Source organism: Homo sapiens, chromosome 18 (assembly GCF_000001405.40).
Source record: "Homo sapiens chromosome 18, GRCh38.p14 Primary Assembly".
NCBI lineage: Eukaryota > Metazoa > Chordata > Mammalia > Primates > Hominidae > Homo > Homo sapiens.
This window is the reverse complement of record NC_000018.10, coordinates 29,056,209-29,128,297: the sequence shown is the minus strand read 5'-3', so window position 1 is coordinate 29,128,297 and position 72,089 is coordinate 29,056,209. Positions and strand designations below refer to the sequence as shown.

The following is a 72,089-nucleotide window of genomic DNA, read 5'->3' as shown; positions in this document are numbered from 1 at the left end:
TTGTTGACAGGTCAAACTTGCAAAAGTTGACAATACATTATATTTAGAGATAGATAAATAATTTTTAAATTTTAAATATGTAAATAATTGTGATGGAAGGCTAATCAAATGGCTCCCAGTGATCCCTGCCTCTGAGTGTACCCTTGGGTAATCACTAGTTGAGTATGGGCTGGACCTAGTGATATGGTTTGGCTCTGTATCCCCACCCAAATCTCATGTCGAATTGTAATCCCCATGAGTTAGGGAAGGGACCTGGTGGGAGGTGACTGGATCATGGGGGCAGTTTTCCCCTATGCTGTTCTTGTAATACTGAGTGAGTTCTCACAAGATCTGATGGTTTAAAAGTGTGTGGCTGTTCCCCCTTCGCCTTCTCTCTCTCCTGCCACCATGTAAGACGTGCCTCTTCCCCTTCTGCTGTAACTGTAACTTTCCTGAGGCCTCCACAGCCATGTGGAATGGTGAGGCAATTTAACCTCTTTTCTTTGTAAACTAGCCAGTCTCAGGTAGTTCTTTATAGCAGTGTGAAAATGGACTAATACACCTAGTGTCTTGCGTCTAATAAACAGAATACTGCAGAAGTGTTGTGATGCCACTTCTCATATTAGATTATAAAAGACTATGATTTCTATCTTGTTGGAGCTTCTCTTGCTCATTGTGATGAAGCCAGCTGCTGTGTTTTGGGCTGTCCTTGTCCAAGTGGCAAGTAAATGAGAAAAGCTTCCATCAGTGGCCAGCAAGTAACTCGGTCCAACAGCCTGAAAGATACAATCCTATCAACAACCACCTAGAGAGCTTGAAAGCTGATTCTGCCCCTATAGAATTTTGAGATGACTGTGGCAGCCAAAATCTTGATTGCAGCCTTGTGGGTGACCCTGAAACCAAAGACCCATGCAAGTATGTCACACCCAGATTCCTGATCCACAGAATCTGTGAAAAAATACATGTGTGATATTTTAAGCTGCTAAATCATGGATAACTTGTTATGCACAATAAATAATATAATAATATAATAATATTTTACTTTAGAATCACCTAATTCTAATTCTTTAGGGCAAAAACCATTTTCTATTACATAATATGGTTACATGCTGTTGTTTCAATGTTCCCTGTTCTCTAGCCTTTTATTACCATATCTGAAAAATAAGAATGCCGAGAAAGAATATCTCTAAGATTGTTTCCAGGTCTAAATTTTTATCTTATTTACATAATTCCACTACTAAATTCACACATAGCTTTGATGGCAAAATAGAAAATAAGGTTTGTAAAGATTATATGATGCATGCATGAAAAAGTACCTAGTTCAGTGTCATTCACTGGTAAAATACTCAGAAGGTGTGAAGAAACCGATGTTGTTTGCCGCAGGATGGAATACAGAGACAGCAAGCCTGGGGGTCCAGTTTAGCTGCTATTTTTTGGTCAGTTTGGGTTTATCAAATGGGGTAGAGAAGAACAATTGGGGGCTAAGGTTTTGATACATCCAGTGGAAAATTTTCAGTCCTTCAGCATCTTTCACACAGATGTTTATTTGGATTTACTTATTTTTAATGTTTTTTTTGTAAGATCAATTCTTAACCTTTCTGTAGGAAAATGTTTAGAATGTCAGAATAAAAATAAAAGTGTGAAATACATATTCACAGCTTTACATTTTCAAGTTTAATAAGTACATGCTTTTAACAGGGATACAAGTTGAAAAACTGAAAGGGCAGGTGGAAGATGATGAGGAAGTAGCTGCTTTGTTTCATTTTTATATTACAAAATTCAAAAATTTAGAAGCACTAGTTTTAATGGCTTTTATGATTTATCAGATATACATTGACCACGGTCCCTCCACAGGATAGTTATATGAAAAAATAATTTTGCAACATGATTGTACTAAAGATGGCTGAAAATTCTTTGTTGTTCCTCCCATTGAGAGGTAGAGGTAAAATTTACCCCCCTTTGCATGAAGATTGGACTAATTAATTAGCTTGGCAAATGGAATATGGCAAAGTGATATTCTGGGATTTCCAAAGCAAAGAGGACGTTTAGCTTCCATCAAGACCTCCTGTAATGCATGCTCTGGGCAAAGCCAACAACCATGTAAGAAGTTTAGCTACCTTGAGACCACCACATTGGAGAGAACACATGTAGGTCAACAGTGTGAGCTACGTCCAGCTTTTTAGCCATCCTCATCAGGTGCCAGACATGTGACATTAGGACCCTACATACCAGGCCTACCCTAGCTGAGTATCATTGGACCACACAGGACCCTACATACCAGCCCCACCCTAGCTGAGTATCATTGCATGACACCATGAGAAATAGAAGAAATACCAAGCTGAACTCTCTCCCAATTCTTAGCGAACTATATTAAAGGATTGCTGTTTTAAGCTATTTAATTTTGGAGATAGTTTTTTCACACAGCAATCAATAACAGAAAATATCATCATATTCACCTAATGTTAACCCAAGTGTTTGATATCTACCCAGATGCGTGGTAGACTCTAAGTGTCAAAAAATACTTTGCAGTCTTATCTAGAATTGACAATTTAGGCCCAAAATGGGATGGTACAAAGATGTCATTGGAGACCCCTAGAAAAATCAGAAAGAAAAATAACAATAAAACAGACATGGGGGATGTTCATATTAGAAACGTATGGTGTAATTTTATTGAAATTCTATATTTCTGCTTGAGTTGTTATAAAAAAATATAAAAATGAATAGGTATACATGTATATGTGTAAATGTGTGTATGTATAAACACATACATATATCCCTATATAGAGAATGTATAATATATATTTATATATAAAAGTACTGAGTTAAAGAAAACTTCCATTTATTATTTTATGTAGAACAGCTACATTGAATAAAATTTACCAATTTATTACAGTAAAACTTGTAATGATCACAATAGACAAAGCCAGGTAAATATTGTCCCCAAAAAAACTCTGTCTTGAAAAGACCAATAACGCTTTATGTAGCACATACTTTAACGCAGAAATAATTACTTACCTCTCATACCAAAGAAACAACAACAACAAAATCTTCAATTAGGTTAATATTGAAAATAGAAAAGTGATAGCTTGACTAAAAATTTCCTACTTAATTTCTTCCTCAAAACCCCAAAGTAATAAATGCTATCTTATACACTGAGCAGGACTCTAAGGTAGAAATCGCCAACAGATAACACCCTATTGGTAGTTTCCCGTATGATGTAGAAACACGGTTTTCAACAAAAGGAAAGGAAAAATGGTTCAATATAGAAGATTTTAATGAGAATCATCCATCTGGCTGTTGCCTCAGCCATAGTTCTTCTAAGAGGCAAACACACTGTTTCATTTTTCAAGTCTTCTTATGTTTACTTCCAAATCATCTGTATCAAGCTTATACTGTACCTTCATAATTTATATTCATTAGATACCAATAAAAGTTGATTATTTTCTGTTGAGATTTTTCTAACATTCAGCTGTGAGATACTGATTTAGTTCCCTTATACCGCTTCATTCTCTTTCCTCTCTCCTTGATTATTCTGAGTTTCTTAATTCTATTATTAAAATTCAAGCTTCACAATTAATCTTTCTTCCCTTTCCACAATAGTATTGCATTTTTAATATAAAATATGTACAAAATCCTGATTTACTCACTTTTGATAATAAATATAATATTAGATAATTTTTGTGAAGATATATCAGTTTTAAAATTAGAGTTTTTTTGTATACTTAAAATCTTTCAAAAAAAGGAATGATATAAATTTTCCAACACATACTGATCAAATATATCTATTTTCATCTGGACTGTTCGCTTTTGCACCCCAGGTGTAAATTTTTCAGTGGTGCTTTTGGCATATACTTTTCAGAAGAGTCATATAGAAAAAAATAATAAAAGAGATTTTACACTAAAAAAATTCATTGATATGTCTTGTTAAAATACTGTCTTCTCAAATCCCAGAGGCTCACACCTCCTGGTGTGATACTTTGTCTCCACCTGTGTGAATCAGCATGATACATACCTCAGCACAGGAAATCTATAACATAATGCTCACTAAATGCCTTCAGAAAGGGAAATGTTAACACCAAAAAAGGCCTGTTTTTTGTTACAAAAAATATTTGAAATGTGCTTAGGTATTTATCCTCCAATTATTATAGCAATTAATAATAGATTAAAAGGATTTACTATCTTTGGAAAACTAAATAGTATGTATTACAGGCTTGGCACAGTGATAAGTTTTTTTCCCTAGTCCAATTTCCTTGTTTTCTGACCCAGAAAAGCTTCCAGGAAACCTTAACTGTAAAGAGGCATTCTGCTTTCTCTTTCAGTTTAAAGGCAGATGTTTACTTTTGAATTACAAAAGATTATGCTATATTCATATCCTATTCAATAGTTAATAATTTTCCTTCTATTGCAAAAGAAAATCAAATATGTTTCTACTTATTTCTCACAAAATGAAGGTAAAACTTCATTATCAAATTGTCTTTCTGAATTGCTTAATGTCCAATTGAAGATACTGTTTTCTTAGAGATGACATAACACTTGATTTCTCAGCTGCCTATTGTAAAACATTTATTGTTTCTTCTCTGTTTTAGATTTTGTACCATAACCTTTCCTTGGTTGCCTTTGTTACATTACAGTTTTAGATACATTTTACAAACAAAAGAATTTCTAGGTTTTGGTCAGATTGAAGCTTTAGTTTCTGCCAATAACACAAATTAGATGTCCTGAAAATGTTCTCAATAAAGGCAACAAAATAAGCCGAATAAAATAGAATAAATAAACTTTAAATATGTAACCAAGATTACAAGCCATTAAAGTAATTCTATTCAAGGGGGAACCACAAAGATTCCAAAAGATGCCAAATAAAGACAGAGAAAACCCCACCCTTCAACACATAATTCTGAAACTATAGAACTCAAAAGATATCAAGGAGATTTTAAATGCAGCTAGAGAGAAAGGGAAGATTACTAGGAGTAACAGCAGGCTTCTGAAGAGTCATCTTCAGAAGAAAACTAAATAATATCTTTCAAATTATGAGAAAAAATTAAAAAACTATAATTTTATACATAGCTAAGGTATTGTTTTAGGACAAAATCCATATACAGACAGTTTCTGAGAGGCAAAACTCAAGCCTCAGACAAATCTCAAAGATGTCTTTCAGGACAATGGAAATTATGTTTGGAAGGATAAAGATAAAATACAAGAAATAGTAACACCAAGAAAATTAGTAAACATGTAGCTAAAAATACAAAATTGAGATTTAAAAATAACAAAAATAACAGTCAATTTGAATGTAAATATAAGAGAAATCTAAAATGTTGGGCAACAAAAATGAATAAATAATTTTAAATGCTTTAAGATTCTTGTATAGTTTTGTTGGAAGGTATAGGTATTTATTTTACATTGTGTTTTATTATCTATGTAAAATGTTAGGAATTGTATGAAAAAATTATAGATTAAATTTATGTTGTAAATGAAAAGGTTTTAAAATTAAATACATAAGTAGTCAACTTAAGAAATGAAAACAACAAAATAAGCTGAAATAATGAAAATAAAAATAAAAAGAGTGGAAGGTAATTAATATACTTTTTTTTAATAGGACAAATTCAAAGGTAAGGTATTTGTAAAATTTAATAGAAGAGATAAACTTCTAGCAAGACTATTATAGAAAAAAAAAATGTTGCTATTGAATATAGTTGGGCCCAGAAAAAGGAGACATTGCTAGGTAGTAGTCAAGGTTCTCTAGAGAAACAAAGCCAATAGGATATATAAAGAGATAGATATATAAGAGGATATTTATTATGGGAATTGGCTCACAAGACAATGAAAATCAAGAAGCCCCATAAATATGTAAGCTGGAGACCAGGAAAGCCAGTGTTGAAATCAGGCAGAATGAGAAGTCCTGAGAACCAGGGGGCTGCTGATGAAGTCCCCGAGTCAGAAGGCCTGAGAACAGGAGCGCTGATGTCCCAGGACAGGAGGAGATGGGTGTTTCATCAAGAAGACAAAAAGAAAATTTACTTCTCCTTGACCTTTTAATGCTAATTGAGACCTCAACACTTTGGATGATGACCCACTTTATTGAGGAAGATCTTTACTCAATTAACTTAAATGTCAATCTCTTCTGGAAACACCCTCACAGACACACTCAGAAATAATGCTTTATTAGCTATTTGGGCATCCCATAATCCAGTCAAGTTGACACATAAAATTAGCCATCACACTAGGAATATAAAAATGATTTAAAATAATATTAAAATACATAAATATTTTTATTCAAATGAATGTAAAAGTTATATGATTTGTGTAATTGAACAACACTAACTCAAGAAGAAAATTTTAATATAACAATAACTATTAAAATATTCCATCAGAAGCTTAAAATCTATCTTCAACAGACATATATACTTACACAACAACTAGAAAAAAATAATTTAAAATTTTAATTGTCAAAACTTTCAAAAAGCTGATAATGAGAAATTTAATAGAACTCTACTGAAAGTAGAAGATTGTTACCAAACTCATTTTGTGGATAGTATAATATAGAATAGTGCTACTCAAAGTAGTCAATCAGCTATTTGTTACTGATCAGCAATGAGATAAGTAGTTTGCACTAGAATGTAAATCAATTTGCTGCTTCCTTCACTGAGAAAGTCTTGCTTCCAAAAATATCAGCTGAAGGCACAGCATGGTAGCTCATGTCTGTAATACCCCACTTTAGAAGGCCAAGGCAGGAGGATTGCTTGAGGCCAGGAGTTCAAGACCAGTCTAAGCAACATAGCAAGATGCTGTCTCTACACAAAATAATAATAATAATAATAATAATAATAATAATAATAATAAATAGATGGGCATGGCGGTTGCACACCTGTAGTCCTAGCTACTTGTGGGCTGAGGTCAGAGGATCGCTTGAGCCCAGGAGTTTGACACTGCAGTGAGCTATGATGGCAGCTTAAAGTCTAAATTCTCTCTAAATTCTGGCTCAAAAAGTCTTTGCGTGTGTGTGTGTGTGTGCTCCAGTAACAAACAGTTCAAAACTGGCATCAGTTAACACATCACACATTATGTATTTTTGTTCTAGAAACCAAAATAGGACAAGATTAGAAAAGAAAAATTCCAACCATAATCATGAATATAGAGGTATGTGTCCAAAGCAAAATATTCTCAAACTGAGTTTATTAGGGAATTAAAAGTAAGAAGTGAAAATCAGGTTTAGCCTGGGAATTTCATAAAACTCAATATGAATGCACGATAAATAAATAAGAAAAGTAAGTAAATGAGGAGCTTTCCTTTTTCATTAACCTGATATACGATACCTAAAAAACCCAAAACAAACAAAACAACAGCAATGACATAATGGTATAAATACAACTCCATGATGAAAATTATAATCTACTTTTTTAAATTGGAAAGTAAATACAGATGATAATTATCCTGGTTTATGTTCAATATGTACACATGAAATAATAAGTACCTGCCTAAAAATAAAGGAGGAAATACATACAAAGATTTGGAAAAAAGAAATGAAAATGGAACAATTACATAGAGCACCAATAGACTCCACAGAACAGTTATGAATAAATAAGACTGTACAATAAAATTTCTGGATAACATTTTTATATTTTATGTCTATTAGGAAATATAATTTTAAAGATAATTTTCATTTTAGCCCCTTATAAAATATACATAGAACTATGCCTACCAAATGTGGATAAAAACTCTAGAAAAAATAAATTTTACATTCAAAGACATTAATAAAGAATTAATTAAAGGAAGACATAATACATGAAGATTTTAGAAATAAGAAAGCTCAAAGTATTAAAAATGCTACTTTTCTCCAAATTAATATTTTAAATTAAATGCAATGCCAGTTAGCACAGTGTTTTAAGAAACTGAGAAAGGTGGCTAAAAACAAGAGACCAAGGAGAGATCAAGAATATAGAAGAGATCAAGAATACTACAGGTGATTCTAGTAGATAAAAACAACAGAAATTTAAATTATTATAAAGATATAGTAGTGTAGAAATAGTTTAGAAAGTATTGGCTCAGTGACAGATGACTAGGCTATCACAGAATGGGATAAGTAAGGGTACACTGGTATACAGTATAAGATCAGATAAGATATGCTAGGATAGATGAAGATAGGTAGGGTAAGATGTGATATGATAGGCAAGAATGGAATGGAATAGAATAGAAGAGAATAGAATAGAATTTGACAACAAAGTGTTTAGTAATAGATCCACCAATACATGGAAAGATTTTGAATAGGTGCCATTGCTGATGATAGATGAAACAATGGCATATTTATTAATAACTAAAGGTACTGGAAAAAGTCATCACTCATACAAAGAAAATCAAGTCTTCACACAAGGACTTTAATCTGAAAAGCAAATGTTATATTTTGATATAAATATATCATAAATAATAAATATATTGTATCCTAAACGTGACCTCAGAATAAGAGTGTCTTTCCTTAAAAGTACAAACCATAAAATATACTTTGTAAAAGTACTTGCATTAAATTACACACACAAACACACAGACACACAATCCAGAGACTTGGCGATGTATCTCCATGGCATAAGACATACAAAGAAGCAGTATGCTAAATATAAAATAAACTATGGTACCTGGTGGAAAAAAAAAAAAAAAGAAAGGAAGGAAAGAGGGAAGAAAGGAGGCAGAGAGAGAGGAAAATAAATAAAAACACTCCAACAAAGTGGAAAAAATACAGCAATGGAAAATTCAAAGAAATGTGATTTGTGTTTAAAAAGGTTTACTCTAGCAATAAGAGGAATGTAAGTTAAAGAAACTACTTCACGCTCAGAGACTGGCAACATTTAAATCTGACAATAACATGTTTTGACAAGGATGTGGAGCAAAAATATTTTTTATAACCTGCTAGTAGGAATTTAGTTACAACCAATTCGAAGAGTAAATTGGCAATCTAAATAAACTGAAGATATACGTACTGTAAGACCCAGCAGTTTTTCTCTAGGGAGGCAATCGTACGCAAACATGAATACATGAAGATATATACATAGAACCACTTATAATAAAGAAAATTTATCAGCAAACTAAATTTTCACAAAGTGAAAAGCAGATACATTTATTGTATTTATTTAATAGCTGGGAAATGAATGCACACTAGCTATATATTTCCAAGGTGTATTATTCTCAAAAATATATTGAACAAAAATAAGCAATTTGCAAAACAATGTAGGCAACATAACATTTGAATAAACCTTAATATAATAAAATATAATATGTACTTCAGGGATAAAATATATACATTATAAAATGTAATACCTGCCAAAATATAAGAATATCAAATTAAACATAGTGATTGTTGTTTCGAAGAGATTTAAAAGGAATTGAAATATTTTATTTTTAAGCAGGTGATAGAAAAACAAGTGCGCAAGATATTACTCTTGAATTTTTTAGGTATAAAATTTTCCACAGAAATATACATATGGTTATCAACTTCTGCAAAACTGCAGGGCCATTCAGAGGAAATGGGAAAAGATGATAATCTTATCAGGACAATGTTGACATTAAATGGGCTATGAATATGAAAAGTATCTTTTGCAAGCTTCATCTGCCTAATAACAGGATCCCAATTATCATGTCAATCCAGAATTGCAGCAGGAGAAGTTGACCTTCGCCAAAGTATAGAATCTGTTTATGACTAGAGCTGTTGAGGTCTTCGTGTAGACAGAGGAAGCAAGGTTGAGATAATGAAAGGGAATATGAATCTTTAAGTTCAACCTCAGCTTTATTTACAACAGCTTTTTTTTTTTTTTTTTTTGAGACGGAGTCTTGCTCTGTCACCCAGGCTGGAGTGCAGTGGCGCGATCTCGGCTCACTGCAAGCTCCGCCTTCCGGGTTCACGGGTTCACGCCATTCTCCCGCCTCAGCCTCCCGAGCAGCTATAGGGGACTATAGGCGCCCGCAACCACGCCCGGCTAATTTTTTTTTTTTTTTTTTGTATTTTTAGTAGAGACAGGGTTTCACCGTGGTCTCGATCTCCTGACCTTGTGATCTGCCCGCCTCGGCCTCCCAAAGTGCTGGGATTACAGGCGTGAGCCACCACGCCCGGCCTTACAACAGGTTTTTAAAAAGAAATTGACCAAACTCAAATCTTTATACAATATGCTGTACCTTTTAAACTCTTTTTAAACATCAATTTTTTACAAAAATTTCCAAAGGGAAAATTATTAGTATCTATATCTGTATATGTCTATGTGTGTATGTATGTATACAGGTTTGCATATATATGTATATGTATATATATGTATATGTGTGTATATATATGTATATGTGTGTGTGTGTGTATATATATATATAAATTTTCTAGAAAAGCATGAGGGCACAGAGTGACCATAACATGATGGCAATCATCAAAATATATAAAAACAAACATCAACTAAGCAAGGGTAGAAAAATAGAATGGAATAGAACTGAATGGAATTGAGATAGGAGATCAGCAGGACTTCTTTTCTGATCACAATCCTGCTGATCAAAACAGAACCTAGTAGAAAAACCTGCCACCAAAACCAGTAGATAGAGGAAAGTGACCTCTAGTTGCCTTCACTGCTCGCTAGCATAAAGACACCCCCACCAGGGCCATGACAGTTTACAAATGCCATGGCAATAACCCGGAAGTTACAATCACTTCCTTGCCCCTTTTCTAGAAAATTCTGAATAATCTGCTTCTTAATTAGCATATAAATACAACTAAGTATAAATATACCTAGCCAGCACGCTGCTGCTGCCCTAGATGATTCTGCCTATGGGATAGCCCTGCTCTGTCTGTGGAGCAGCCACTCTGCTGTAACTGCTGCCACCAGTGCTGCTCTGGGTGACTCTACCTAAGAGACAGTCCTGCTATGTCTGTGGAGCAGCCATTTTGCTGTACATTGTTGATCTAATAAACTTCCTTTCTTTCACTGTCAGCTCACTCTTGAGTTCTTTCCTGAGCAAAGTCAAGAACCCTCCTGGGCTGAGCCCCAGTTTTGAAGTATGAGAGCATCAGAATGGAACTAGGCTACTCATCAGGTCTCAAGGGCTTTCTCTCATTTTGCTTGTATTTTATGGGGAGAGTGGTACTTTATAATAGTTAGACAAGCCTATCAAGGTAAACCCAGACACATTTTCAACAATTGCTATGACTAAGTGTATTTCAAGATAGAGCTAAAGTTCAATAATCTACTTTAGTCAATATAAGAGTAAAATTAACTACCGGTACCAGTTCTTATAGTGGCACATAAAATATTACAACACCCATAATAAGCCAATGAAAAAATCAATTATTCTTATTTTACAAATAAAAAAGAATGAGTTTGAGAAAATGCAGATAAGAGCTTTTTTTTTTTTTACAAAAAAAAAGGTATGTCACATACAGCTATTTTTTTCCCTACAACAGAGTCACAGCCAATGTTCAAAACCAGCTTTATCTCATTCCATTTACCATGTATTATGCTTCCATGTTAAATGGGGTTATTACAGCAATATCCGGTTCTCCTAGGATGGGTGCTATATTACCAGATATGGTAGGAAGAAACTCGAAGGCCAGTCTGTACCTTCTCAGTGGGGACTGCTAAATATCTCTACTATTTGAAACATTACCATGAGTTAGATGTAGTACCTTTAAGGAGTATATAATAATAACTGGTTGGAGCTCAAATTAGGATTTTTTAACTTCTACTATTAAATTTGTAGTAATTAAGTTTCCAGATTAAATTGCCATTATTTAGGTGGGAAAAATAAACTAAGAAGAGAAACTAGTGAAAGGAAAGGAAGGAAGATACCATGCTGGGCAACCTATCTAAATCACATCCTGCACAAACGGCCCAGGAAAATAGCAAAGCGCAAATGAGTATTAATTTTGCTTATTTAAATCAAGTTTCCAAAATCATCCCATACACTACATATTGGTGAGAAATCCATATGCATTTAGTACTTATAAATATTTTATACAGTGTTTAATAGAACCTAGAATTTTTAGGCACATTATCTCTTACAGACAAAGGCCACTGTGGAAAGAATATAGTGTTATTCAGTTCTGGATAGAAGTTTTGTGTCACATTGTTTAGTCTTCTTGGCTTGGTGGTGTCCCTGGGCAAAGTTTCTAATTAGGGCATTGTGTCATGATTATCTTTATCATCATTGATACCACCACCACTGCTAACACAACGAAGTTAATTTCCAGTTTAGAAAGCAATTACACATGCTTATTTACCCCAGTGTGTGCACAGGTGGGTGGTTGGGGTGCTGTATATCTTTCTGAAGGAGATATTTGATCTGTGATATATTTTATTCTCATTGCAATAGGAATAACTTACAGGGCTTTTAAGCAGGAGAGTAATAATAATTTAAAGCTTTAGAAACATTAGTCTGGTTGATTTGCAGAAAGTAGATTATAAAGGAGCAAAAGTTTAGGGATAATGATGGTTTGTACTTAAATGACAGGTAATGGGCAAAAATATAGACTTGATTAGCATGTAAAATTATTTCTAGAACAATTTAAATGAGATTTAAATGAAAGCACCTAATGAGAGAAAAGAGAAGAGGTGAGGGGAAGAAGTCTCCTATATTTAGAGGACTGGCAGATCAGAAACTGAATCTCCAGGAAAGGAGAGTCACCAGTAGTGGAGTCTGATTGGTGTGGCATAGCCAGCTAAGGTAGTATCACAGTATCCTAGAGAAGTAAGGTTTCCAAGGAGTTGGTTGTGTCCAACAGATAGCAACCATTGACTTTGGCAAAGCACAGATCACTGGCACTTTAATAAGGTATATATTTTTTGCTGTCTTGGGGAAAAAAAAATCCAGATCAAACTGGTTTGTGTAGAAAAAGTGAAGTTAGAAAGTGGAGTCAGAGAAATGACTGACTGCAGGCTTGTCAACTCCCTGCGTGATGTTGCTGCTTCTAATCTCATATTCTGAAAGTCCTCTGAGGTTATATAACTAACTCTTCTCGAAAGAAGCTTTATACATTAAATGTAAGATATTTATAACTACATGCCACTACTTTTCTTATATAGTTCTATTTAACACTCTCTTTGATTGTGACTGCCTGGGTTTCACCTCTTAATAACTTCAGGTCCAATGAGGGGTTATAAAATCTTAAAGTTTTGCAGTACAATGCATAAGAAAATTTTCAATTAATATTATAGAAAATGTTTCTTGATGTGTGATTGAAATTTATTTCTAATTTGTACATCAATTAAATAATACTTTTTAACAGCTTAATTCCTTCTGGTTGAATGTGTGTATAGATACGAAACTAAATAAATAGGTAAGTAAATACATCTGATTTTCACTTTAGATAAATTCACACATTTTAGGTAAATTTAATTTTTAAATTAGATTTGTTTTCTTTAATATGATAGAAACTGTCATTAAGACACGTAATTCATTATCATAAGAAGTATAATTATAGGTTTCTCAGTTTGTTTGGGCTGCCGTAAGAAAATTCTGGGTTACTTATAAAAAACAGAAATTTATTTCTCACAGTTCTGGAGGTTGATGGGTGTCTGGTGAGGGCCTGCTTCTTCATACACCACACATTCTCCATGAACCTCCATATACTAGAAAGGGCTAGCTTGCTCTCTGGGCCCCTTTTTATAAGAGCACTAATCACATTCATGAGGGCAGAGACCTTGTGACATAATCATCTTTGAGGGGACCCACCTTCTAATACTATCACATTGGGGATTAGGTTTCAATGGAAAAATATTGAGGGGATACATTTAGACCACGCCATTCATAAACACATAGAAGAAAAGTACCATCTTGCTTATTTTTATGTATTTATACTATCTCTACCGTGTGATTACACCTTCTAAATATATACATATTTTAATACTATGTACTTTTTTTTTTTTTGTATTTTTAGTAGAGACGGGGTTTCACTGTGTTAGCCAGGATGGCCTCAATCTCCTGACCTCGTGATCTGCCCGCCTCGGCCTCCCTTACTTTTTTTTTTTTTTTAGGATGGAGTCTTTCTCTGTTATGCAGGATGGAGTGCAGTGGCATAATCTCAGCTCACTTGCAACCTCTGCGATTCTCGTGGCTCAACCTCCCAGGTAACTGTGATTACAGGCATCTGCCATCACACCCGTCTAATTTTTGTATTTTTAGTAGACACAGGGTTTCACCATATTGACTAGGCTGGTCTCAAACTCCTGACCTCAAGTGATCCGCCCATATCAGCCTCCCAAAGTGCTGGAATTATAGGCATGAGCCATCGCACCCTGCCAATGCATTTACTTTTATATTTAGCAGTCCTAGCTTTTAAATTTTATCTAGTAATATTGATCATCTTTAAAAAACATAATACACACACACACACACACACACACACACACACAGAGGCATGCATAGAAATAAACCAGGATTGCAATGTCAATGTGCTGACAGGCAAACTGCACAAGAATGCTTTATTTTACGTGAAGTTTGGATGCAAATTGATCTAGCTCTGTTAAAGTAGTTGTTCAATGTCTACATTTTTATATCTCCTTCAATTCATTTGACACTTTAGATATCACTACTGCAAAGGTTACAGTTGGATAAAACTCTTTACAAAGTCTGAAATATGCTCCACACAGTCTTCTCTGTGATTCATTTAATGTAACCTTTATATAGTTTATTAGAGATGGAACATGTTGACATGGAGAATATGAAGTAATTCAAATGAGAGAGTTGCATTTTCTAAATTTTTAATACCTTTCTCTTCAGGTCACGAGCCATATCCTCCCTCCTAGACTAAAACTCTCATAGTACCCTAAGGTAGTTAATGTATATTTGCATGTCTAGTTTATCCAGGTATTTTACAGTAATGTGAATACTACAGTGGGGCTGGTCCCTATTAATGATTTCAAAACCATCATTTTTTGTGTTTTTTCTATGCTCAAAGTAAGATGTATAGTTTATTACAGATATTATTTCATTTAATCCTCAAAACTGTTCTATAAGGTGGCCAGTTTTTATCTTAACTTGTATATGAGGAATTTGAGTCACAGAAAGTTTAATATCTTAGATCACCAAGCTAGTCAGCAAACCACAGCATTGTAATAAATATTACTATTATTCTAAAGCCTAAACTATTGATTACTAGACTGCACTATTTTTGCATGATTTTGATGCAAATACTGTGCCAGGAGATGAACTTGAACTTAAAAAAGGGGGAAGGGGGATTATTTCTTTAAAAAATATATAATTGTCTTTATGTAGTAGAAAAAATACATAATTCAAAGGTTATATTTATTACATTGATAAAGATTTCTAGACTAAAATTATTTAAGGGATGTTAAATTGCTAAAAAATCACTATTATAAAAACAATTAAGAATCTCTCTTACATTATAAAGTCAGAGTCATTCTTAGTAGCTGAACTGTATTTCCAGATGAACATAATACATAATTATTCATTTCAATGTGCCATATACTGTTGTAATTTAATTTTTTCACAACCCTATGTCATCAGGACTGTTATTATCCCTATTTTCCAGATGGGATTTTTGAGGCCCAGAGACATTAAGTAAATTGTCCCAGGTCACATATCTAGTAAGCAGCAGACTAAACATAAACATTCCTGTTGAGTAATTACAAAATTTCTGATGACTGTATATTTCTGTCTTAGGATGAAAACATCCAGTTTTTAATATAATAGTAACAACCTATCCCGATCACCATCCTCTTTTCAACTGACCTGTGTGCCCCAGTTACTGAGAAGAGTCCTTGGGATCCAAACTTATTTTCACAGACAGAGTATATTTAGGTACCAACAGATAAACTTCTCAATGATCAATAGTTCTTATATCCCCACCAACTTCTCATTGACAAAGAGGCTAACCCCTGGCCTATACAAACACACAAACCCACCCCTTCACACACACATACAGTTATAGACTGAATGTTTATGTTGTCCCCAAATTCATGTGTTGAAATTCTAACCTCCAAGGTCATGGTATTAGGAAGTGAGGCTCTTGAAAGGTGATTAGGTCATGAGGGTGAAGCCTCATGTATGGGATTAGTGCCCTTATAAAAGGGATCCCAGGGAGCTCTTACTCCTTTCTGTCGTGTGAGGACACTGCAAGAAGAAAGCCAGGTATGAGCCAGAAACCAGGCCCCGTCAGACACTGAATCTGGTAGTGCCTCTGTCTTGGACTTCCAGTCTTCAAAATTATGAGAAATAAATATTTTCTAGTCAAGCCATTCAGTCTATGGGTATTTTTATTATAGTAGCCTGAACAGACTAAACACACACACACACATACACACACACACACACACACACACACACACACACACCCCAGACCCTTTATTCAAGTTACTATATTGGCAAATAACAATGATCATTGTAAAACCATCTGTTCTTTCACTTCCAGAAAAAGTAAATGGAAACATTAACCCAACAGGTTGTTTCTTTCCAACTGCTAACATGTCTTTTGAAGGACATATTCCAAGTCTTTACTTATTATATAAATTTAGAATTCAATTCTTAAAGTAAATTTTATTTATGTTAAGTGTGTACAAAACTCTTTCTCAACTAGAATTCAGCCCACGAATGTTTAGGTGTTTGTGTCGTTCCTGCTGGTATCAGAAGCTCTCATATTGTAAGGTAAGGGATGTATTTTGTAAATGCATATAAATTAAAATATTTTGAAAACAATAATGTATACTAATGATAAAATGAAAAATATGCAGTAAATTATAACCATAAAATTTTTAGGGCTTTTTATTTTTTAGAGTCATCTCATTGGCAAAACGGAACGCTTAAGACTAGAATGCAAATGATTAATAGTGTGACTCCATAAAAGCAATGGCAGAACTGACAAAAAAAAGAAAAATAAGTGGAGAGGAGTGTAGATCTACTAATTTACTCATAATACAGGGTCAAAATGATGAACTGAGAAATACAAATTCAAGCATATAGCATCTCAAGTTATAAAAGTAACTTTAAAAATGAATTAAAATTATATATGTATCACAGTCAGGTAGTGGTAAAATAAAAAGCATGAAGGCAATATAAGTGCAGTTATTTCCTCAGCTTCATAAATTCTGAAATAAAAGTAGGATATGTTATTTTTAACATTACAATGACCACCCACAAAAGAAATAATAATAGAAATACTTATCAATTATCTCTGTGAAATAAATTTAGAGAAAAGAGTCTTGCTTCTGCACTGCTGAAATATTTTTTCTTATTTACATATTACAATTATTTATGTATAATTAATAACATATTTTATAGTTTAATAGTTAAAAAGAAGCAGCTAAATTTTTTGCTTAATATCAGAAAACAGAGCTCATAATAAACTAAAGTCTGAAAAAGTCGGCATCTTTGGTACACATTTCTCCTGTATCCGGCTTGATTATAGTAAGCAATTCTACTCAACGATTTAATTGTCAGAGGATGCATTTTGTGGCTAACTTACCCTGGTTAACTCATTGATTTGAGGTTTCACATGAGCATGTTCTTGAGGTACCATTTAAGCTTTCTTTGTGATAAAGACAGGCATTTAACTATTTCCACCCAAAATATCTCCTAGGCTAAGATAATGCCGTACATATGTGTGATAGAGAGTATTAGGCCTTCATTGAAGTATATTTTTGGAAAATAAATATAAATCACAAAGTGCTTTGTGAAAAACTATTGAATATGCCTGTAGGTATTGCATTTAACTTCCATATGAAATGAGGTGTCCCATCTAGACTTGAAAGTGGGGTTTCATTAAAAACTATATAACAAAATTTTAAATTTAACAACTACATGCTTTTTACGCAAAAATAGGTTTTGCTTTGAAAAAATTACAAAGAATTTCTCTCATTTAGACATTTATCAATAGTTTAACCATTAATTGTGGTCTATTTATTTACCATTAACAAGTTTAACAAAGTCAAATAATGTTAAATGGGGATAATATAAGATGTGTCAAGGCAAAGATTCATTTCTCAATTTTTTCAAACAAGTTTTGTATTATATTAAATTACCAACACAATGCATTAGCACTATTTGTATGTATTTGTTTGTGATTTATAAAGCCTGATAGAATCATAAAATTATGTTCACAGTTATGGCCTTTGTAAGTGAAACATGTGAGGTTTAAATGATACATATGTAATGTACTGTTTTCAAAATAATCATTCCCAATTAAGACAAGCATTATGCATAAAGTTAATATTAAAGGTTTAAAATATTAGGTCATGTTTCAGGTAATGTAAAAGTTAGTATATATTGTTTTATTAATAGCAAGTAGGATATCCAAATTTTTTCTCCTTTCTATTATTCTTCAAATAAGAAAGAAAAAAAGACATAGTTACTGTATTTCTGTTATGATTTAGGGTAAGCTTGACAAAAAGCACCAGAACAGGTGATATTTCACAAAGGTCAATTCCACTGCCTAGTTTTTAAACCCTTCATATCCCATTCCAAACTACCTATCAGTTTTAGTTTCCAAAATAAATACTAGATGAGATCATTTGTTTTCCTTGAGTCTTTTCAAATTTCCTGGTCCTGTGATTATCTTGTTTCCTGAACCTCTATTGCATTTAAAGCCACCAAGGAATATACTTAACCAAGGAGGTGAAAGGTTTCTACAAGGATAACTACAAAACATTAATGAAAGAAATCCTAGATGGCACTAACAAATGGAAAAATATACCATACTCATAAATTGAAACCATCAATATCATTAAAATGGCCATAGTGCCCAAAGAAATCTACAGCAATGCAATGCCTGTCAAATTACCGGTTCCATTTTTCACAGAACTGGAAAAGAACTATCCTAAAATTCATATGGAACCAAAAAAAGAGCCCAAATAGCCAAACCATCCTAAGCAAAAAGAATAAAGCTGGAGGTATCACATTACCTGACTTCAAATTATATTGCAAGGCTATAATAGCCAAAACAGGATGGTACTGGTATAAAAAGAGACACATAGGCAATGGAACAAAATAGAGAACCCAGAAACAAAGCCACATAACTACAACCAACTGATCTTTGACAAAGTAAAAATAAATAAATAAATACCCTAAGGAAAGGACTCCCTAGTTAATAAATGGTGCTGAGAAAGTTGGAGAGCCTTATGCAGAACAAGGAAACCAGACCCCCATCTCTCACCATATACAAAAATTAACTCAATTAAAGACTTAAGTATAAGACCTGAAATTATAAAAATCCTAGAGGAAAACCCCAAAAGAGCTCTTCAGAACTTTGTTGTCAGCAAAGAATTTATGACTAAGTTCTCAAAAGGAAATACAACGAGAACAAAAATAGAAAAATGAGACTTAATTCAACTAAAAAGCTTCTGGAAAACAAAATAAACAACCAACAGAGTGAACATACAACCTACAGAATGGAAGGAGATATTTGCGAACTATGCATTCAACAAAGGACTGATATCCAAAATCTATAAGAAACCTAAACAAATCAACAACAACAACAAAATAAAAACAAAACCAATAACCCCAATAAAAAAGGGCAAAGGATATGAACAGACATTTCTCAAAAGAAGACATGCAAGTAGCCAACAAACATGTAAAAAGACGCCCAACATTATTAATTAATCATCAGAGAAATGCAAATTGAAACCACATTGAGATGCAATATTACACCAGTCAGAATGGCTATTATTAAAAAGTCAAAACATAATAGATGTTGGTACAGATGTGGAGAAAACAGATTGCTTATACACTGTTGGTGGGAATAAAAATTAGTACAACCTTATAGAAAACAATATAGAAATTTCTTAAAGAACTAAAAATAGAACTTTCATTAAACCCAGCAATCCCACTATTAAGTATCTACTCAAAGGAAAATAATTCATTTTATCAAAAAGACACCTGCACACATATGTTTATCACAGCACTATTCACAACTGAAAAAAAAGACAAATTGGGCTTAAAATTAAATGAGAAGCCTTCTGCACAGCAAACAAAATGATCAACAGGGAACACAGACAATCTAAAAAATGGAGACAATATTTTCAAACTATGCATGTGACAAAGGGTTGATATCCAGAATCTACAAGAAACTCAAACAACTCAACAAGAAAAATACAAATAGCCCCATTAGAAAGTGGGCAAACGGCATGAACAGACATTTTTCGAAAGAAAACATACAAGTGGCCAACACATATGAAAAAATGCTCAACATCACTATTCATCAAAGAAATGAAAATTAAAATCACAATGAGATACCATCTCACATCAGTCAGAATGGCTCTTATTAAAAAGTCAAAAAACAATAGATATTGGCAAGGATATGGTAAAAAGGGAACACATACTTTGTTGGTGGGAGTGTAAATTAGTACAATCTCTGTGGAAAACAATATGGAGAGCTCTCAAAGAACTAAAAATAGAACTACCATTTGATACAGCAATTCCACTACTGGCTATCTACCCAAAGGAAAATAAATCATTTAATGAAAATGGTATCTGCACACATATGTTTATTCCAGCAATAGTCACAATAGCAAAGTCATGGAATCAATCTAAGTGTCCAGCAACAGATGATTACATTAAAATGTGTGTGTGTATACATGCACACACACACAAACACACACACACACACTGTAGAGTACTACTCAGCCATAAAAAAGAATAAAAGCATGTCTCTTGCAGCAACAAGGATGGAGCTATATTAAGTGAAATGATTCAGAAACAGAAAGTGAAAAACTGCATGTTCTCACTTGTAAGTCGGAGCTAAGCAATGGGTACACACGGCCCTACATAGTGGAACAATAGACTCTGGGAACTCCAAAAGGTGAGAGAATGGAAAGGGGATGATGGATGAAATACTAGTCTATTGCATATAATGCACACTATTTGGGTGATGGGTACACTAAAGCCCAAACTTCAACACTATGCAGTACATCCATGTAACACAACTGCACTTGTACCCTTAAATCCACAAAAAAAGAGTAAAAGCCACCTGAAATTAAACTAATATTATCAAATTATGTTAATATTTTTGTTTATTCAGTAAGTCTGTTACAGAAAGTAAAAATTCCATGTCCTAGGTCAAATATTGAATATTGATATAAATATTCCATCTCCATCTCCATTAAATATTGACACAATGCCCCTACGGTGACGTCAAATTTGTAAAAAGCAAGGGGAGAATTAAGAAACATGTATAGGAAACACAGAACCGTTGGTATAATAAAATTTTGCATGGAAAATTAGTTTGTGTATACATTTTATCTTAGTTTATTTTCCTGGAGAAGTCTCAGGCAGTCCCTAAAATATCCTTATCCTTCTGCAATTTATGTGGAAACATTACTTACACAAAGAGAGTCATTCTGGTTTTAGATTAATTTCATGTTACCTACTGTTGGTTATACAACCTAAATGAGCAGTCTCCATTATCCAGCCAGCAATGCTATGTATCATAAGTCCATAATTTTCAGGATGATTTTCAATGCATAATCAGCGAGACCACGTACATTCTACTACTAAATGATTTTGTGGATAGGACTCTATCTTTCTGCCAAGAATGTCACTAGCATGAAGGTTCTGGTATATAGTCCCTAATTTGTTTACAGGGAAGTTTGATTGCAACCATCCTTCTTATAAGTAATCCCCTGTAGAGAGTGAAGGGGTTGCAGATGGCCTCTTATCTCCTATCTGTTTTGACTATATTAAATTTAAGGATTTCTGTTTATTATACGAAACAATTAAGAGAGACCCTAGGCAACCCATCAACTAGAAGAAAATATTTTAAATACATATATACAACAAAAACTTCATGTCCAGAGTATTTAAAGTACTTATACATCAATAAAAAGACAATGTAACACGAATAAACAGGCAAAAGTTGCTAATAAATAGGATACCCAATGGCTAATAAAAGACAAACAATGTCAGGTATTATTGAGAATATAAAATAATCAGAATTCTTATACATTGCTGGTAAAAGTCTATGCAAGTACAACCATTTTGGGAAACTCTTTGAAAATACCTAGTAAAACTGAATATGGACATACTGCACCACTCCATAGTTCCAGTCCTGGTGATATACCCATTAGAAATCTGTGCATATGTTTACCAGTAAAGCATGTCCTAGAATACTCAAAGCAGCACAATTATCAATAGCCACAAACTTGAAGTTTCTAACTGCCTATCAACAATTGAATGAATAAATGCATCCCTACAACAGAATATCCTACAGCAAGGATAACTGAATGATTTACAACTATGTGCAACAAGATCAACGAGCCTTACAATGCTGAACAAAAGTAGCCAGACATCATAGAGCACACACTGTATAACTCCATTAATATTTAGTTTTTAAGAAGAGGCACAACTCTTGTCTGCTACATGAAGTCAGAAGAGTAGTTAGGGAGGTAGTAACTGCAGGGGGAACACAGGAAAATTCTGGCTTGGGAAATGTTCACTTTCTTAATCTGGATGATGTTTACCTGGGGATGTTTACTTTGTGAGATTTTAATGATACTGTACTTAAAAAAATCAGTACACATACATGGTAAAAAACACACAGAAACTACAGAAAAATAGAAGTTTCCCTTTCTGCCAACTCTTCTCCATTTAATCCAGGTCCCTTTATTCCAAGGGTAATGCAAATTAACATTCCTTTATTAAGTTGAACTTAATTCGTGTAACTCTTTTTCACATTAGGGACACTATTATTAATATGGTAAAACATAGGGGATACAAAAGTTACACTGATGTGCAGCAGCTAAAATTAATTACCAGAGAAAGCATTGGCCTTAAAAATAACAATAAAATTAGGAATTGCATTTCCCATAGGAACTCACTTTGAATTTCTGTTTCCAAAACTCTGGATTGCCTTTCTATTGAAAAATATCTATTCATGAGTTTCATCAATCTATGAATCAGTGCTTCATCATAAGAACAAATAAATATTTATTACTCCAAAATAATAAAAAAGACAGAAACATAAAAAGAGTAATGAATTTTTGAATTTTGAGCAAAACAAAAACAAAAGTCTAGTAGAAGACTTTGTGTTTTAAATGCAGCCTAGAAAATTAAAAGCTGGCTTGTAGTAAGTCTGGGCACCAAAGATTCAGCCAATGTACTCTGATCTACTTAAGTACCTAATACTATTTCTTTTTACCCTTATAGCTTGTAGAGTCACAATAACCCTGTTCCAAACAAACAGGCAGACTCTTATTTATAACACAATTCCAATCTGAGCTGAGGCATACATTTCCTAAATACACCTTAACTACAGACAGATTATTACATTACTAATTGAAGTATTTCTTTGAAATTGCTGGTCGAGAGCCAATAAAATCTCTACTGAATTATACCCAAGCCTGCTGAAAAATTACTTTCAATCAGAATGTCAATACGGCTATTAATAACCTTTTCGAAGCTGCTTTGTACTTACTGAGGTAACCAGGCAGCTGCTGTGAAACAGGGGACCTTGACTTCCCTTCCCCCGATCTTTACTATGACAGAGTAATCTGAACATCATTCATCTGCAATATCTTTCTACTGTCAGCATATGTGGCAGAAATGGTTTTAGTCTGGGCTAATATTAAAATGGTCGTAATGGAGTCTCCCACCCATTTATATGCAACTTTATTTGATGCACCTTGATATGTCTAACTGAAGCTTGACCATGTTTTTATCAGGAAAGACGTGAGGACCATTTATCAGTGCCAACGGCAGGAAGTTGATACCATAGATCAAGTGTCATTTAGCACTTGCACATCATTCAGAAAGATCAATTATTACAATATTTATTCTAAACTGCCTAAGTTGTATCCACAAAAGTAAGACATCCATCTTTATCAAGTTGCATACCTTTAATTCCTGACATTGTTAACTGGATATTGCATACAACAGCCAGCCACTGTCTGAATTCTGAGGAGGTAATAATTTTTAATTTCATTTAGACATCTCTCAATTTATCTTCATCATTCCTTTCTTTGAACTCAATAAATCCTTGTTTTATAAATTCAGTCTGTAAGCCCTTGCTGAATAAACTAATAACTACAAGATGTTGTTAAGTGAGCGGTGGCTCTGCTGCCTCATTACTTAAAACTGTGAGGAAAGATTGGGTGGAATAATCTTTACTCAGCTATATCACACTTGAACTTTGGAATCTTCACAGAATCCTTCCTTTCTATGATCATCTTGTGAACAAGAACAAGTAAGAAAAAAAAACAAGAAAAGCATTTGTAAACAAAGATGAAATTTCTAGTGACCATGTTATCAATTGAATTTCCTTAATCTATTTAAATCGCCCTAAGTTTTCCTCTTTCTGTGGAAGCTGAAATTGTATGCCAGAGAACCACTTGCTTTGATGTTAATAATTTATAGGAGTTGGCAATAGATATAATCATTTTAAGTGTTACGGGAATAGCATCTATGAATAACTTAAATGTCTGCAATGAGGACTGGGGAGAGAGAAGTAGCATTCCTATTACATATTCAAAGTATTTTTATTTACAGTGCAGAATTAAATTTGCTCCCCTAAATCAAACCAGAGGATGTGATGAATTTGCATTTAGCTATACTAAGAAACTCGACAACATATGGATTTTAAAGTTAAATATCTAAATATCCAGGTCAATATGGAGGGAGGAAAAAGGAAAACAAAACACTGAAAACAAAACTAAAACACTTACGAGACAAGGAGATGGAGGCAATTGTGGAAATATTGCAGAATTTTTTAAACTATTAGGTGCAGTAAGCAACATTTTTTGAGGTTCCTGATTTCAAGAAATGTACATTTTATCAGTACTTGCAGCACTTTTCACAATTCTTAAGAAAAGTAAAAAAAAAATTCTTAACATTCAACACTTAGCTTCAATTCATTTTTGAAGTATTCCTATTATTAATATGGAAAAACTTCTTCATCAGGAATTAACATTTACTCTCTTTCTTTTAAAATAATTCAAGGTGATATCTCCAAGTAGATGAATTCATTATCATTTAATATAATTATCAGTGCCAGACTTGTGCACTAACCCAACCTGGTGGTCCCACTATCTCTCCTTTCTATATCAATCTGAACCCTACCCAGGGGCTAAACCCAAGCTAGAGTAGTACTTTGTATTATCCTAATTATCGTACTTTTATTGTTCAAATAGTTTATCTTGGTGACTTAATACTGGTCCTGAAATAAGAGTGCCTGGACTTGAGTCCTCCCTGTACCACCAATTGGCTGTGCTGCCTTGAACAAATTGTTTATCTACTCTGTGCCTCATTTCTTCATCTGTAAGATAATAATAATAGTATTTTCTCAAAGGGATGTTATAAGACTAAGATAAGGTAATAAATGATACATGTAAAATTCTTACACAGAAAGTCAAATAATAATAATACAAAAACAATTATTCTAATAACAATGCACATTGGAAGGATTCTCTCTGCTAGGTACATTTTTATGCACTTTATATGTATGAACATATTTAACTCCAGTGAAAACCCTATGAAACAGATATTATTGTCTCCATGAAGGAGCACTAGATGATATAACACTTGCCCAAGTCACAGTAAGTTGACTGGTTGTACTGTAAGCTTCCCTAGAGCTGGACATTTGGTTTCTTCTTCTATGACTTGACAACATGGAGATGAATTATTAATGTGATCTGATGTGTAATAATTCTGAAGTGTCTAGATTCAAAATGAGCTATTTTACGAAGTTTCTTGCATAGAATAATATGTTAGGGAAAGTTCTTATAGTTATTTATTATTACCTGTTAGGTACAAGTCACTGTCTAGGTAATTCTTCAGATATTGATTAATATTTAATCCTCATATAGATTAAATAACTTTCTCAAGTTCACTGAGACAGCAGATGGCACAGCCATGCCTTGAGCAGGAAATTCTGACCCTCACATCCCTGACATATCTCCTGGAAATGAATATTTAGGCCTTCTATAAAGGTATAACAATAGGTACAAAACCCAAGATTACTTTTCCCAGGCAAACACTTGGTTTTGCAACAGGGGAATTTCGCACATTTATCCCCTATCTCTAGGAACATTCCAGTAAACTTGTAGTGAAGGAATATCAAGGCATAAACATGATGATGGAGAGACTAGGAGAGAGAAACAGAAAAACAACAACAACAACAAAACTGAAGATGCCTGCCTGTTGAAGTTGGTCAAAATCTGATGAGACTTACCCAAAACTAAGGAGAAGGATGCAACTTAGCCTGGTCTACAGCATTGTAAATACAGTGGGTAGGAAAAGGGAAAGTTTAGATTGCACATATACCCCATAAATTTGTACAAATAAAAAAAGAAAAAAATCAACTAACTCACCTAAGACACATTCTCTGTTACACAGACATATACATATTCATACATATACTTCTGCTTATATACAGATAACTGCACAAGACTGTACCCCACTAAACATATAAAACTAATAAAACAAAAGGTTCTCCCCTCTGGAATTTGAACAGCCTAATCAATAGGGTATTTAGGACTTCCCAAGTGAAGCATTACTCTGCCCAAACACTCAAAAGCAAAGCCCACCTGTTCACAAGTCACAACGATGCAGCCAGAATTGCCAAGTTATTGTTTATTCACTCAATATTAAATGTGAGTTAATAAGACAAGACTCATGAGATATTTAGAGAATTCCTCTAAATAAAAGAGATAAAGATAAATTAAGAAAATTACTCCAGAAGAAAGTGATATTAAAAAATGTACATCCTTAATACACAATGTAAAAAAAAAAACACTAAACAATGAGAGGACAAGAGGGTTTTTTTTCAATTAAATTGGAAAATTTTTGTTATAAAGTGTTGGGAAAAAATCATTACAAGTATTAAAGAATAAAGCTTGATGCTTCTTCCAAAGAGATAAAAACAAAGAAAAAAAAGATATGAGAAAAATAAAGAACATGAAGAATCAACTTGGAAGCACTACCATGTAACTAATAGATGTTTGAGAAAGTTCAGAACAACTGGAGTAGAGAAAGAAATTAAAGAAATATCTAAGAAATTTTCTCCCAATTAATAAATGTGTCTCTAGATTGAACGAGCCCACACAGTGCAATGCATGGGGGAACTATGCACTCAATTACAACATTATAGAGTTTGAGAATTTTAAGTAAAAAGAGATTGTAAATATTGGGTGAAAAAAAAAAGGCAGAAGAGATGCAGACACAGGAATAAGATCAGAACAGCAAGACTCAACAGTAATGCTGAACGCCAGAAGACGAGAGGGCAATTCCCTCCAACCTCTCAAGTGAAATTATTTGTATCTTAGAATTCTGTTCACAACCAAACTATCAATCACGTATGAAGAATTGATTGAGCTATTTTCAAACATGCAAGATCTCAAAAAATCACCCTCAGCAAATTCTTTAGAAAGTTACTTGAAAATGGAGCTCATTTTCTCAGCAAAACAAATACACCAAGAATGAGGATCCAGACAAAAAATTAATTGAATCTAGGAAAGCATTAAATGGAATCAATCCCCAAGATGACTGTAGTTCAGAAAGGTCCCAAGAAGTCAGCCTTTGGAAAGTTAGAGAATATTTGAAAACATGAGAGTTAACCAAGGGGAAAAATGGCATTAGAAAATATTTGGAGTAGTGAAACACAAAAATTTCAGGAAAAACAATGTAGTCAACATTTTCAATTTAGCTCTGCAATGAATATTTTTTTTTAAACACAAATAATGCAAACATTGTTTATGTGAATGTTACATAACTAGAAATTATAAATACAGAAACAAGAACAGGAATACAGTTAAAAGAAAGAGGAAGTACAAAATATTTGCATTTCACAAAGTGGAGAATAAAAATAATTTTGATGGACCATGAATTAAAGGTACATTGCTACAAAACGTAACCAACAGAGTTAATACAATACAATGATATATGTACTCTGATAGGGTTGTGAGATGAAATATAGGATGCTCAGCTAGACTGGAATTTTAGATAAAGAAATAATTTTCTTATATAAGTATGTCCCATGTATCATTTGAGACACACTTTTTAGAAGATAATTATTCTTTGCTGATATGAAATTCCAACGCAATTGAGCATTACATATTTTTATTTGCAAGGTGTGGCAGCCCTATATTGTCAGGATGGGGAAAGAAAGATGGAAGTTTTTATAAGCTAGCTAAATCCTTGCTTCTTAAAATAGGAAATAAATATGTAATATCTAAAGCAAGTAAACTAAAAGTTGTGTGGAAGTATATTACTTAGGGTTACTGATTTATCAGAAAGAATAAAATAAAAAGCTATACATGTTGCTCCTGCAGACAAGATGGGAGATGGGAAGGGCTGTAGCATAATACTGCTAGCTTAGCCATTTGCCTCTGTTGGTTTAATAATAGTATAAGTCTTTAAAAAATAAGTAATGAAGAGGTCACATTTTACTGGGTATCTTAAAGAAAAGCAATGCTGCACTGATGAATAGTGAAGTCTCTTGATAGGAAAACTGTGAGCAATTATAGATTGGAAATGAGATGGTAATAAGAAAATTACCATTCCAGAGTATACTGGCAGGGATAAAAATAATGTGGGGCATAGAACTAAAGCAGTAAGGTAGATGCAAATTCAGACAAGCATAGATTTAGGACAAAGAATAAAGCATTCTTCTCGCCATATCTGGCCGCTCTTTACCGTGTTCCTAATGAGGATAAAATCTGGGTTTTCATTCATAATTATAATTAGATGTATTGTTTGTAATTAATGCACACTTCCTATTACATTATGTGGGTTCAATCAGTCACCTGTAGTCTTTATCTTTACATAGTCCTGGCTGAGCATGCTCTCAGTCATTTCTATCAGCAACTACCTGACCTAAGAGGACCCCAGCTGAGGATGGGAGTCAGCATTTTCATGTATAGGTGTATTAGATCATTTTCACATTGCCATAAATACATACCTGAGGCTGGGGAATTTATAAAGAAAAGAGGTTTAATTGGTCACAGTTCTGCAGACGTATAGGAAGCATAATGCAGACATCTTCTCGGCTTCTAGGGATGCCTCAGGAAAGTTACAAACGTGGTGGAAGGCAAAGGGGGAACAAGCACTTCAGATGGCTGGAGCAGGAGGAAGAGAGAAAGGATGGAGGTACTACATAATTTTAAACAACCAGATCTCACAGGAACTCACTCACTATGATGAGGACATATCAAGGCAGATATTACTAAATGATTCATGAGAAATCCACCCCATGATCCAATTACCTCCCACCAGGCTCTACTTCTAATATTGGGGACTACAATTCAACATGAGATCTGGTGGGAACACAGGTCCAAACCATATCAGGAGGATAGATAAACCAGGTGCCTATTAGGAGACTGTCTTTTCCAGTATTATGTTTGAGTTATTTGTGGGAGTAAGATGTTAGAAACTTCTCCCACTGGTTTCATTAACATCCTGATAAAAAGAACATTCTAAGAAATAAAGAGTCTGTCACAGCTATGTGCAATCCAACATACTGGAATCTGAGAGAAAAAGTCTAAAAAAAGTATTTTAGAACCTACCTGAAATTTAGAAATAATTGAATTAAGTTGTCAAATACAAGCATAACTGTATTCAAAACTACATAGGTTTTAAATATTTTCCAACTCTGGCTTTAGCATGTCCTTCATTCATATACTAGATCCTTGATATGGAGTGTATAAAAGGCCACTGTCTGAAAGATAAGGACTGCAGATTCATGCATACCCTTTCTTCTTCCAGGACCTGCATAGATTAGAAATCACCAGAGAGAGACATCAAGTGTAATCACACTGAAACTAAGAAAAGTTTTAAAGGAAAATAAATAATACCTATACTATCAGTTTATGTTTCCTTTTAATTCATAGACTTGCTACAAATAGACTTCAAATTCATAATACATGCTGCATGCTAAGAAATGCAAATTACAGAAGTGATACTACTTCAAGATCTTTCTCTACAGCACAAGAGCCAAATCAGTCTAACTGCCTTAACTGAAAGGTGGATGATAGGATATCAGAGGCATGTTTTTATTATTTCTGCACACTATTAGTGACAAACAAATAAGAAATTTTAAAGAGGATTAACAGAAAAAAAAATCATATCAGATGCATTTTTTAAATTCTGCAGCATAAAATAAGTTCAACCCTACTAAAACTCAGAATTATTCTTTTAGATTATATTAATTGCCTAAAGACATACTTAGAAAACAGCTGCAATTTTCTTTTTTTTACTAAGTAAAAAAAATCATGTAAATATTAAGTAAGACCAAGACATTTAAAAGAAAGTGCAGCTACACAACTACTTTGGAAAACAGTTTGGCAGTTTTTAATATAAAATTATATGACACAGGAATCCTACTCCAAGGTATTCACCCACAAGAAATGAAAATATATTTCACACAAAGAAATAAAGAAACTTGTATGCAAAAGTTTTGGCAGCTTTACTCATAATAGACCTAAAACTGGAACAATTCAAATGTTTTTCCATGGGTAATGCATAATCTGTGGTATATCCACAAAATGGAATATTATTCAGCAATAAAAAGAGAAAGCACTATTGATTCACCCAATTCACACATGAATGAATCCCAATACATTCTCCCAAGTGAAAGAATATAGTTTCAAAAGGTTGCCAATTGCATGACTCCATTTATTCTAGCAAAGGCAAAAATACAAGAGAAGAGAAAATATCAGTGGATGCCAGGTTCTCTTCTATATTATTTTTTTGCAGGGTCTGAATATGAAGGGGCAACATGAGGGAATTCTTCGAGATAATAGAATTATTCTGTATTCTGTCTCTGTTAGTGGTTCTGATAATCTATGTATAAGAACTCATATGACTATACACCAAAAAAGTGAAATTTACTACATGTAAAATTTTTTAAATAACATACAGTAACATAGTTTATCAAGGTGCAATGAAAAGGAGATTGGACACAGCTTTCAAAAGAGATTTAAAAAGGAAATAGAAGTGTCAAATATCAAGCAAAGTCATATTTGGGGATATCTCACCAAAATGAATCTGAACCAAAGAAAACACAGTTGATTCTTACTAGAAATAAATATGGGCCTACACCAGGAGTGAAACATGTAAAATATTCTACTGGTCAGCAATTACACTAAAACAGAAATCTCAGAAAACCAACAGACAGAATCAGAAGTAAGCAGGGCCCACCATTGCCTGTTCTTGGGAGGAGTTCAGTTAGTTGTGTTCTAAAATGTTGCTAAATTCTAAAAGCAGACAATTACTCATATACAATGAAAGCATTACCCTATTTTAGCTAGAAAGAGAGCCAGAGATACCATGTGCTAATAGACTTCGTCAGCTATTCGGAAGTGAAGACAGGGTGCAAATAACTGGCTGCCCTGTACACACATTCAAGAGAAGGCTAGTAGGGCATGGGGAAAGTTGAACAGCAATATATCCAGTAATCTGATAATTTAGAGAAATATTTACATTCTTAGCCCCTGGTAAAATAATTCTATCAACAGAAGAGACATTTTTTTGAGAACAATGCCTCTGCAAGGTAAATGCAAGAGCCAAGTGCCTGGGTTTGAAGTGGGTATCCCATTTCCCTAAGGAAAAAAGAAGTTACTCTTCATGAACTGTAGGAGACTAATTTGATATTTCAAAAAAGAAAACATGAGATGAAAGTAGAAGACTGGAACACGGTTAAAAATTTAATGGAGAGAAGGCTTAGGGAAGAAAGCATCACTACTTTTCTATATGATTCAAGAAGGATCTTAAAAAGAAAAATAAGCGTGTATGTGTGGTGTAAAAGGAAGTATTATTTGTGAGGTGATGTAATATTACCACCAACACTATCTCCATCCACAACTTCCTCCTCACCACAACAGAGTTTCCCCTACAAAATAGCCACAAAATGTAAAATTTATTACTTACTGAAAAGCAGAAAAGGTCTGATCTCTACACAAGTTAGCACAAGGTTAAAACAGTGCGGTCCGCGAAGGCTGGGGTGCAGCTGATATTTGAGTTACCTAAATATTTGAATGGTCTGTGCTAACACTTCCAGAAAAAATCAATAAATAAATGACTGCTACAGCATTTCTATAAATTACTTTCTGCAGCTGTCCTGATGGATTGCACCAGGTGAAACATATAACCTCTGTCTTTAGATGGGAGGTGGGGGTGGAGGCGCTTTTCCGGGATAAATTTCACATGGAAGGTTCTATTGTCCTATTCAGAAATCCTTTTCTTTTCGCCCCAGATGCCTCCAATTTGCAGCTTGGAAGGTTAAAAGGAGTTTGCTTGCTGCCTTGCCTAGGGTATTAATCTGTGTTATATCTCTATATTCTGTTTGCCCTTTTCATATTAGAGTGCTCCCATTTGATACTAACAAGAATAAAAATAAATTAGTAGAGAAGGCCTTCATATTACCAATTAAAATATGAGAAAATTGAGGGTCAAGTATCAATATGTTCAGGATCACATAGCTTGTAATTAGTAGAGGCACAAATTAAAATCAGTATTTTTTTTCTTTTCCATTTCCTTTTTTTTCTCCTTTGTTGTAGTTGTTTTGTTTTATTCACATCAGGGTAACATTCACCTATGAACAAACTCAAAAAATTTAGAAAACATGCTCAAAAGAGAAATCCAACATTTTCGAAAGTGGAAAAGATAGGCAGAGGCATTAACAATAATTTTTTACAAGATTAGTAGCATATACTTATTCAAATACATCTAGGAGATAAACAATAGCATAGCTATATATTTAGGTTGATAGAAAAGTAATTACTTTTTTTGCCATCCCTTTAGTGGCAAAAACTGCAATTACATTTGCACCACCCTAATAGTATTGCATTCTTGGGCTAAGAATAAATAATCACATGGACAAATTATTACTTAAAGAAAATATTATGCTTGCATTTTACTTTAGAATATAGATGTGTTTGCTGTTGCTTTAAATTTTTTTAACTTTTATTTTAAGTTCAGGGGTACATAGGTTTGTTACATAGAGAAACTTGTGTCATGGGGTTTGTTGTACAGATTATTTCATCACCCAGGTATTAAGCCTTAGTATACAGTATTTATTTTTCCTGATCCTGTCCTTCCTTCCACCCTACACCCTCCAAAAGGCCCCAGTATGTGTTGTTACCCTCTATGTGTCCATGTATTCTCATAATTTAACTCCCACTTACAAGTGAGAACATGCGTTATTTGGTTTTCTGTTCCTGTGTTAGTTTGCTAAGGATGATAGCCTCCAGCTCTATCCATGTCCCTGCAAATAACATGATCTTGTTATTTTTTATTTTTGCAATAGAGAAAAGAAATTGTTTTCATATTGAAATCGTTACTTACATCAATATTACAACTTAAACTTATTCCATGAATAGCAAAAAGAACAAAGCTGGAGGCATCACACTACCTGACTTCGAACTATACTGCAAGGCTACTTGTTATTATGTGTCTTTTTTATCCTGTCTTACCTGTTCTCATGGGTGAGTGGTGGGATTTCTTTGTGGTGTTAAATTGCATTTTCCTAATGATAAATAATGTTGAGCATCTTTTTATGCGCTTATTGGCCACTTTTACATCTTCTTTAAATAAATGTCTATTCAAATTATTTGCACATTTTAAATTGAGTTGTCTTTTGATATTTGAATTTTAAATGTTCTTTATATATTCTGGGTAAGTTTCTTGTCAAATCAGATACATAAATATATATCTATATATTTATATATGTATATGTATTTTTTTTTGCAAATACTTTCTCCCATTCTTTTCACTTTTGTGATGGCATCTTTTGAAGTCACAGAAGTTTTCATTTTTATAAAGCCAATTCATCTTTTCTTTTTCTTTTGTTACTTGTGTTCATGATGTCATACTTGAAAAACTACTGCCTAACCCAATATCACAAACATCCACTATGGTTTCTTTGCTGGTTTTAACTCTGACACTTAAGTCTATGATCCATGTTGACTCAATTTTTGTGCATAGTGTGAGGTAGGGATTCAACTTTATTCTTAAACATGTAGATATACAGTTGTCCTGGCATGATTTATTTAAAACACTGTTTTATTTGTGTGTATTGAATTGTCTGGGCAACTTTGTTGAAAATAACCTTTATATTAATAAGCTATTCTTTGTATTAAAGTGAGTTTCTTGTTGAATAATAGATTTGTGTTATGTTTTTGTATTCAATCTGACAATTTCTGCCTTTTATTTGGTGGGTTTACTTGGTTCATATTTAATGTGACATTTTTAATATTGCTGGATTAAAATCTAACATTTTGGTAGCTATTCTCAATTTATCCCTTTTGTCCTTTGTTACACCTCACTCCTTTATCTTCCTTTCCTTGGATTAATTGAGCATTTTTCATTGTTTTATCTCCCCTAGTGTCTTATTTTTATACCTCTTTTTAAAAAATATTATTGGTTGTTCTATGTTTATAATATACATCTTTAGTAAATGCATTTTATCTGCACCTTCAAATAACACTATACCACTTTACCTGCTGTGTAAGAACCTTGAAAAATATATAACTAATTGTTTCTTTTATCTTTTGTGCTAATGTCATAAAATGTTCTTGTAATATGTAAGAAACATGATACTTTGCTATTTGCTTTTACTTCAATCAGGCAGTTACCTTTAAGAGCAATTAAAAGAATGAAGACAAAATGAAATTCATCTTACCATTATTTGTTGTATTTTCAAATGTACTTCCTTTCCTTGTGAACTTAAATTTTCTGTATGGTCTTATATTTCTTTCGTGTGTGAACTTTAATAGCTTTGTTGAATAGACCTGCTGGCAATGAGTTCCCCAAGTTTTTCTCTGCTGAGACTGTTTTCATTTCTACTTTACTTTTAAAACATATATCACTGGGTATAAAACTCTGGATTGACTTTTGTTGTTGTTCTTTTTCAGCTCTTTAAATATATCACTCCAAATTCAAAGTCTGTTGTAATTTTTGCGTTTATTCCTCTGACTGGAGTTTTGCTTTATTTGCCTGTTTTTTCACCAACCACCTTCAAGATTTTCTTTTAGTCTTTTGTATTTAGCCATTTGAGTGTGATATATTTAAGCGTGCTTTGTTTGATATTTATCTGATTTTATATTTCTTTAATTTTTATATCTGTGGTTTGATATTTATCATTATTATAGAAAATTTGGGCCATTATTTATTCAAATATTACTTCTGCCTTGTTTTCTCTCTCTCATTGTCTTCTTACTAGGATGTCAATTGTGTGTATTAGAACTTTACTATTTACCTACAGATTTGTATTCTCTGTTCTTTTTATTTATTTATTTATTTTCACTTTACTGTGGTTTTGTTTAGCTAATTTCAGTTTCAAATTTGTATCTTCAAATTCACTGACTTTTAATTGAGCTGTTGAGTCTACTTATGATCCTATAGAACACAGTCTTTATATGTTATTGCATTTAAAAAAAAAATCTATTCCTATTTGATTATTTCTTATAGTTTCTTTCTCTCTGCTGAATTTATCCATTTACTATGTTGTCCTCCTTCTTTATTACAAAACTTAACATATTAAAATGTTATTTTATACTTCCTGTAAAATAGTTTCAACATCTGTGCCCTGAGATCTAATTCTACTGATTAATTTATCTCTTAACATTGTGTCTTTTTTTTCTTGTCTTTTAATCTTTGGTTGAAAGATGGTCATCACATGTATAATAATACAGAACAGAGGTAAATCGATCTTGTTGTTGTTGTTTTTGTTTTGTTTTGTTTTGCTTTGGTGACTGGAAATGTGCATACTCTTAGCTCTGCTAGGCCTTTAGCATTTGAGTTAAGATAGAGATGACCTGGCTTTGAGGATTTTCTTCCTTAATTAACCTCAGAGTACCACTCTCTTCAGATACCCTAGCATTCCCTTAGGTTTAAGGTGGGGGAAGATTTGCAAGATAGCTTTTAAATGTTGATTTCACTTTTAGCTTTGGGTATCCCCTTTGCACTGTGCTTTGGGATTGGTCTGTCTTCATGCTCTTGAAACTCTTCTTGCAGTATTCATTGCTATTTGTTACTTGATACTTGTTAGGCTCATGATGGTGGTTGGGAGCAGGAGTGAAGGGGTAGGGGTCATTTCTATTGTGTTGATTTAGTCTCAGTATTAAGGAGGCAATGCGTACGTGATTGTCAGACCCAAAATCTTTTTAGTTTTTCTACCTCCCATCCCCAAACTGTAGTTCTATTCCCAGCAAGTATTCTGGCCCCCTCCCCTCAGGTAGGTTTTTTTTCCCATTACCTACATCCAGCTATCAAGGCTTACTGCAAATACACTAAATATGATCGTGTTTGATACCCTCCCCTTAATACAGATTAAGACTTCTGTTCTGAAAAGAGAATGGGAAGAAGCATTTGGGTAGAGTTTTGTGTCCTTCCCAGGCAGTTACTTTTCCTCCCTCAGGTCTGCTCAAGACAGGACACTTTACCACCATTCTAGGCAATTGGGGTTACTAGAGGAGAAAACCTGCAAAGGATATGAACTCTCCTTATGTGCCCAGACCCAAGGGTTCACACTCTTTCACCAACCTACACTTGACCTCCACCAATTTATGAAATATTCCAACTTACTTCTTTTTACTTGTGTCAAGCTACATCTGTTCCAAGTTCTGGCATTTCATCTTTTTCTGTAGGTGTCTGTATTTCCTTAGATCTTAGGCCAGTTTCTTGCACTGTGACCACAAGTTTCTGTTTGGCTCAAAAAACTCATGAACTTACAGTGTGTCCAACTATTTTTCATCTAAGTGTAGAAGTGATGCTATTTCCAGCTCTATATATTCCCCAGGAGAGTCTAGAAGTGTATCTCTACCATTATATTTTGTTTTTTAATTGCTAAAAAAAATTTTTAGGATTAGACTATAACATTGATTTAACTAAATAAAGCAAAACTCCAGTAATTTCATCTTCTCCAGCTTTCTCTGTAAGCCATTTTATTCCTATCCTCAAATCTGAAACAAACCACTCTGTCTAGTTTTCACAGTCATTCTTCTGTTTCAGTAATGCCAATCAAACTCGGCAAGTACTAAAGATGTGCTCTAACCTAATGGCTCTACCACTTTTAGTTTAAAACATTAAAAATTATCTGATGAGAATACTTTTATTAATAATTTATTATCTAGTGGTATTACAATGCAATTTGCTTAGTCTTACCCAAGGGAAATCTGATTCCATACATTTGTGAGCGAGCTAGAAACTCTGGATTTCTGATAAGCCGCTCTGGTATTCTGATGCCTGTGGTTCCATGATCTCATTCCCTAAGAAACTCTCCTAAGCCTCTATCCCAGTAGACTACTGCTTTTTAATTTCTACCATTTGCATTTTTCTTGGTCTCACATCTCTGTCTCCAACTTTTGCCTATCTTTCAGTGTTTTTCTACTCCAAATCCTCTCCCTGAGAGCAGAGGTGATAATCAAATAATAACTGGCAAATTCTCTGCTCTGACCAATCAGAACACAGGCTACCCCAGTCAGAATAGATGTCAGCAGTAAAGAACAGAACTGCTGTGCTGTGCCTACCAGCTAATATCAGGCTTCAAGGAATCTACCTGGAGCTTTAATGTTTCTGTAAACATTAATTTGCATTTCTGTAAATATCAGTTTGTATGCATTATTTTTTTAGTAATTTATTGAGATAAAATTCACTTACTATAAATTCACCCATTTAAAGTATTACATATAATTGCACACAGTGTTTGCCATCTGATGTTTTACTGATTTGTGAATGTGTATTGTCTTCACTAAAATATAATTTTAATTATTTTTTAAGAAGAGGTATGTCTTCTTATCTAGAATTTTCAATTGTTACTTAGCTAGTTCCCTCCACCTAGTAGTTGTTCAGTGAACATATTTTATTGAATGATTGAGTAGACAATGTTGATTCTTAAATACTCAAGTTATTTGAGTGTATAGCTATGTTTCAATAGTTGCTATATTCAGGGGTGTAAATACATTAAAATAGAGCAACAATCACAGCAATTTTTTTAAAAAAGCACATTGTTGACTAACCTTATGGATGCAGGCTTATAAAGATTTAAATAAATGTGGGAGCAGAAATTTTACTATTTTAATACAAAGCAAACAAAAAATTCAAAAATAAGAACACTCGATACATACATGTACACATAATATATAATAAGGATATAGAGTATTTTGCATTTCTCAACTGAGAATCAAACTGAGTAAGATATATGCTCCTTCTAGTCAGTGTCTAAAGCAGACTCTTTAGACATGTTGCTATATCACAAATCTTCTGGAAATATCAATATTCCAACATAAGCATTCTCAAGAAGCCGATTTTGTTACGATGCCCACACAGCATTAAAAAATATACCTCAGTGAGCAGCACTGAGAGAAAAGATAATATATTTTGCAGTTTAACAGTTATTTTTCTTTCTTTACCAATATTTTAAGGTAATTTTAAGACTGAACTATTTGGTGTACACACTTTTAAATCTAGGACACATTTCTTAATCTCCATAAGTCTGTTCTTACCAGTTTTTCTAGTTATAACTCTGCTGTCAAGTATACTTTATTCCACTGGGACTGAAATCCTCTACACAATCTGTGTTAAAAAATATTCATAAATCATCTAAAACACAGCTGCCTATATTTCAGTCAGGCATAACAAAAATACTCCAGGCATAGCTTATATTTTTGTCTCTACCAAGTTAAAAGAAAACAGGGCTAATCAGAGCAAGTCAATAAAGTTTGTCTTCTGTGTCACTAGCTCCACAATGTTTTTCTTATCAATACTTATTTATGTTTTTTCCTATCAATATTTACTTCTCTCCATCATTCAGGTCTTCAATTTTCTTCACCCTTTATCACTACCCCTTTGTCATATCTGGTAGGGATATAGTTGTCATTTAGGTGGTAGAGAAAAAGAATTTCAAACAAAGACCATTGTTTTATCTTTGGTTATGTAGATTCCCTGAATGAATATCTGACCTACACACCCTGAAGATGAATGCTTTAATCCTTTTAGAGCCATGCACAACAATGTAGATTTTCATATTAAAAAACAACAAAACTCAAGAGACTGAGTTTTGAAATTGTTGGGCTTTGGGTTATTACTGAAAGTTCAAGGAGTATGGAAAGATCCCTGTATCATTTCTTTCAGGGCTTTTTCAAGTTCTGAAGCATGTCATTTCTTAATTCAATAAATATTGTGTCAAACAATGTTCCTTCATTAAGAATGTAGCAGTGATTATGATACACAAGGTCTCTACTGTTATTTGGTTTATAAGATTAGAAAGGAAATATATCTTATGAAAGTAAATGAATATGCAAGATAATTTCAAATATGAATGAGTGCTATATTGATACCCCTCCGTGGCCCCCACCCCTAAATTAATGTAATAAATTGCCTTTGAGAAGAACCCAGAGAAGAAGCGTGAGCATTTTACACAGAGTAGTCAAGAAAGTTCTTTCTATAGGTGGTGACATTGGCAGTGAGCCCTGTGTAATGACAGAGAAAGATAAGTAGTTCAAGAGAATAAAGAGGCTTCCTTTCAGAAGTTCTATCTTGAGGAACAGCAATTGCAAAAGCTTTAAAGGGAAATAAGCTCAATATATTGGAGAAATAGCGAACAGGTCAATGTAGCTCAAGCATAGTGAATCCTGGGAAAGATAGAATGATAGATGTTGTGGAGCAAAGGAAGGGAGATATCTTGTAGTATCTTGTGAGTCGAGATAAGAAATTTGGATTTTTATTATCTAACTAGAATGACAAGCCATGGAAAGGTTTAAATTAGTGAAATAGCATAATCTGATTTACATTTAAAAATATTGCTCAGATTATGTATGGAAAATGTATTGCAGGTAGGGGAGTTGGAAACAGGAAGATCAATTAGAAGACTATAACCAGGTGAGAGATGATGGCTTAAACTAGGATAATACAGTGGAGATGAAAGTAGAATATGAGTGAAATACATTTAAGATCTGCCAAAAGATGGTTCGATAGCTTTAGAATCAAACATACCTTGGCTTGAAGCTTTCTCTAAAACTGACTATGTATGGGACATTGAACAAGTTATTTAATTTTATGACAGTCTATGCAGGCAGCTCCTCAGTTATGAGCAGCACCAACATGTGGTAAATTGTAAAACTGATGAAAAATTCTTTTCGTCCCTGAATTTATGGCTTGTGGTGTGATTTTGCAGGTATTTTTATCAAGAGGTGGGAACTGTTTCTTCACCTCCTGACTCTGGGTTGGCCATGTCATATTTATTGGCCCAGAGAATATTAGCATTATGATGTGAGCAGAGACTTAAAACCTTTTGCACAATGATGTTTTCTTGCTATTTATGCTGTTTGGATCCCTGCCACCACCACATTTGACAAACCCACAGCTAGCCTGCTGTTTGAGGGTGACATGTGGCCTAGCCACTTCTGTCGTCACAGCACACAGCCATTCAGTTCCCAGCAGCAGTCTTCCAAATGACTAACACGTAACTCTATTGAATGAGTGAGGTTGGTCAAGACCAACAGAAGAACCACACAGTTGATAACAAATTGATAACCCATGGAATTCATGAACTAAATAGTTACTTCAAGCCATTAAGCTTTGGGGTGGCTTGTTAAAAGCAATTGGTAACTGACACACAGAGTCACTGAGAGTTAGGGTAGGAGATGATTCAACACTAATTAGAGTTTGTGAATAGAAACACTGAAGGTGTAAAATTTTCCATGGTGATTTACAATATTTGTCAGAAGACAACAATAAATCATTACATTGATTGACAGTGAAGGGAAATAGCTCATCTCGATGCTAACAGAGACAAATAACATTCCTTTTTAAACATGTTCTGTTTCGAACATTCCCACTCACAAATTCTCACTTACTGAATTTGAAGTTTGAGGGTACTGAGAAGAGTAGACACATACTATAGAATGTCAACCTAGAAACCATATAAGAAATGTTTTTTACTGTGACTATTTAAATTTATAATAAAACATTTTAGATTTCCATTTTTTCTTCTCAAAGTTACACGAACCAAAATTTTCCACCACTCCTTTTTTCAACTGCAATGGAAAATATATTTTTTGACATGAAAACTTTTGTGGATTTCTCTGGAGGTCTACCTTTTATAAATAAAATTCTACTTCTGGGAAAATAGAAATGAAACTCCAGAAAACCAACTAGCTAAATATCTTTCACCATAGAAACATTATATTAATTCTACATGTCTATGTATGCTTTTGTGTAATTCCTGGATATTACAAATATACATCAGAAACAGAAAGAATAGCATCTGGGTTTCTCGATCTAGACATTACCTATTATTTTGGCTTGAGCAAATCATTTATCTGCTCCGCTTCTTTATTTCACATCTGTAAAATGAGAGTGTTGAGTTACATTCTCTAAGGTACTTTTTGCTTCACAGATTCTATGATTTATGATGCAGCTTCTTATTTTTAATTTTGTAACCTCTAACATATACTAACCATTTAATTTGACAATGCCACTACTCTCACATGAGTGTTTCTTGTTTGTTTATGTAATTATATGCACATAAGAAGACTCATTCATTAAGTTCCCATCTTCTTTGTGGCTGTATGCAGTGAATGACCCAGATATCAGTTTATCTCCTCTGTTCAATATAAGCCTCTTCCCAATCCATATTATGTGGTCACCTGTCCGGAAAATGCAACCAAGACTGATCACCACAGGTGCACCTTCAACCTTGATATTGATTTACCATCTTGATTTATAAAATATATCATGGTTTCCAATAAATGTTATTCAGCTGTGTTTGATTGCTTCAATGGCTGAAGAGTTTCCTTACTGATTTCTTTTAATGGCAATCACATTAAGCATCCCATCTATTTTAAGCAATTTTTTGGAACACGTGAATAAGTTTCTTGCATTCCATTCTTTAAACTATTTTTATAACGGAACAAAAAACTATAAAACCATTTTTTGTGATATAATAGTTTGATTCTTGTATTACTTTGTGTTCTTGAAAAAGTTAAATTGTCCAGAGAGAAGAGTAATTATGATATAATACCAAATAATTGTTGTGGGCTTCTTAACTAATGTTGTCCCTAAAAGTGATAATAGATTAGCAAGCACAGAGATAGAATAGGAGACCTGTTGTTAGGCCTGATTTGAAAGGGTTCAAAAACACTAATCAAGATAAAATAATTACATCAACAGCTCAGTTTACAATGTGGAATTTTCTTTACTAATGTAATATATTGTTTAAAGCATTTTCTCAGAAAACAAAATTAAAATGCATTTATCTAACCTATACCGTTAACTAATGTACCATATTAATTAATTTAAACCTAGTTTTTAATAGCATTTTCAAATAAAATTTACTTGCTGGACATTCAGTATGATTTAATAGTTATCAAAATGGAAGAAATAAACTTGACGAATTAACGTCAATGCACAAGTTTATACATTAGGAGTAGAAATTTGGACTGGCAGGTTAGGCCTACTAAGCAAAGTGAAAATCTGTGCAGCTGGGGGCAGCAAAATGTGTATAAACAGACCTTTCTTATGGAATGTAAGTAAATCTAAGGGGTGGCAAAGCTCACCCTGGGATCTTCTAATTATGCATCTGTTATTCCAATGCTCAATCCCATCCAGGATCTGACTCAGAAACCCTAGGCTACAGTGGTAGCATCTGTGTCTTTGAGAAGCTCCACAGAAGATTCAGAGATTCACCCTAGCTTGAGAGCCACTAATACGGACAAATTACGACAAAGGAGAGGAAAGTGATCCAAGACAAATAAGACTCTGAGACTAAGCAAAAATTAAGCTCCTTATTAACTAGTATCTTCGTGTGATCTTTGCAGAAGCAACTGAAGTCACATGAACACTCTTAGCACAGCAACAAGATGTTAAATAGAAACTTAAATGAATATCAAAGTGCAGCCAGAATTATTGTCTTAGTCTGTTTTGTACTGCTCCAACAAAAATACCTGAAAGCAGATAATTTATAAATAGAAATTTATTTTCTCACAGTTCTAGAAGCTGAGAAGTCCAACATCAAGGCACAGGCAGGTGGCAGGTTTGATTGTCTGGTGAAGGCTGCCCTCTGCTTCCAAGATGGACCCTTGTTGTTGCATTTTCTGGAAAAAAGGAACACTGTGTTCTCAGATGGCTGAAAGCAGAAGGGTAAGTAAGCAGAACACCCTGTGAAGTCTCTTTTATAAGGGACTTAATCCCATTGAAAAGGAAGGAGCAATTTTGGCCTTGTCATCTCTTAAAGGTCCCACCTCTTAATACCATCACATTGCTAATTAAGTTTTATCATCTGAATTTAGAAGAGGACACATACAAACCATATCAAGCAGGTCATGGATACGAAGAGAAATAGATATTGTCAAGAAGTAAATATGAGTTAGTAAAAATAAAAAGAGAGTCTAGTTAGAGGTGTTTTACATATGTGTGTCTGTGGGTGTGTGTGTCATATATAAATTAGGGAAAATTAGATCAGTGGAGAACTATTTTTTTTTAACCAAGCACAAATTTAAATTTAGACAGTAAATGGTATAAAATTCTAAGAGATGGAAATCAGTGGGAAGTGTTCTTAGTTAATTGCTTCTATTTTTATTCAGGAAAACACAATTGTCATACCCAAACTTGTTACCCAGCACATAGAATAAGAGGTCTCTCATTTAATTTCTGGACCACACCAACTATCTGAACAGACATTTGATACTGCTCCTTGTGCTCAGACAAAAAAAAATACTTTTAAAGATTAAGTTGAACATTATTTTGGTCTTACTTTCTTCCCTGTAATTCCATGTCTCTCTCTTTTGTATTAAAGATGCTATCCAATTATATTTTCTATCTCATTAAGACTTTAGAGGGACATTCTCAAATTTCCTTACCAGAGCTATTACAAAGTAACCAGCATGACAGACTGCAAGAGAAAACGTAAGCTATAAAGAACTAGAAAATACCTAATGCTTAGTTCCACTGCCTTGTAAGTTATAACTTACATACATTTCCTAGGGCAATTGCCTTGCTCTGCTGTGGTTTCCTACCCAGGTTGCTTTCCAAATTCATGTTCAGAAGGAAGCATTGCAATTTGCAAATGGCCAAGAGGCCCCAACCCTGATTCTGTAGGATTGTCCCTTGCTGATTGAGCTTTGACTAGATGGCAAGCATTATGTTAAGTGATAGGTAAATATTTATATGCATGACAACCTTACCAGGGAGGCATAATTGGTATAATTTGCCAAGGATGTGTATTTACAGCCTTGTCTTGAAACATGGTTTGAAACTTCTCTATAATGTTGCCTGGGGCATGGTGATAGGTTTGTTCTTCTCTCCCTCATTATTTCTATGTTTTGTAAGGAAGTGCAGTATGTCTCACTGTCAGCCATTACAAGATTGGAAGCTATTGAAGGTCAGAGATGTAAACTGTGCTCTCTCTTTCATACATACTATTATATAGTAGGTGATGCACAAATATTGAGTAATTGCCACCAGCCTCCTCTTTCCTGTCATAATACTAATTGCATCCAGGACTGTTCAATTCAATTCAACAAACATGTATTGACAACTTCTCATTTTGCTGGCATGAGACCAGTTTTAACTTGAGCTTTCTGCCCCAAGGCAAATTCTAAAATATTTCCCCAAATTGAAAGTAAAACAGTATCAGATCCCTTTGCCAGTGATCAGCAGGAGCCAAGTTGGAATTAGCAGCAACAATGAGATCAGCCCTGAGAGTCAAGAAAACATTGCTGTCTCTGAATTGAGATTTTCACTCTGGCGTTACTTCAGCTCACCACTCGTCCAGGCAAACAAAATTAAGCCAAGGCATTAGATTGGCTAGAACTGCAGCTTCTGGACCGAGTCTAGTAAAAAGTCCCCATTGCACATGAGTAAGTGAATGGCGCTTATATGGTGAGATCTCTGATTATTTACTATTTTTTTTAAAACTAGGCTTATCTATTACTAATTTGTATATTCTTGGGCAGGATTTTGTCTATGAAAATAAATATTCTTAAACGATGACTGAAATCCAGTGACTGATTATTGTGATGTTATCTTTTGAAAAATCTGAAATTACTTTCAAAACCAGTTTATAAGCCACATAAAATAGGTAAAACAGACACATCTTTTGTTATCAACCATGCAAGAATATCAGTTTTCTTGCTCTGCTATAACAGTTAATTATTTTTTTTGTTTGTTTTTGTTTTGTTTTAATTTTATTATTTTATTTTATTGTTCCATAAGTTATTCGGGTAAAGGTGGTATTTGGTTACAAGAGTCAGTTCTTTAGTGGTGATTTGTGAGATTTTGGTGCACCCATCACCTGAGCAGTATGCACTGCACCATATTGTAGTCTTTTATCCCTTTCCCCCCTCCCACTCTTCTCCTCAAGTCCCCAAAGTTCATTGTATCATTCTTATGCCTTTGCATCCTCATAGTTTAATGAACATCGCCATGTTTGATTTGAATCTGACTTGACAACCCTGGCTGAGAAAGAATATCTGACTGTTAAAAAGCAATAACAAGAGCAAAAATATTCTCAAAATCCGTAGATTTGGAATGTATAATTGTATGGGTTTTTAGTGCACAGACATCTATTTATCACTTAACATTCATAAAGGTAGGTAGTGCCGCCCGTAGAGACAGGAATGATTAGAATTTATTCAGACAATATACAAACAAGAAAACCAAGAACAGAATTAAGAGAAAAAATTAGGAGAAAAGGAAAATTGAGTCAGTTTAGCGCAAGCCCATAAATACAGAAAGCCATGTTAATGATTCTTATGATCATGATAACATCTGTTAAGTCCACGAGTGGGGAGGTATCTCAGGAAAAATACTACAACTGACTGGGATTAGAAGCAGGGCATAGGAATAATTTCTCAGGGACTCAGTGAAAGATACCCTTGTGTAGGCAACAGGTTAGACATGTTTTGATACAAGGCTGGTCAGTACAAACATGTAAAAGTGGTTACAAGGCTACAGATGAACAAAAAGGTTAAGATGAAGCCGGGCCACTATACAATGCAGACTAACAAGAGTCATCCCAGACGCATGGGAGGAATTATCTGAAGGCACCCAGATCAAAACTTTTGGCCCTATTCTCTCCTTCTGTGTTTGTAAGCAGTGTGACCACACCACCCTATTTACACCACTGCTTGAAGCTGATATTCCCTTTCCATTCCCAGCCTCAAGACCTGTCATATCCAAACTGGATAACTGTAATCTCCTCTCCCTTAGGCTTCCTAGTGTGAGCAGATGCTGTGATATCTCAAATTGTTATTTGTTACAATCAGAAAAAAATATATAGTTTATGAAATATTCTTTGGTAAGAAGAAATAAATTCCATGCCTTTTTCTTTACCAGTGAAATGTTATATGAAAGCTAGGACCATTAATTAGTCTAACTTGAGAAGATCTCTGCTATCTAAAACCTCATCTCTCAAGATCTGAAATAACCTTAATTATGGACAGGATAGAAGTAAACATAGCCTATGCATAAGTGTTCACAGGAATGCTGGATCCGAGAGGAAATGAAAAGTAGTCACATTCGACATTTATTAAGATTCTACTATTTGCATTGAAAAACATCAAGATGAATGATATATCATTCCTGCCATCAAAAAAATTCACTGTAATTGAAAAAAAAAATTTAAGTCCAAAGTGACAAATGGCTTCAGCTAACGGATAATGAAAGTTTTATTAGCAAGTATATGAAAAAAAAAAAAACAGTGGACTTAGACTTGCACAGTTTTCAGAAAAAAAGCAGTTTCAAAATAAGGAAATAGCAGCAAAATATCAGATTACTATATGCACTTATTTTTGAAGAAATATTTCTTAATTACCTTGTATATGTTTTACCATGGCAAGTAATGGTCTGGGGCTAGCTATGAGATAGGGCTGAGATATTTGGAGAAGATGAGAGGGTTAATAGACAGTAACCCAGAAAAGGAATTTAACAAATTAGGAAAAAATAATTTTTAAACAGGTGTTACATGGTCAAATACTTTTAAGAAATGCAACATACATTATTCCTGTATTCTGTTGAAAATGTAATGCATATAACCATTTAAAATTCTAGAGAAATCTTGAATAAACCAAATAGGTGTCTTGGTTCCAATGTATTATTTGAACATAAAACAGAGCTGCTATTTTTTTCTTTTTCTATTTATAACCTATGAAACTAATTTATGCAGAATACGTATTTGATGCAGAATACTCCTGTAGCTGTTACAAGCAGAAACTCTCCTTCAGTCAGCACAGCATCCACATCCCAGGCTCACTGCTGATTAACAGTTTGAATGGGGAAAGTTTCAAAGGCTTCAGCTTTTGTTCCATTGCCTTCCAAGGGTAATAGTAGCATCTACCTCAGAGGGCTTATGAGAATGAAACGAGATCAAGAGAAAGGGTGCCGAGCTCAGTTCCTATTAAAGTGAACACTGGTCATTATATTAATAACACATGAAGCACTAACTGTTATGTTAATGAAAAAGCATGTGAAAGTTTTGTAGAAGACTGGCACTCTAGAAATTACTCAGTCTTTTATATTTGTATGGAACGATAGTGAGGAAGCCTGAACAATGGGCTAGAAAACAATGAGAAAGAAAGGTCTGGGCTTTAGTCTCTTTTCTTCAATCTCCTAGAACTCTTTGCCACTCCCATCCTCTCATGTACACATTGCCTCCTATATTTTATCATACACTAATATAAATTATGCCCTTAGAGCTTCTTTATTGATTCCTTTCCTCAACAACTCAAATTTTAAACAAATTCCTACCATGTGCCAGCCATTGCATTCACAATACTGAGGACAAAAGCAACAAGGAATTAAAACATTTTAAATCCTCCCAACCCCATAAAGTCTTACCATACCAGGAAATAATGGAGTGAGCCCTCGTGCTACATCCAGGATTCTCTGAATTGAGACAGCTCTTGCTATCATCAGACTTGAATCTTGGGAAAGCTATTTAGTCAATGTGAGCCATAGATTCCTCATAGAGAATATAAAGCTATCTACATATATGTTTCAAATTCATAACACATGAAAATTTCCCTCTGCTTCTCTTACTATGAAAATACCAAAGTTGATTTTTTCTTAAAAACTAGTGCTCTGATTACTGACCAGCAATACTACATCTAAAAACTCTATACTTAGAATATAAAATTAATTCTTTAAGTCAAAATTTTTAAAAAGCGTATATTTGGTTCTGTATGGTGATGGTACTATTTGTGGACTCCAAGGGTTGCATTGTATTTTGCAGCCTTTATTAAGCTTCTGAAATGCAGTGTAAATGATTCATTTTTCTTTGAATTTCATAGCATCTGAACTAACACCGTACACTTTTGGAAATCTTTGATAAATAAATGAGAAGATTTAGTAAAATAGAGTTGATCAAGAAGGGTTTTTCAAATTGAAAAGATTTTTTGCAGTTCTTTTTATCTGTTTATCCTGCCATAAACTTTCTATCTTGTAATAAAAGTCGAAATGCTGTAATAACTTAAAGAATATTCAAAGTTATAATTCAAATTTTATCTTGGAACAAGGTAGTATACAAAAAATAGAAATGTTATTATTTTTAGAATACATTTTTTAAAGTCTAGCTTTATGCTATCTTATTTAAAAAATAATCATGTTTCTGTCATTGCCCATTGTAACACTTACAATTTTACTTTTAGTTGTGAATTAAAATAACTTCTTTCCAGTAGAAAAATAATTTATTCCTTTAATTCTTACATGAATAAAATTCATTAATTATTTGATTAAAGACATTTGAAGGTGATGAAAAAATTAAGAACAACAATAATCATAGCTCTCAGATGCTGGCATCGCACTGTGGTTATTCAATATACATGAGCCCTGGGAATTATCAATGTTTGTATTAAGAAAGAGCCATCAGAAAACATTGCATTTCTGAATTCCTCTTCCAAAATAACGTCATTTTTCTATATCATAAAATGAAGATGTGTTATAATAACAAAACTATCTCAAAGTAATGCTTTATACTTGCTCAGTAGGTATTTGACTTTTAGTTATAATCAATATCACCTGAAAGAAGGGAGCAATTTAAAGAACCAAACCAAACTTCTTATTTACAGATTAGGCCCAAAGGGATTGCCCATCTTCTGATACCTAGTAGGCTTGACACTGAAATCCCTGTCTTGGTTGCAGCCTTCACTGCCTATATGCTATGTTCTGCTGCATCTTGTGATTTATAGCCCTTTGCATTTAAACTTTCTACCTGTAGATATATTATTTCAGATCATACAGTTTCCCATGCTTCAGGTTTTCATTTACATGGCTATTAAGAAATAACATATTTCTCATTTAGCATTCCCCATTGGTAGAACTCATAATACTTCCCATTTAAATACAAACTCTGTAATAGCCAAAATATTTATTACAGAAAAGCCACTTTCTATTCCACTCAGATATTATATTCATACATGGTGGGTTTTCTCCTTAGGCAAAAAGAGTTAACAATTCTGATAGAGAGAATGCAATTTAAAGACCATTTAAAGTGATTTAGCTTTTTTTAATGTTCAGTTTAAATATCAAAGGGGAAAAATTCATTCCCCAAAACTAGTATTTTAATTAGAGCAAATTGAGAATTTTGTTCCAGCTATTAGGAGAGAAGTTCCTGTAAATTGGCAATAATGTTTAAAAACTTTCCTTTTACAAAATAAGTATGTCGTTCAATAATAGCCCAGAAAATGGGCTGAATTCACTAAAATAGCATCCTCCTGTGTCTCTTTGCATCTCCTTATCTCTCTCTTCCTTTCCTGTCTCGGTCATTGTGTCTCGCTCTCAATCTGTGTCTTTTTCAGGGCTATTTCATCAACTACTGTGAGCTGATCATGTACAAAGGTGTGCATAAAGTAAATGATGTTCTTTGGTTCTGCAAAGAAATGCAGTCTGTCTGTGACTTTGAGCAGTGTGCTATAGACTGGCAGCTTGTCATCTGGAAAAACTGACACTTGGCTCCCCTGGGCCCACTGAACAGCACTGCTGCAAGATAGCATTAGTAGCTGACAAAAATGGAAATGGGAGGCACAAGCTACTTGACACAAATAAAATGGCACAGTCAGTTTACTTGTAAAGTACAGGGGAAAAATAACAGGAACTAATGGCATTTCAAAGAAGTTTTACAAGGCTGGGCGCAGTGTCTCACGCCTGTAATCCTAGCACTTTGGGAGGCCGAGGGGGGGCAGATTGCCTGAGCTCAGGAGTTCGAGACCAGCCTGGGCAACATGGTGAAACCCCACCTCTACTAAAAATACAAAAAATTAACCGGGCATGGTGGCATGTGGCTGTAATCCCAGCTACTCGGAGGCTGAGGCAGGAGAATCACTTGACCCCGGGCGGCGATGGTTGCAGTGAGCTGAGATCACGCCAGCCTAGGTGACAGAGCAAGACTCTTGTCTTAAAAAAAAAAGAGTTTTATTCAACATCTTTCCTCAAAGAGACACTTTGAGAAATTCAAGCGAGTGAAACTTTTTAAGTTTTGACTTGCTTTAAGGAACAAACTGAGTTTACTAATGAGTAATCTAAACTGATCGGTGTATCAGTGTAGGTACAGTACATTGTAGCTCGATATCACATCAAGAACTGTGGGTAATTCATTTTTTCATGTCTACCCTGAAACATAATAAGCACTTAAACTTTGATTAATTGATTGATTTTCTTTACACACTTTTTTTATCTTTTGTACTTCTAAGCAAGTGTAATTTTTAATGATTTGCTTTTCGCCAAAGATACAACATGAAAATATTTCTTTTAAAATATTTTCAAAATAATAATTTGCCTGTATTTAGAAAATGTAATGAATCCACTATTTTCTTAAACCAAAAAAATTATTTGATAATCAAATTAAAAGTTCTATCAAATACCACAAAGTAAACATTGCAAAGCTTTTTGCCTAATTAGTGTCATTCAAAATTAGCTTATTTCCTGGATTTTATAAAACATTCTCATGAGTAACTGTTGTTTATATTATTAAATTTAATCAAACCAGCAAATCTTTTGATTAAATTAAATGCTCACTTCAAGTAGACAAAAATAGTATATGAAATACGATATAATATAAAAATGTAGAGTCCGGAGTTTACTTCCGGGCCCCGATATTAGGTACATTTGTTGTTTTATAATGCTTCAAAGTTTACAAGTCATTTAATAATATCAGGTGTTTACTGACTATATGTGGTTTTCTAAATGCTTGTAATTCATTAAGTTAATTTTCCCCATGATCTTATGAAAGTATCAATAGTATTATAATTAACTTATAGAAAAAATAAAATAAAAGGTTAAAGTAATGCTCCTAAATTACTTCAAGTATAGGCAGAAACAGAAGTCCAAGCCAGGTACTTTGACTCCAAGTCTTAATTCTTTCTATTAGCTCTATCTTCCTGCTGCGCTCTTCTCTTTTTGCATATAATTTTTTCACTTGAGGCTCACAACATTATTGTTGTTATCATTCACATTTTCTAGCTGAGGACGCAGGAACAGACATGATGAATTTTTTTCCCAATTACTCTGTAATCACTAGTAAGTGGGAATAAGTTGAGAGGCTCAAATCCAAGCTTGGCACTATGTGTTCCCCAGCTTTCCGTTTTCCTGGGAGGGACAAGGACAGGAAATAGTTGTATTGTGCTTTAGAAAAGCCACTTTGGCATTGACAGTGAGAAGGAAATAGAGACACAAATTCACTGAGAATGTAGAATCAGCTGTATTTGTCAATGGATTGAATGTGTTTCATGAGCAAAAAAATTTAAAGATTATTTGCCACAACTGTTAAACTGAGACATGAGTATAAAAGAAATTTTTAAACAATCAAAAGAACAATTTTTTGGTAGAACCTAATGGAAGCCCATCATTGGTGAGATGGGAAGACATTATATAATTACTATAAAATAAATGTTGATGACATTCCTGGCAAAGGCAACTACTTTGTTGACTTACTTGAGGTGTTGTTACGTGTCTCTTCTAGAGCTTCATAACTTGACTTTCTAAAAAGTCAATATTACTTATTGAAATGAACATTGATAAGGAAATGACAGCCTTGGATTTGCATTTTAGTTCCACTGCTAATTAGTTTTGTGATCTTTGTCAAATTCCTTTGGCCCATTTGGGTCCTCATTTTCTTATCTATCTATGTAACGAGGAAAGTACAGCAGGTGACATGTTAGACATTAAATTTGTTGGCATTTTTACAATGAAAGCACTGGAAATTGTTTTGAATTTTGTTTTGTTCTGTTTTGTAATATTTAAAATTAAAATATAAATATAAGTGGTCTTATGTTTTTTTAAAGACTCATAGAATCTGTGTTTCTGTAAAGCTACCAGGACCCTTAGATGTAACAAAATAAGTAGTCATTCTCAAAGTATAATTGTAAGCGTGCAAAAAATTTCTATGCTTCCAAATATAACCTCAAAGTCTTGGTCACTGGACAAAATGCCCATATTTGAGTCATTCATTTTAGTAGAGATTGTGTTAACAAAGAAATTCTCAGGTTAGGAAAGAGGAAAGTAAGCTCCAAATAAATAGAGTTGCAAGTTAAAAATAGGACACTAAAGTGAGTGGCAATAGCCTAAGGCATAAGAAGATGGGTATTACAGAAGAAATGCGTAAAAATCGAAATAGCACAATAAAAACACAAATGCAGGTGCTACACAAAATCTTCCCGGAGATGGCCCTGAATGTATTTAAATCCAGCAAGAATGGAGTTCACTATGGACAAGGGCAGCATCCACTGTGGCCATAGCCTTGCTCTATTTGTTGCCTGTACAGTCATCAACTCCTTTTCTGTCTTCACAGCACTTAACGTCTCTTTAGGTTAAGAGTAATAATATTTGAAGAAAAAATGTTTAATCACGCTATGGACAATCTCTCTGTACCCTCAAAATTCATGTATTAAAGCCCTAATCCCAAATTGGGTGCTTTTTGGAGGTGGCCTGTTTGGGAGGTAATCAGGTTTAGATGAGGTCATGAGAGTGAACCCCCTGTGATGGGAATAGTGTACTAATAAGGAGATGAAGGGAACGGATCTCTCTTCTCCTCCATGTGAAGATAAGTGAGAAGATGGCCCACTGTGAACTAGGAGGAGGGCCCCCACCAAGAACCCAGCCATACTGGCACCTAATCTTGGACTTCCAGACTTGAGAACTTTGAGAAATACAGCTATTGTTTAAGCCACTCAACCCATAGTATTCTGTGACAGCAGCCAGAAATGACTAAGTTAGATGAGGAATTCATTTTTACTCTATTTCAATACTTAATATTTAGATCACATGTTTAATACATTCCCTACTTTCTGCAACTCTGAAGCAAGATTGAAAATCACCATGTATTTTAAGAGGTTTAGAGATAATTCCACAGCCCTCTTGATAATCTCTCACAGTAAGGTGTTACAACAGAGATAGAAGAGGTTTTGGATTTACACAGACTTGGATTTCATTCCTGACTTCATCAATTAGTAACTGTGCAATGCTGGAAACTATACTAAGCTGTCTAAGACCTAGTTCTCTTGTCTAGTGGTCATTTACATAGAGTCCTGGTGAAGAATAATCTGAGAAACATAAAATCATTCAAGCAATGTCTTCTCCATCCAAGTTTTTACTAATGCTATTAAATTTTACAACAAATCTATGAGAAATATGAATCCTATTTACACATCCTTTACCTTTTTTCCCCAATTAGCATAAAAAATAAAAATCAAATAATCCTCTCGTTTCTCTGAAAAAAATATTTCCAAAGAAGCCCTACTTATCTCCCACATTTTTAACAACTATTGATTTCTTGGGGTTCACATATATATATGTGAGTATGTATAAAATGAAGTGAATGCCTGCTGCGTATCTTACCTTGTACTTCCTGGTTATTATTTTTATAAGTGAAGAAGAAAAAAAATCAATTTAAGAGCCACAAATGCTAATCTAAAATATCCAAATCTTCAAGAAGTACATGCCACAAGATGATGTTTTTCACTCCAAATCTAATCATAAGTTTCCAATCTAGTATGCACTTTAATAATGTTGTTAGGTAAAGCTTTGAGGATGATTTCTAGCAGAAGAATGTCTAATTCGTTTAAGTTTACTTTGGAATTCACTTTTACTTATGTTATTCTTTCAGTTTCATCTTTAAAATCATTTATAATGGTAACTTCATACCGAAAAATGAGAGCACTTATTGTTCCAAATAACATTACACACTTTATATTAAATAATGACATAAATAATAGGTCATTTAGAAACACAAGGAATTTTAGTGACTTTTCCTGGCTGGAGATTTGCTCCATTCTTCAAGCTCTGTAAGAGTTATATGTAATATTTTATAAATTATTTCCATATGTAATTTGTATTATTTTGATGTTCTACATCCATACAATCTAGTGGAACTATTACTGCTATGAAAAACTTAATTGATAAAGTGTAATACCTCTTCACCTTTAATTTGGTGGTCGGTAGCCTTAACGGCATGTGAAAGTCACCTAGGAAACTTTTAAAATACAAAGGCTCAGGCCACACCTCATATCAACTACATCAGAATCTCTGGAGGTAGGATCTATTTTTAAATCTCCTATAATAATTCCCATTATATAGCCAAGATTGAGAACCATTAGCTAATTTGACTCCACTCTGCTTACTTCATCTTCCCAACACTACTTTAATTAGGCAATTACTCCCTGCCTTAATCAAAAAGAAAGAAGCAAAGATGCAATGAGCCACTCAACAGATAGTAGAGGCCCTAGTGCTTAGAAAAGTAAGATCCAGTCCTTGGAAAGGTTAGATCTTTGCCAAAATCAGCTGTAGATTTATAGTGACTGAATAAGCTGCTTAAATATATAGGATTATGGATATATTGGATTTTTAAAAACATTTTGTAACGCACTAAAAGTAACTATTAATGAAAATTTTCACAACTGATGTTATATATTTATTGATATATAATGTATACATGTGTGAATATATGGATATATATTGTGTGTATATATATCCATATATATACACATATATATCCATATATTTACATATATATACACACATATATCCATATATATACACACACACACACATACACACACACACACACACACACACACACACACACACATATATATAGGATCTCTTTTTTTTCCTAGAAAAGTTTTGCTCTGTCACCGAGGCTGGGGTAACTGGGACCCATCCACCAAGTAGATGGGACCACAGGTGTGTGCCTCCATGTTTAGATAATTTTTTTGGTTTTTTGATAGAGATGGGGGTCTCCCTATGTTGTCCAGGCTGGTCTCTAACTCCTGAGCTCAAGCAATCCTCCCAACTTGGCCTCCCAAAGTGCTGGAATTACAGGTGTGAGCCACCACACCTGGCCATAAGTATATATTTCTAACATGGAGTTTACATAATAAATCAGTAAGTATATTTTTATGTGCTTGATTTTAAGACACCAGAATATTTGAAAACAGCCTCTAAGTGCTGAATACCTTGTGGCAATAACTTTGAAATATAATCTCCTCACCTCAGGTTAACTCAGTATAGTACAATTTTTCTTTTTTTTTTGAGACGGAGTATCTCTCTGTCACTAGGCTGGAGTGCAGTGGCACAATCTCGGCTCCACTGCAACCTACGACTCCCGGGTTCAAGCGATTCTCCTGCCTCAGCCTCCCGAGTAGCTGGGATTACAGGCATGTGCCACCGTGCCCAGCTAATTTTTGTATTTTTAGTAGAGATGGGGTTTCACCATGTTGGTCAGGATGGCCTTGATCTCCTGACCTCGTGATCTGCCCACCTCGGCCTCCCAAAATGCTGGGAATACAGAGATGAGCCACTGCGCCCGGCCAGTATAGTAGAATTTTTAAAGAAAAGGACCAAAGTTTGAGAGGAGAACCTTAACAAAGACGGAGTACAGCAAAAGATAAATTTGAAATATGTAAGGAAAACACAGATATAACACTAGATATACTTCCTTGTGTATTTTATCATTTTACCTCTGTCCTGAGATCACCATTTCAGGAGAGCTGCTACTCACTTCCAGAAAAAGTAAGCAAGTAGTAAGGTAAGTATTAGCTAGTAGTAAACATCTGTCAGAACTTGGACACAGTAAAAAGGCTAAGGCCAGAAATTCCTCAGTTTTTAGCTTCATGGGCCGCTGCTAGGACTAGAGCATAAGAAAACGTGGTTTTGTGGGGTAGTGCTTTTTTGTCATTATGTAAGGGCTGGATCTCACGTGAGACCTTAAAGTTCCTCCTGTCTCATTTGGATTCTAGCTTAAGGGGCTTTCCCCAGTACTTTTCTCCTTGAGTTGTGCCATTGTTCATTTCTGGCCTTCCATGGGCAGTGGCCATCACTCTCCAACACATCATTTCCCCCCGCTGGCTGTAACACAAGCTACAAAGAGACAGTTTGATCAGAGGTCATGTGGAAGTGATTAAAAAGACATTTACTTATGCTCCTATCTCTCTAACAGCTTCCCCTAGTACAGTAGCATAAATGCTCATGCCTAGAATAGAAATCATACACTTGAATATAATCAGATTCCCTTTACCTTGGGGATAGAATGAGCTTGAACTTGCCCAGAGTTTTGAATGTGCTACTAATAGTATCTACTTTAGCTGTAAGTTGATTTACTTTAATAACACATGTGGGCAGTGAGGGAAGAAAGAAAGGAAAATAACCCAAATTAGTAAGATATGCCTTCATTTGATGCAAACAACAAAAACAGAAAACATTCGAGAAAGGTAAATTATCTCTTTCCCACTTGAGCAATTAATTATGAAAGGTTGTTCTTGTAACATAGATGACAGTTTCAATCTATTTCAACCCAACAAATATAAGTTGAAAAATACAGTGTGTTCGATATTAACTTGAATAATATTGATATGAATAGTAATAGGTATTAATATGCATATTATTAATATGAACATGATACTAATTAAAAAAATAAGCCTGCCCTTGAGGAGCTTTCAGTATTGTGATGCACGAATAATTGTATCTCTTGGTGAAGTGGGATATTGAAGACATTTTAAAGGGAACACAATTTAAGAAAAGGGACTATTAAGTGAACCAACTGTAAGCATCAGTAGATTGAAACATCCTGCCGTGGCTAACCTCTTAAATTCTCAAAGGAATGCTGAAGATGTAGAATCCAGGTAGACTTGTTTTCACAAATACCAAACTCATTTAACGTGCATAGAGAAAGCTTTCTTCATAAAAGTTGAATGTGCTTTATAAATTAAGTGGCAGACAATCTACAAGATTGCAGTGAGAAAGCCTGAGTTCTTTCTGTAATCAAATCATTTTCTACCAAAGTAAGAAAAGTTTGTCTTTTCTTACTTATTGAAGGATGACTCAAGGCCAAATACTACCTTCCTTATTGACAAATCACTAGGTATTTAGTCTGGAATAGGGTCACTGAATGTGGAAGTTACTTTAGTTTCTAGACAATTTAATTGAAGAGAAGAGCCTATCTTTCCAGTAATGTTTTCTTGTCAACCACTCAGTAGCAGCACTTGAAATTTGATTCCATTTTGGAGGTGGAGTTAAGAATTATTTTTAAGGATTAGAATTTTGAATTAACTTATGACCTACAAAAATGTGCTTTAATTTTGGTATAAAGGAAAGAAGGAAGGAAGGAAAGTATGTTAATTAAAAACAAATTTTAAAAAAAAGCGTAGATTGTAGGAAGAGTTCTGCCTCTACCAGCCAATTCTTGGATAGGTCTCTGGTCATATGTTGAGATTACCTGACATGATATTTTGTTAAGTACAAAAAAGATTGGAAGGTAGTTAATATTGATGGAACAGATTCTAGTTCCAAAGTAAAAGTCATCCTAACTAAAGAGAAGGTGGGCAAGGCAGGGGCCCGATAGCAACAGCTGAAAATTGTTCTTACATTAACTTTGTAAGAACAAGGTAGGAAAGAATGACACAAAATATTGTATGACATTAACAAAAACCACATTGATTTCTCATCTCATAACCTTATTCCCCTATGCAATACATTTATCCCAAATATTAATTAGGAGATTCACAGCATGTGAATATAAATGTAATGAGGTAGACTGGGGGCTCTGTGACAGAAATGGAGTGGAAATGGCTCTGTTACATCAAAGGAAGAGGGAGAAAATAGGCATATGGGGCCCTAAAAGATATCCTGATTTTCAGGAGCCTCTACTGCAACCCACCTACTTCAACAATTGCCAGAAGATGTGGCAAATATTGCTTGCTTGATAAGCCTTAAAATATATCCCTGAATAGCCAGCGTGGTTATAACTCCGAGTCAAGAGGGTCCTAATACTAACAGCTCAAGCTACACAGCTCAAACAATATAAGCCACTTAACATTTGCAACACCACATTTTAAGCAATGAGAAAGCATTGTCATGTTGCTCAATAGAGGGCAATTATTTGCAATGATGTGAAATCCTGAATCTTTTGCTTCCATTCAAGACCAGAGGTATAACAAAGAAGAAAAGCCCATTGTTTCAGGGAACGATTGTCTCAATGCACAGGTGATTCTAAAGAGCCTAACCTGTAGTAACTGCCCCATGAAAGCCTTTTTCCAACTGCTGCAAACTGCGAGGAGAAACGGGACCAAGTTTTGTTTGCTATTTCTAAAAATGTCTCACAGCTCTGAGAGCTCTCTTGTCCTGATATCATTCCTTCATTTAATCAGCAGCCTCAGTGGACATACATGGTGCCATTTCAGCTCATGTCTTTCCCATTTGATATCTGACGGGTCTGAACTTCTCCATAATCTCAAAGAGCCAATAGCAGGACCTGTCACCCAGGCAGCGAAACTATGAGTATTTTAGTGACTATCACAGAGAACCATTATTTGTCCAGTGACAGAGACTCATGATGAATGTTTCTGAAATGACATTTGAGATGACAGGGGGTGAAAATCCCCAAGTCAGAGACTGTAGTTCTTGGGGTCTCCAGAGCAGCATCATTGTCAGTTAAACTGGGTATGTGCAAAGATGTTGCCACATGGACAGCCCACAGATCAATTTATTATCACAGGCCGTGAAACTCACTTGTGGCGAAATCAATATGAAACTTCAGGCTCCCTGATAAAGAATCAGAGATAATTTTATTTACCCTTTAACTTTGCAAATGTTACCTTTAAGTCCAATGAGGAAAAGCATATGTCAGACTTTTCTATGAAGTTATACAACAAAAATAGTGTCCAAGTCATAGTTAAGAAGTAATCTATTTTCAGTGCTAACGAGCTCAACATTTTAACCTGATGCTTTGATAGAGAAATAAAGGTAGGTTTTAATGATGAACAAAATAATCCTGATAGATTAAATGTCATGTAGCTCAAAAATGGAAGAGATCTGAAAAGTAGCATTCATGTAAAAATAAAGATATTATGCTGTTATTTTACACTCATGATATTCAAGTATTTTAATCACTGCAAAATAATTATAAAGTTTAAGAAAAGCACATTGCAGGAAGTGCTCATTTCTGAGAGTAGCCTGTCATCATAATAGCTTGATTAAACAATAGCAAAAAGTAACAATAACTATTTAAAAGTCAATGTTTGTTTTGCCAAGCACTATGCTTAGGGATTCTTCTGTGTGTGAGTGTGTGTCCATGTGTGTATAAATCTTTACAATAACCATTTAGATAGACACTTTTAATATCATCATTTCACAAAGGAAGTAATTGAAGTACAACAGACTAATGGCACAAGGATGCAAAGCTAGTAAGTATTGAGCCAAAAGAGGAACTCAGGCAACCTAACTCCAGAGCAGGTGCTCATAGGCATTATGGAATACTCAAGACATTCAGAAAGACCATTTTTCTTCCTCAGGCAACTATAAGAATTTTGTATCAGAGCTTAAATATTTTGGGGGGGCATTACCTGTAAAAATAGTCAGTTCTTCTTCTAATGGCATCTGATATCACTTTCAAAAATGCTACTGTAGCCAAAATCATACTATGCGTTAGCTTTATAAGGGCCTTGAAATTGCTGAACTGGTAATAAAATTGAGAGTGTTCTCTAAGGCAAAACGTTTGTATCTAGGACAAACACTATTATCAACTTAGCTAATTCCAGAAATATTCCAAACAATTCTCAGCCAAACCTTGGTATTTTGTATTTCTCCAAGTTAATTCCAGTGGAAATTAGCAAAAAAGGGAAGGAAAAGAAATAAAAACATCAATTTGCTTTAACAGCCTTTGTAATCTCTCTCTCTCTCTCACACACACACACACACAAACACACACACAAAGTGAATCTAAATTCAGGGTTGATTTGGCAATGCTACTCAAGTTTCATTGCTCAAATTAATCTATATTGATTTACTATTACATTACTGCCCCTTTCACTTTGAAGCTTATGATGTAATTGCACTTATTTACTAAATTAAAAGCAGTTTTCACAGAGGTGATGTTTAGAAAACAGATGGATTCATACCATACAAAAAGCACTTCCATGTATTCTGGCATTCCCTACAGAATGAATGAAGAACTGACCATAAAATGCATATTATTCTATGTAAAAACAAATCAACACACCTCCCATGAGGCATCAGCCTGGATTTGTGATCAGAGGATTTCCACAGAGCAAATCATCCCTGCCATCTTGACATGAGTATTAGGGGCATTTGAAGAGAAGTATATCAGTTTTCTTACTATGCATATTTCTTTATCCAAATGTCTGGCTTTCTGCTTAATACTACTGCTCCCAATTTTATAAGAAATTCAGACATTGGATATTTTTCTACTACAAAAATGTGATGCTTTAAACACAGCTGGCTAGTAACATATGGAGATGAAAGAACACTAAGCTATAATCAAATTTATATCTCCTGTTTATTAACATAAGGTTATAGCTGAGTGGAATTTAAAATCCTAAAATCAAGAACATATTTACTCTGAACAAGGTAACGGAATAGAAAATTTATAAACTTGCTTCTGTTGGTATTCTCAATTTTCTTTAAAAGCAAAATTCAGCCACAGGTTTGTTTTGCTTTATTTCTTTTCCTTCTTTTTTAGGTAACTGGGCGAAGTACATATATGGAATACATTCACTGGGGTATGGCTTCTTTCATAAACGACAGTGTTCTGAAAAATATAACATTATCTCTCTTATGAAAAATTCCCAAATTTTTATTGGAAGCCTGGATCAAATGTGTGTGTGTGTGTGTGTGTGTGTGTATGTGTGTACACAGATACTTATACAGATATTTCTATTTATAGCACACATTTTATATCTTTATCTATTGTTGAGTAATTGTGAAAAATAAAGGGTTTCATTACCTATCCTTAAAAAATGTAAGCTGATAAACACTGATTTTCATTTGCTTTCTTTTCTCCTAGAACCTCAGGCCAAGTGTTCTTGACAGCTCATCCACAGACTCCCACTGGTAAAGCAGCATGAGGATGGCTTCTGTTATTTTATTTCAGAATTTTTTCCTGCAGTGGCATGCCAGTACCAGCTGAGGATCATGTATGCAATATTTGCCTTCTTTCATCTTCTACCTAGGATGGCTTTAATTCTCTTCGAGGAGAATTTATTTTAGTTTTTCCCAGTAAGAGAATCCACTTCTCTTGCCCATATTCATAAATTATCATTAAAAATTAAACTTGGTACAATAAATATTAACATGGTTCCAGCTTCTCCATTGTTATGCTCAGAATTCAGTTCATTGGCAGGATCTAGGCATAGGATCAGTCCAAAGTTGGGCCAAGGCACAAGGAAGGTTTGCACAAGTTTAGAGCATCATTGAGAATCCATATGGCATCAAATTCTGACCATCAGAACCAATCATTTTAGTCAAATTGCTGAGACACAAATTAAGTCCAGGAATCGGTAGATAATATATTTCCTCATATATAGGAACTAGACATAAAAATTCATATAAATTTCTTCAACATATTTTATATACAGAATAAGGTAAGCAACTGTATATATGAAATTAGATTGGGATTTTTGTTAATTGCAAGCATAGTTGGATTCAAGAGTATGTATGATGTATCCAACCAAATCAAAAGGAAACTAAAGCCATTATTCATTCATTTATGCAATATGTGCAATTATTTGTTTCATACAACAAATATTGTTGAATATTTACTATATATAGAAATGTTGCCTTGTACAAGGTGGTAAATATGACAGACATTCTTTTTAGCAAGGAAGACAAATAGGTTATTACAATGGCAGGTTGTAAGTTTTAGGAAGCACATGGGTCATGAAAACTCTAGAATGTCTATACCAGAGAATATTACATAATGCTTAAGATTTCCTAATTACCTTAGGAAAGAAGGGGAAAAGAATGGTATATGAAGTAGAAACAGTCGTTTAAAAACCCAGAAGCAAGAGGGAGCTTGGCAAATCAAAAAACTAAAAAAAGTCAAACACGGCTGGAATAGAGAATGTGGAGATGAAAATAGGAAGATATCAGTGGGAAGAAGGGATAAGTAGAGTAAGACCTGGAAAGAACTCATAAGCAGAACTGAAAATTTTTAACTTTATCTGAGGAGTCCAGGAAACTTGTTAAACTGTTTAAGCACAGACATGAAACACACAAACAAAAAACACTAAATGTACACCAGCACCGAAATAGGGTTCAAATTTATACAAGGGCATGGAAACTAAAATTCTAAAATGATGATTATTTTTTAAACAGCTCTCAAGTCAGTGAAAGCCCTGGATTATTTACAGGAAAGTAAAAACTCAAAGCAAATTTACTCTATAATTAAAAAAAAATAACTAAAAATTAGGCCAAAATGTAAAAAAACCTTAAAAGCACACAATGAGTGTATCTAAATGAGTGAGAAGCAACAAGCATAATAACCTGTAGGCTACGGTATAACAGCAGTTTTGAAAAAGACTATAAAATACGTATATTTAAAGTTATTGAAGAGACGAAAGATCAGAAACCATAAAGACATCTTGTTAAAAGGAGAAAAAAAAAGCAAGCGTAGAAAAGAATCATAAAACATTAACTTGTAGAAGTGAAAAAAATACCTTTTCAGTTAAACATTCAATGGATGAAAGCTAGAGCTGAAAAAAGTACCCATAATGCAGCACAAAGAAAGGATGATGAAAAATATGAAAGATCAGTTAAGACATAGAAATTGGAATGAGAAGTTAACACATGGGTTAAATATGTGGCCCAGGAAGAATAAAAAGAAATAAATAGAAATAATTATTATTTAATGAGAAAATTGCTGAGAATCTCCCAGAAATGTTGAAAGTCCTAAATATTAAAAAACCGTGAGTTCCAATAGAATCAATAAATATCAAGTAAGACCTACACCTATTGCAGTGAAATTATAAATAGTTTAGAAAAGAAGAAAATATGAAGAGCAACAAAATAAAAATTACCTCAAAAGAAGAATGCCTGAATTGAGAGGAATTTCCCCTAAAGCAACAAGTGAGGTCAATGGAATGCTATCTTCAGTGTGCTTCAATTGTAAAAGTAGAATATAATACCATATAAATTACCATAAAAACCGAAGGCAAAGTATATTTTCAGACCAAAGAAAAGAGCCTATGCACTTACTACTCATATAAACTTATTTAACAACTAACCATAAATTTCTGAAAAAAAGGAAATTAAACCCAGAATGTCAAGGTATTGCACTAAAAGCAAAGGTGAGGCAATTATGAAAACCATGGATCAGTAAAATTTGCAACTAACTGAGGACATTAAATTCATGCATCTAAAGTTTCTGAAAAAAATATCACAGAGGAATATAATCAGAGTTAAAATGTTCTCAAGTCTGTGTATTCTTTGTAACAGCGGGAGAAATGCTTGGTATATTTTAGGTTTAATTCAATTATGTAGGTTCAAGAATTATACTAATTGTGGGGTAGAAATAGACAGTATAACCTTCTAGTTAGCAGAAAAGGAAAAATTTTAAAAATTGATAAATTCAATTTTTTATGTGACGAGCAAAGAAAGGTCATCATATACAGAAGATAGAGCATAAGAAGAAAGAATTAATTTCAAATAAATTTGGAACTCCAAATTCCAAATACGTTAGTAATCATGACAAAGTTAAGTGAGTTAAATTGGCCACTAAAAAGGCATAAATTCCCAGACTGGATTTTAAAAAATCCACTAGGTTATATATAAATGTCACATTTAAACATAATGACACAAAAATTGAAAGCAAAGGGATGGAAAAGTATATCAGACATATACTGGCCTCCCCCCAACAATACAAAACAAAATAAAAATTTAGACAGAAATAGTAATGAAAACAAAACAGATCTTTATTAAAAGCAAACAAAAGAGCAAAGAAAAAACATATTTAGTGTAACCAAACAAACCAAGAACTAAGAAAATAATATTTCTGAACCTCAAGGCCTGAAAAACATAGGCCACCAAATAGCAATAAAGGTGAACACGGAAATGTGCATGGCAGTCCCACTTCTGAGAACATACCATACAGGAATCACTACTCAGGCATACAAGAAGACACATACAAAGTTGTTAATGATAACAATGCTTACATGGGATTGAAAACAGTCTAATTCCACACAAATGTGAAAATGGATAAATAAGTGATAAATATTTGTAAATTGGAAACCAAATTTGAGAGGGAGAATGAATAACACACTAAATCTGAATGTCAATATGAGTAAATTTGAATAACAATGTTGAAGAAAAGTATATTCATTTTGATATTTCTATGACTTCAAAACACATAGAGCACTGTAAATTGTTTAAGGATGCAGACATAGATGGAGAAGGGAAGGGAAGAATATACAACAGCTTCAGAATGGCTATTATGCCTGAAGAGAGGAAACTATATTGAAGACGACTGACAAACCACAGAATTCTCAGCTGAGCATTTTCATTACATCTCACATTTGGACAGACAGCATTAAGACGTTTTATAAGCCTTCATGCTCAGAAAATCTTACCTTATCAGAGAACTAAAGTTAAAACAAACACTAAATTTCTTTAATCTTTGCCTTTCCTGAAACTAATCCCAAAATAGCCAATGAGTAAGACTCTAGCAGTAGTCAATGAAATGCCTCAGGACTTATAATATTACATCAGCTTTCTCACAGTATCAAACTGATAACAAATTTTATCTATCAGTGACAATCCCACTTGCTTTAAGGGGACATAAACATTGAAATCTTTAGAAGTGCATTTATTGCAAATCTAATCTAAAGTAGTTCATTTAAAGCACATTTAAAGAATAGTGAATGTGTTTTCATTTAATGTTTGGTTTCAGCATCCTGGCAAAAGATGAGAAAAGAAAGAGGAAAAAAGCCTTGATCTCTAGTTCTCAGGCAACCAGCTTGTTCCAAAAGGTCTTTGTTGTTAAATCATTTTCAGCTCAACACAGCCCACAGATTCTAATTAACAAGAATCCCTTGACAAATGGGGATAAAATTGGCCTGCTCTATGCTTAGAGGTGTAGAGTTATTTGCACTGTATCTTCAAACAAAGTTTACAGGCCAATGGTTTGGTAGAATTCATAGCATGCTTTCAAAGTTTTAGTATTGCAAAATTTGTGTCAACTGCTGATTTTTTTTAAAAAATGTGGTAGTACAGTTCTTTCTAGCTTTGCTCTGCAAAAGCCTCACCTGGGAAGGGTCGCAAAGCGGCACATGAACAACCAAGGCTTGCTGATTTAATTAATACTAATGTGGAGCTTTAGGGGAAAAGGTTCACAATGGATGGATTTTTCTGCTGACTCTAACTTCGTAGTTTTGATTGATTTTTTTTTAATCTAGGAGGCTTTTGAACCAACTAGAAGTCCTTCATAATTTGGCAGACCATGGAAGGAGAGCCTCTAATCAAATTTTCCATTTACACCTTTGCCCAGTACCTACAGGTGTGGAGGTAGGGGAGAGGGGAGGGGGAGGCACACAAGTGTTCTTCTGGAAAGGCATCCAAACAAAGTGTTGTCAGAATTGCAAGCTGCTGCAAGTGAATAGAGAGCATCATCAAGTTGGTATTATAGAAGCTTATCTTTTGACATTTATATTATGTCAATTTCATTCTTTATCAGACTAACATATTGGTCTGTTGAGAATTATTTCATTCTATCTGACTGTTATGCCCATGAGGCATAAATTTTGTTTAGGTTATTGTTATATCTCCTGGCATTCAACATTTGCGGGGTTAAATGGAAAAGAAAGAGAAGGAATAGTAAATAGTGAAAGAGGAAAAAGGAAGGAATAATGACAGAGAAGAAAAGGGAAGGAAGGAGTTGTAAATAAAGACACTTGATTCCATGTTGTACACGTTGAATTAGAAGGATCTGAGGGAGACCTAAAAAGGTGCTTAGCAGGAAGCTGGCAATGTGTGTTTGAGCACAAGAGGGAACTACATCTATAAGACCAAAGGCCGTAAGAACAGAGGTGGACGGAAATTACAAGAATGAAATGGTCATCCAGGAAAACTATGGCATGAGAAGAGGCCTGTGAATTGAAAGCCAAGCAAACATTCATTTAGTAGATATTTACAGAAAGAGAAGAGTGAAGAAGGTGATTAAAGAAATTTGTCATTGTTTCATGGAGCACAAGAGAAAGAATGCCATACAAGTTGTCATCTTGAAAAGCAGAAGCCTGCTTTAAGCTTTAAGTCACAGAGCAGAAAAATATTGATGGTAGTGGTAATAGTAGATAAATTGGAAATATAAATCTAAAAAGGTGGAAGTAGGATGCCATAACAAAGGGCACACGAGCAGCTGGGAATTAATGGATGACAAGTATTATAAGGCACGAGGCAATGTAAGGGAAAGGTGAAAATAGAACCACAGTAATCTGGGCAGATCATATAGTTCACTCTGCAGCAATGATTTTATCTACTTTTTAGGGGTTCCATCATCTTAGCATGATGGAAACATTTCTATCTTTTTATTCTGAAAGGAATAGGGAATCCATGTAACTCACAGAAACTAAATTTTCTGTATTCTGTAATTCTGTAAATTCTGTAAATTCATGTAACTCACAGAAAAAAATTTAGTTTCTGTGAGTTACATGAATTTATCTCACAGAATAATGATGTCTCACAGAAAACTGATTGATGAACAAAAATCAGTTCAGGCAATGTCAAATGAGTTTATTTCAAATTATTCACAAGTCTAAGACATTACTTATAGCCAATATACTAAATATATACTATTTATATATAGATGTGTTGGTAAAATATGAACATAATTAATTACCTCTTACTATTGGTATGTGAAGTGTTTATGTAAAATTAACATAACAAACGTGATATGAAGGAGAATAGTTATTTTCCATAGGTGTCCTTATTTTTAAGAAAATAAGTTCAAAACTACTATAAGCTTCGCTTGGGTCAAATAAGAAGTAAACAGCTATCTTAGTGTTTCTGGGCTGTGACAACCTTTGACTGGGTAACTTACAATAGAAATTTGTTTTTCCTAGATCTGGAGGCTGGGAGATCCAAGATCAAGGCACTTACGGATGTGCCAAGTGTCTGGTGAGGGCCCACTTTCTGGTTCATAGATGGCACCTACTCATGGCATCCTCACATAGTGGAAGGGTGCAGCTAGCTCTCTGGAGTCTCTGCCCCGATAGGCTAATCACTTCCCGAAGGCCCTACCTTCTATACTGGCACATTGGGCATCAGGTTTCAATAAATGAATGAATTCTGAGGAGACACAAATACTCAGACTATTCATAACACCAGCCTTTGCTGATTTTTAGTTTACCTCACCCAAGTTTCTTTTATTATTTCCCTAAACATAAGTTTTTCCATAATTATCATGTTAAAAGTCACTTCTGTGCCACATAAAAGTTTGAAGTCAATGAAGCATCAAAATTGTATATTTTCCTTTTTATCACTAATTAATAAAGCATTAAAATATCCCCCTAATCAAAATAACATGTGTCATATATTCTGTTGTGCTTCACTGTAATCGGCAGAGGGCTTGGCTGTTTACATTCTATTCCCTGGGTGATACTCTCACTTCCTCTTCTGATGGGCACCACACAGCCCTGCTCCATGACATCCCAGCTATCCTTCTTTCACTACTAAAGTACCTGCTCCTTATGTCCCTATAACCTGGTTGGATTTCTGGCCACAATCCTCTCATCATCTCTGCTGCCTTTCATCATCTGTGCTGCCCCCTGTACCAGAAGTGTGTGTTCCCTATTCTGCCAGCAATGCTTTGTTCATGCCAATCCTTACTCCTTTCCCACTCTTGCCTCTAGGTAGCAACCTCGATGCTTCAACAGCATCCTCTGATTACCTCAATGAGTAGTCACTTTTTCCTTCTCCAAGTTTCTTCTCCATTGACTGTATGTCTCTTAAAACAAAAAGATAGAAAGGCAGGGAGGGAGGGATGCAGGCAGGACCAACACCCACATCAACACTGTGAGTAATGTCTTGCACCTTTGCTGTGTGTGGATTGTGTCTCAGTTGTCCTACTGGATTAAAAACTGGAGAGCAGAGGCCACTTTCTATACATCTCTGTACTCTGAGATTTGCCTTAGTAGATGCTTTCAGTAGCTTTTTATAACACTTGTAAATATGGGGAAATTGACAGGCAAAACTTTCTTTCACTTTTTCTTTATGACACTTTTATTTTATTTTATTTATAAATCATAAAATGAATTCATTTACTTTTAATTATGTATTAAGCATCTACCCCTTGACAGTACAGCCTCATATTGGGGACATAAAACTAAAAGAGGTAACGTTAAGTTTATTGTGATAGAAGTATTGCAGATTCCTAGGGCCGTCACAGGAGAGGTATATAAATCAGACTAGGAATTTAGGTGACTCTCTAAACCAAGCTGGATCAAAAGCATAGCATATGCTCAGAACTAGTAGCAGATAATCATATATGTTATTGCACAGTTGCAAGTATGCTATTTATTCTTTTATTGTATTTCTAATAAGTATGTGATTTATTTAGATTGAAACAATAATCCTAACTTTACATTTCTACTTCCTAAAACAATTTTTTTCTCTTTAAACTGACAGAAAGATTCCTGCCCATACAAAAATACATGCTATGATCTAGCTTTGATTAATGTTTGCAGCCTTTTAAAATACATTTTTACATTTCACAGTAGCTATTTCTAAAGTAAAAAAAAAATGCTAAGAATACTTGAATCATATATTCTATTAAAGCTATTCACAGTATGGTAACTAAAAATTGAAATAGCTAGTACAAGATTAATGTACATTTATCTACCAAATTTAATTCCCTATTTATCTTAAAATCAGAGCAGCAAAATGTATACATATTTCTAAAATTGATATTACATAATTTTTACAGTAAATTACAATTTTTTGACAAAGATATGTAAAGTTTACAGTTTATTCCAAAAAGAGTTCTTTTTTCCCCATAGGTTATTGGGGTACAGGTGGTGTTTGGTTACATGATTAAGTTCTTTAGTGGTGATTTGTGAGATTTTTGGTGCACCCAACATCCGAGCAGTATACACTGCACCCTATTTGTAGTCTACCAAAAAGAGTTTTAACAGAGTCCCAGAAATGGTGATGATAAAAATATTTAATAGCATGCTTCACGAGAAAAATGTTAACCAATCAACACTTCAATTATGTTCTTACATTCTCAAATTACTATAAAATTAAATGCTGAGTCTTTTTTACTGCTCAAGTCTTGACAAGACAAAGGCCAGGTGTCATTATCCACAACACTGGATGAGGAAACTGAGATTATTATCTTGAACAGTTGAAGTCTTCAATTTTCTTATAGAGTAAAAATAGAGCATTTAGGGCAGAGCTGTAGTAAACCATAATTTTAATATAGGTAGTGTTCAAGGTGAAAATAAGTTTGAAATAAAGAGATAGGAGTTGGGCCAATGAATTTTTATTTGGAGTGAATCTATTTTTGGTAACCAGGAAGCAGTAACTTAGATTACATATTTATATGGAGTGGTTTCAGGGATGATTTATGGAGATTATGTATGGAGTGGGTATAGCTGTAGATGAGATAGTTAGTTATTTGTAAGACTGAAATGAATTGTTAGCCAGTAAAACTAATATTGGAAGTCCTTAGTAGGTTCTATAATCTAACCATTATTTTATTATTATTATTAAACTATTTGCTAAACATAAAAAAAAGACAAGTTCAAGCTGTGAGAAATACAAATTTATATAATAAATAGGCTCACAATTTAATGAGGATGTCCCTACCTTAAATAAAGGGGGATAAATGTGAGACAAAATAACCATAAGATAAGACCATAAAAGTGCATGTGACTGATGTAATCCAAAATCCCTTGGAAGTTCATTGGAAAGACAGAGCATAAGCTAGAGTGGACACTTATAGCTACCAAAAGATGACATTGGTTCTTGGCCTTTGAGGCAGATATGGAAGACAATGTAGTAAGGTAATAGGCAAATAGGATTTAAAAAATTCAAAATCTATATGAATGGATGTGAGTAGATGAATTTGAGAGGATTTTAAGGAATGTATGAAAGATAAGACTGAAAATATATAGTGGAGCCATATTTGAAGGTCCTTAAGGATCATGTTCAAGCATTTGGGTTTCCTTTATTAGGCATGGCTATTTGGGGAACAAGTAAAGCATGATTAGAGTTATGCCTTAAGGAGAGTGGCCTATCAGCAGAAATTGAAACTGGATTGGAAGAGAAGCAGTGCTGAAAGTGGGGAAAATACCTGGCAGCCACTACAAAACTTAAGAAAAGTAATAGGGCAGAGCTTTACTTCTGAACTTTTCTCTGAACTTTCTCTTGCTTAATCTGCTTCAGTAAATCCTTCTAGTAGCTTCCATTTTTTAAAAAAGTAACACCTGTATATAACATCTCTACCATTTACAACAGAGGTTCTCATTCTTGTATGTATGTAGGCATCTAGGAATCTTTTGTAAAAAGGCATACTCAAGATCTCACCATCAGGAATCAGGAGTTCTAGGGTAGGATTTATGGAGGTTTTTTAACAATTCCCCAAGCATTTTTGATGTAAGTGACCCTGGAATCATAACCTGAAATACATTGCCTTAAAGAATTTAAGCGTTGTTTTTTTCAACTAGATATTCATTATAGGAAGCCTTTCAAAAATAACCAGTTGAAAAAAGTTCTTTGTTATTGAACTTCTGACCTACACTATTTAAGGGTAAAGTAAATTGAATTTGATTAAAATATGAATAAATTATTAACTCAGCCATCACATATAATAAATAGGAAAATATTTATGAATTGCAAAAGCTTATCATTGTATATTACTTACTGTCCTAAAATAAAAAATTAGCTTGTCTCGTGGAAATACAAATTTTTCTTTTTCTGCTTTCATCATTTTTCTTAGGAACACAGAAAAGTGTAAATTCTTGAAGTAAGACTTGGAAATGGATGCTGTACACTTGGCAACAAAACCATTGAATGCTTTCTGTGCTGGATTTTAAAACAATACTGACAAGAAACACCACCCCCACCCCCAATGAATTTTAGCTCACTCCATTTAATTCGCAAACACTCACAACTCACTTGTAGTGGGCACTCTCAGTGTTCAGACCAAAATGCCTCAGCTTCTAAGGGCTTTACTTCTTTCCACTTACACTTTCAACTTGTTTTGGAGGAATGTCCTTGAACTACTAGAGCTGCTTTGCCGACCACTGGTGGGAGCCACAAGTGCCTGGCAATTTATGTCCCTCCAGGGTAGCTTTTAGCCAATGACTGGTGCAGAATTATAAAAGCCTAGCTCCCTTGACTGAACTGAGGACAAATTCTGAGGCCTGATCTATACTTCACAGCTTCCCTGTACAATCAGGTTGAGACTGAGACTTTGCCTGAAATTTTACCTTTGCTTGGCTTCTTTCAATATCAAGCCCTGCTTTCTCCATTCCTACATGGGTTTCTCCTGGGAGCATTTTCTTAATAAATAACATATAGCTGATTTCTTATCTTAGAGTGTGAGTATAAGGAACCCAGCCAAAGTACAATATTCACTGTACTCTCTACCAATATCTCATCTAGAAGAAAACATAAATAAATAAAAAGACAAGTGCATCAACATTTTGGTCTTTTACTGTAAATATGGAATTCTTAGTCAGAAAGAGTCTCTGTTCTTATATTGAAAGGACAAGGATTTATTAGTGAAGTTTGAATGGAAAAGGTATGTTATTATTGTGTTTACCAGATTCAGTGTACTCCTATGGTTTAATACTAAAACAGATTTGGAAGAAGTTGCGACATGCTGCCAACTAAACCCCCAAATACCCTAATATGTTTGATTGTTTGATTTGTCAGTCTTATTGTCTATTTATCCTGGAAGAGTAATAATTAAGAAAAGGAACCTATTTGGAAAGGGAAGTAGTAGG

General features: G+C 34.1%; 1 long non-coding RNA gene across 1 annotated transcript; it reads left to right on the top strand.

Annotated features, from left to right (window-relative positions):
- Positions 1-42,858: 42,858 nt before the first annotated feature.
- On the top strand, positions 42,859-61,444 carry LOC124904343 (uncharacterized). Its single transcript, XR_007066443.1, has 2 exons — positions 42,859-43,008; positions 61,154-61,444. It is a non-coding gene; the product is annotated as an uncharacterized LOC124904343 (long non-coding RNA).
- The last annotated feature ends 10,645 nt before the right edge of the window (positions 61,445-72,089 follow it).